General features: G+C 48.1%; 1 protein-coding gene and 1 long non-coding RNA gene across 3 annotated transcripts in view; one reads left to right on the top strand and one right to left on the bottom strand.

Annotated features, from left to right (window-relative positions):
- SULF2 (sulfatase 2) overlaps positions 1–8,213 on the bottom strand; it is a 139,701-nt gene extending 131,488 nt beyond the window's left edge. For both annotated transcript variants that reach the window (XM_060030666.1, XM_060030667.1), the window contains exon 1: positions 8,094–8,213. The gene's annotated coding sequence lies outside the window, so the exon portion shown is untranslated. The remainder of the gene's footprint in view (positions 1–8,093) is intronic.
- Positions 8,214–46,416: 38,203 nt separating this feature from the next.
- On the top strand, positions 46,417–68,585 carry LOC132438459 (uncharacterized). The gene is made up of 3 exons (XR_009522197.1): positions 46,417–46,948; positions 66,759–66,930; positions 68,460–68,585. It is a non-coding gene; the product is annotated as an uncharacterized lncRNA (long non-coding RNA).
- The last annotated feature ends 3,081 nt before the right edge of the window (positions 68,586–71,666 follow it).

Here is a 71,666-nt window from a genome sequence, read left to right as displayed (position 1 = left end):
CAATATATATGCTTAATTAGAAATCACTTTCCTTTTTAGCTTTTCTTTAAATTACAGTGAGGGTACTTTATTGATTAAAATATATGTGTAGACGGGTTATATTATCTATGAATTTACTTCAGGTAAACTTGGCAAAATCTGTTCGTTATAAGAAGAAGGTGTTTGACCTGCTAATTTGGGGAACAACTAAGCTAAACCGAACATAAAAACCCTATTTCCCTTTGTCAGTGTTTGGCTTAGAGGCTAGTACAAAACCCAACCCCAGGGCAATGAAGCTAAACCTAAGTCTGCTGGGGTGGGAGTGTTCTTGGAAGGATTTTGCTCTCTAATTAAAAGAGAGATCGCAAGGAATCCTGCTCTTTATTCCCATTTTGTAGGGGGATGTGATGTCTGGAGCTGTGGCAGCCATCTTGAGATCATGAAGCAACAAAGACCATGAAGCTGAGGACAGAGGAACAGGCTAGGAACATCCTGGGTCCTTGAGGACATTATTTTTTAGCAACAAATTGGCCCTTGGGCCCCCCCACTTTGGATTCTCATTATGTGAGAATTAAGTGTTGCTACTGCACAAGCCACTCTCAGCCAGGAATTCTATTACTTGCAGTGAACACATCTTGATTCACACTCAAGTGATTAGGACTCCAAACCACTAAGACTCTAGTAGGCTCTCCTCCTCTCTGAAATATCAAGGTAAGTGGCCTGCAATCAGAAGTCTGTGGACAGTGCCCGTCTCTAGAACAGGCCAGAAATGCTGCTTTTGGATGATGTGATTTTCACCAGAGCATGAACATCTCCTGGACTTTTGTGGCTAAAAACACTCCCCTGTTCTGGCTGCTGAGGTGGGTCAAGTCACCCGCTGGGACCCTGGTCTCCAGCCAATAAGAAAGGCTGTTGGCAGCATTCTTCTCCTAACACATCTGGCTTCCACCTGGCCAAACACATCTCGGGTACTGTTCATGGTCTCCGGGGACAGCCCTATCCATCAACTCACACACACAAGCCCTGCTCATAACGACTCTGAGTTTGGGATAGAACTTATCCAAGTTTCAATCAAGGCCCAGGTGTATAAAGCAGTGGATACAGGCCTTTCGTAAGACGAAGCTACACGTCAGAGGCCAGGGCCACCGGGCAGCATGTGTTTTGGAATCATATTAAGAGACCGTGGAAAATTCAAAACAGTGGCAGATACTGGTTAGAGAGAATTCCACGAAGTCTGGGTCTGGGCTGGAGGAGAAGCTCTGAAGACCATGTGACCAGCTGTTCTACCAAGGAGGCACTGTGCTGCCTGTAAGGCCCAGGATCCCATTTGAACTTCAGCAGTTTCCCGAGGGCATCTGCTGCAGAGTGATGACTATTTAGCTCTGTCTGCTAATCACTGAGCAATGAGTAGATGGACAAGGTGGGGTGAAGGGGCTCAGCCTGGGCCTTTGGGAATTTCTCAGGAGGATCATAAAGAGGTGAGCGTGTGGGATGTCTAAAAATATTCATTCAATTGATGCATGACAGGCACTGGAGTGGGGGACGAGGGAGGAAATCCCATCAGGGAACAAAATACATTCTCCCTAGATGACTGTGTCCAGCCCCAGGGCTTAAAATAACATGGATGTACCGATGACTCTCAAATTTCACTTGCCAGTACCAACCAGCTCCAGACTTGTGTATCCAGCACCCAGTGAGCCTTCCGCCACCCAGGTCGAGTGTCATCTCAAACCCAACATTTCCACAACTACATTCTGGATTATCCTCGCTCCTCCAAACCTTCTCTCCTCGTCTTCCCTACTTAGGAATCACCATACTCCAAGCTGCCCAGTCATCTTTGACTCCTCGGCCTTAGAGATATATGGGGCTGAGTCAGTCTCTGTTGTGGGGTTGTCCTGCACATTGTAGGGTGTTTAACAGCATCCCTGGCCTCCACCCACTAGATACCAGTAGCATCTCCTCCCTAGTTGTGACAACCAAAAACACCTCCCGACATTGCTAAATGTCTCCTGGGGGGCAAAGTTGTCCTTGGTTGAAAACTACAGCTCTTCCCTCACTTTGAGTATCCAATCTACCAGAAAGTTCCACAGGCTTTGCCCCCCAAATATATCTCCAATCCACCCATTTCACTCCATCTCCATTCCTACCACCAAAATCCTGGCCCATATCAGCTCACCATCCTCATGTCTCTGCTTCCACCTGCAAAGCATCCCTCTCATGGTAGCCACTGACATCTTTTTAAAACACCAATCCTGTCATTCCCTGACTTAAAACTCTCCAGTGGTTTTCCATTTCATTTGAAATAAAATCTAAATTTCTCACCTTGGCCCCCATTTCTCACCACTGACCTCAACCCCCACCCCCACCCCACCCCGCCGCTTACTCACTACCCTTCACCCCACTGGACTTCTATTTGTGTTTTAAACAGGTGTCTTGAACAGGCCACTCCTCTCCACCTCCAGGCCTTTGCACTGGCTGCTCCTTCTACCTGGAATGCTCTTCCTCTACATCTTCCCCAGGTTGGCTCATCTCAAAATTTAGGTCAAAACTCAAAAGTCACATCCTCAGAGGGGCCTCCCTTGACCACCTGCCAAAAGTTGCCCTCCCCCACTCCCCATAATTTCCCATCACGTCACTATCTTATTTCCACCGTACAGCCTGGCACTTTCTGAAAGAGCCTCGGACTCGTTTGCTTGTGTATTATCTGCTTTCTCACCCTCTGGAATGTAATTCCATGAGAGTAGGGTTCTCTCTTGTTCATCCTAACGCCTAACACAGTGCCTGTCACACAATAGCTGCTCAATAAACACGTGTGCACTGACAAATAAGAGGAATGACCTCTTCATCTGTACTGCAGTTTCCAGAACACCTTTATATGCCTGATCTCATTTAGAGCATTTCCTCTGCCTTCTGGCTGCCCCTGCATCAGACAGGAGTACAAGATATGCACACTTGATGGGCCCTCTTTCCACCTCTTTGCTGATGCGGAACACACACACACGCACACACACACAGGGCACTCTGGTTCCCTTCCGGCAGCCAGGGCCCTCCCTGGGAGTTTGATTCAGCAGGGTCTGGAATTTGAGCTTTTTAACAAATACCTCCAGACGACTCTCATGGTGGAAGGTTGGGCAAACACTGCCCCACCAGAAGTCACAGAATCGTAGAAGTCCCTCGCTGACTGTCTCAAGGACCTGTAGGGACGCGGGCCACTCTCTGCTGGAATGGGCTAAATGCCTTGAGCCGTCATGAGCCTTACTTCAAACCGTTGGAGCCTAGAAGACACTAGGGTCTGTAGCCCATCCAGGAGGAAGAGTTTCAGAAGAAGAGACCTTCAGCCCCTTACCCCTGAAGAATAAAGGTGCAGAATCTCTCGCGGGAAACGAGACAGGCTGGGACCCGGGACCCTTTGCTGCAGTGCCGCAGTTCTTGCACCTGCTCAAACGTCTCCTCGAGCAACAAAATACAAAGAAACTATAAGGGATTAAAAATAACTGTGCGCATGCACGATTGGGGCAAATTCTGGACAACAAGATACAAAGAGACCAAAAAGCTCAACTGCCACTTTTAAAGGGCCCGGAGCAAAAACAGGGCACTGCGCATGCCCCCTGCACACAACACCACCTAAGGGGGGGGCAGCCCACCTAAGCCACCGCTCCAGTCCGACCCCTGGACATACCCCTACCATCACCCCATATAAGGAATCAGCTCACACACCCTGAGGGAGGGAGCGAGCCAGCAAGGGAACCTGTACTTGTTCTTACCCCCCACCCCCGCAGCAGCAGGGGCCCCAATAAAGCCTTACCTGAAAAAAATAAATCACAGAATTCAGGCCAGGTAGCACCTGTCAGACACTAAGGCAGAAAAGTCCAGCCTCCAGCACTTGTTAACCTCAGTGGAGGGGCAGGGGAGGCTGTCCACTAAGCAGCTGTTTCTGCGGTACCCCCTCGACCAAACTGGAAGCAGGTCCATCTGGCCATCATGTGTCACATTCATGTCCCCCCTCATCATAGGCACTGGCGGTCTGCCTCCCCAGCAGCCAGGCTCCCTTTCCCTGGTGTCCTCTGGGGCCTTGGGGTCTTAGTTGGTTTGCCCCCAGCTCCAGGGCGGGCCCTGGGAGCCTGGCCTAAGCCCATGGTCATTGACTCATTTCCATGGCCAGTGGCTGACCTGGAGTGAGCACGTGACATAAAACAGTCTAATCAGAGGGACGGTTGGGGCTTGGGTGGGCATTACCAGAAAAGAGGCTTGTTCTTTCCTGGTGGGCTCAAACCAGAGAGAATGAGAGGACAGCTCTTGAGCTCAACTCCTTAATCATGAGAACAGCCAATGTTTCCCCAGGGCTTGCCTGTGTCAGACACCATGTTAAAGCCCTTGACACTGATGATCTCATTTTAGCCTTTCCTACCAGCCAGGAGAGAGGTGCTGTGATTATCGACATTTGCTGGTTGAGAACACTGAGGCAATAGAAAGGTTAAGTAACGTGCCGTGGATCACATAACTGGGCAGGTAGCCACGCAGCCTTGCTCTCCTGACCACGGTGCTAGAGGCTGCCCGCCTCTCAGAGCTGGAGAGAGAAACCAGCCCCGTGGAAGAAAGAGCAGAGATGGAGAGGAACAGATTTTCAGGCCAAAACGTGAGCCCTGACTCAGCTGCGCCTGAAGCTGTTACCTTAGCATTTTTTGGTCATGAAAGCCAGTAAGTCCCTTTCTCTTCTTAAATTGATTTGTGATTTTTTCCCCCTACTTTCTGTTGCTTACAAGAGAAAAGGTCCCGGTTACTTCCCAGTCCTTCTAGGAAAGTACCCCTAACTGATAATCCGCTTGCGACTTGCACACAGCTGCTGCCCAGTAAACACCAGCAGATGCGGGTGAGGACGGCTCTCGCTTCCCACCCGTTAACCCGCTGGGTCTGTAACCCTGACACCCACCTGCAGCCAGCCTAACGCCACTTCCCCTCTCCTCTCCGAGTGAGGCCTGGTTCCCTAGCAACCACCCCAGTTAGGCAAACACGCCATTTATCAGGATGCCAATTAATTATAATGATCTTAATGATCTTCCAATTAGGCAGCGCCTTGCATCTGGATCAGGGGCACTGCAGATTCCCCGCCAGGGCCCATCACAAGGAAGTGCGTGGAAGGTAGGCCAGGGTGAGGCCTCCCTCACCTGGAGGTCAGCACTGAGAGGGGGCCCTACCTTCCACATCCACTGGTCACACAGGGCCCAGGCCTGAAACAAAGGGCCCTGGACCCCCCCCCTCCCCCTCCCCCTCCCCTCCAGGGACAGGCCGATGCGACTCCATCACCAACCACAAGAGGGCCACACCTCTTGGAGAATTTTCACCCTCTTGCCATTGTGCCTTCAGTGGGCACGAACCCTCCCCTCAGATCTCATGGCTTTTGGCTGTCAGTCCGCGTGATACATCCCTTTGCATCCTGACTCAGGGAGTGTGTGTGCGTACTTGCAGGGAGAAGGGAACATGGCCAGGCAATCACATATTTTCCTCAAGGCATCCCTCACCCCCAAAACCAAAATACAAACCCCAGCCTCCCCCCAAACACTGGAGGTTTTTGGAGAGAAGTGGGACTACTGAGGGGCTTCTGCCTTTCAAAGTTTGATCGTCTAATTGTGTTTCTTTTTTTCCCCCCACTGCATATCTGTTTCTTCTACACTTGGAATAAAGGCCAAGGAGGGAAGAGAGTACAGTGGGTCAGAGTGGACCCCGGAGGCCCAGGGTCTCGCCAATCCCAGCTGTACCACTGACCAGCTGTTGGAAAGTCACGATCCTCTCAGTGCCTTAGTTTCCTCCTCCTTAACACGATGACAATCACAGGACCTACCTCCCAGGTGTTTTGAGTGAATGAAATGAGTTATCATGCCTAAGGATTTAGAACAGTGCTTGGCCCATGAAACACTACATAAGTGTTAACTATCATATCAAGTCTAGACTAAACCCTTTCTTTTAAATACAAAATGGTCAGAAATGATGATATTCTTCTGCAGGACAAGGCTTTCAGTCTCTTTCTGAGGGAAGGAAGTCTAAAAACAGATTGGATGGAGTTGGGCCAGATTCCCTGGCTGGCTAACTCAGGAGACCAGAAGCTGCCCCCTTGAGGCAGGTCCAAACAGATAAAGCGAACATATCCAGGGAAAGGAAGAGGGAAATATTATTCCCAAATCTAAAGGATCTTCAAGTGTGAGGGTGTGCGACCGCACACCAGCTAGGTCCTAGGGATGGCGGCTAAAGGGAGTTGTTGGGCAGGGGACACACACATGTACATATACCACACACAGTCTCACACACAGCCGCCTGGTCCTCCTCCAGGCGGAGGCGTTTTACAATTAACTCATCACTCAACCCTCAAGTTTGAAAACTTAACATGCTATTAAGGTTTCAGACAAAGCCATAAATTCAAATAAAAAAACCAAAAAATATACACAAAGCCCAAAGCCCAAACCCACACTGACTCTCAGCCATGCCGACATCATGCATTTATGTGCATAAACTTGGCCCAAGGAAGATCCTTCGTGAGCAAACGTCCAACTGCCATCAGCAAAGCCTGCCACCATCTCCCCTCGAGCTGCTTATGAGGACACTAAGTTACACACCCGGACAGGCTGTTGTGATGAGTTCTCTCCTCCACACGTGGGACAAGCACAGCTGGGAGAACCTCTCTCACCAGGTGAGTGGTCTTCAGGCTGTCCTCCCCACCCCCTTTCTACATGGAATGAATGCCTTTAATTTAATTAAAACCCTCCAGTGGCTCTGCAATGGGTAGTGGAGATGCAGCAATAGCAAATCTCCTTCACTATTAACTACAAGATGAGAGTAACTGTTCCTGCTCCGGGGAGAGACACTGGGTGTCCTCCAGGGAAAGCCCATCCTCCCTGCTTCTCTGGCCCCCAGAGAACCTGCCCAAGAGCAGCCTCCCTTCTCTGCCCCAAAGGAAGGGAGAGCGGCGCTGTGGGAAAGAGGCAGGGGACAGATGGAGGGGCACGCGGGAGGGTGTCCCGACATGCACAGATGTGCAAATACCCAGATTCAAATATAAGCTAAATGTAATGACTTGGTTAATTAAATATTGACTTTTAACTCAAAAAGTGATTAAAACAAGCTGCAGGAAAGGCTGTCCAGAGAGCAGAGGGGGCAGGGAATTGATTCAGAACTTTCAGGAAGGGCGAAGAGGAGAAGGAAAAAGGGGACTCTCAAAATGGATGTCTGGGCTTGTCCTACTGTGTGCAGGGGCCATGGTCTTCAGTCTCTACACGGGGAGTTGCGGACAGAGGTCACTGGGCAAAACTAGGATTTGCGGGTGTCACCTTACTGTTTCCCACCCTTAGACCGCATCTCTTTCCCTAGCTGCCCTCAAAGTGAACTGAAAGCTTGTGGTGCTCAGGAACTCGAGTCTGTTCATCGCTTTTCTCTGGATCATAACGCGGTGCCGGGCACCAGGAGGTGTTCCATAAAGGCTTGCAGAACGAATGAATGAACTACTATAAAGAATATTAAAAGAAAAAGTACAGTCCTAGAAACCGCTGCGGCTCCACTATCACACTTCCGAAATCCCCGGGCGGCTGGACGGGAGCATCTCTCTACAAGGAGATGAGAACTGGTTCCGACCCAGCCTAGGAGGAGATTTGTCTTTATAATCCCATTTGCCTTCAGTATGTGCGAGCTCCCTATCACTCTGAAGATCCGGTCCACTGCTTTCCCGTGTCCTGCCCGGACAAGCCCCACGTGGTCTGGCTTCTAGCCGGTCCGTTGGGTCTAAACTCAAAGGGGTCAAAGAGGCCAGCCCCCTGCGGCCGGCGAGCCCAGGAGCGCTGCCTCCAAGGTCTCCAAGGCTCCGCGAGGCGCGTCGGCGGGTCAGGGGCGCGGTGGAAAGTCCTCGCCCGCTCGCCCAACCCGCCAGAGGGGTCAAACGGGTCATCCTCCCGCGGCCCGCCGGCGCCGGAGCCACCCTGCAGCCCGCGCTCTGCGCTGGGGCCGGAGCCTAGCGGTGGGGACTGGCCCCAAGCTCACCTGGGAAGCAGTCGCGGCCGCGCGCGCCCCGGGGCCGACTCCGGCCGCGGGGAGCCCCCGCCCCGCCCACCTGGCCCCCGCGCCCCACTCACCAGCGCGCACGGCCCCGGCGGCCTCAGCGGGCGCTGGGCGACGCCGCCTCTACCGCAGCCCGGCCGGGCCGCGGGGCGCAGGGAGTCCGCGCCGCCGCTGCTGCTGCTGTTGCTGCCGCCGCCGCCGCCGCCGCTGCTGCATCCCCAGCGAGTGCTGCTGCCGCTCCTCCTCCCCTCCCTCCGCCTCCTCCCGCCTCTCCGCCCTCTGGCTCCGCCGCCGCCGCCGCCGCCGCCCCCCGGCCCCCGCCCCGGCGCGCCGCCCTCGCCAAAGTCCGGGTCCGCGCCTTGCCCGGGCGGCTCTCGCATCGCCGCAGCCTGGCCGCCGCGCCGCCCGAGCCTGCCCCTTGGCACCGTGCGGCCCGGCCCCCCGACCGCCTGCCTGCCGCCCAGCTCCGCGCGGGGGAGGCGAGCGCGCGCCGCGGAGGGGAGCGGCGGGCCGGCAGCCGCGGGGGACCCCGCCGCGGCGCCCTCCCGGTGCCCCAGCGCGCGCGAGCTCTTTACCTCTGGCTGGAAGGACGGGCGGCCCGGCCGGCCCGGCCCTGCTGTCCCCGGCGTCCGGCCCCGGCCCCGAAGTCTGGTCCCGGACGGCTCAACGGCGGAGAGCGGGGGTCCGGACAGCCCTCTGCCTCCTGATGCCTCGGGACCCCGCTGGCCGCGCTCCCGGCGCCGAGCGCGCACCCTCGCCGGGCCACAGACGCACACTCACCCGACACACACTTGCTCCAGCTCGCCCTCGGCGGAGAGTTGAAACAGCTGTGGGATTCGCCCAGGAGCTGGAAATGAGGGAGGGACGCGGGCCGGAGCCGTGCGTGTGAGGGTGTGTGTGTGTTGACACACACACACATGAGGGGGGCATCTCTAATAACTCAAATATTGCAATAAAGTCAGGAGGGCCATCGATCAGGTCCACTTGGCTGGAAGCGAAGAGAAAGAATCCTTGCCTCTTTTCCGCTTTCTTTTTCTCCTCCCTCTGAGCTGGAAGGAGCCAAGTGTTCCTCGGGACGTACGACGGTCCCGGCCGGGCGCTCTCCTCGTAATGACACGTTAATAAATGTTTTATCTGCTTTCACAAGGGCTCGCCCCGGCCTGCAAACACCCGACCGCCTTCGCTGAAAGCCCGGCGCTCGCCTCTAACCACACACGTTAGCTTTTGGAGACGCGGGCTCGAGCCGTGGCCCGCGGCTGGATCGAAGGGTGAACTGCCCACGCGCCCAGGAATCTCCCTGAGACATTAACTTGAGCTCACGTGAAAATAGCTGCCGTTGCCCAGAAATGGTTCGGGAATAGGAAAGAAAGGAGGAGAAAGTGGCTTCCTCCGAAAGGGGAGGAATTCGACTCAAGGTGGTGCTGTCTACCGCGCTTTCCACCGTCCCCAGCGTCGCAGAAGAGGCCAGAGGGGGACCTGGCTGATAGGGATGGGCAATGAGCCGGCAGAGAACCAACTAGTAGCTGCAGAAAGCACAGCTGAGCTGCTAAGGGGAAAAAGACTCAACTGTAGATAGGTATACTTGCAGGCAGTAGTAACTGAGGTAAACCTGGTAACACTCTTACGAGGTATTATTATACCAATATTACACAACTGTAAGTAGTGGACCCAGGATTTGAACCTAACACGTTTGGCTTCAGAGTTGTTTTAAAATCCCAGGCCATTGTTACTTTCCAACACAGCGTCTCTTTTCTCTGCCGCAGTCTTCTTCCATGCTAGCTGGGGTTGTCATATTTAGTAAATAAAAATACAGAAGGTCCATGAGGATATACTTATACTAAAAAATTCTTCATTGTTCATCAGAAATTCAAATTGAGTGTCCTGACTCCTTTATGGCGGGGGCTCTAGGCTCTCCCCGCCATAATCTCCCTTAGCTACCCCAGATCAATTTACAGTCTAAGTAAATCAGAAAAACCTGGAACTTGCTTTTCCAAATCAGCTTCTGGTGGCCACCTTTTGGGACCACTGAGGTTGCTGTTCCTCTGCCCTCTTTTTGCCTTGAATCAAAATGTGAGGCTTACCTCTTCACCATCAGCAATGAAAAATAGTGGGGACCCCTACCCTTTTGGCCTCATCTTTGCAGAAGGGACACATTTGCTGCAGAGCCTCTATTACCGTGCTATCCGGGAGAAGTATAAAGCTGGCTAAGTATGTAATTTTTTTCCGTTTTTTTTTTTTGTTTTGGTCGCACCCTGCGGCATGTGGGATCTTAGTTCCCCAACCAGGGATGGAACCCACGCCTCCTGCATTGGAAGGCAGAGTCTTAACCACTGGACCACCGGGGATGTCCTAGCTATGTATGTAATTTAACATTTTCTGGTAGCTGCCTTGGAAAAAGAAAAAGAAACAGGTGAAATTAACTTTAATAATAGTTTATTTAACCTAGTATATCCCAAATATTATCACTTCAACATATAATCAGTGTACACATTATTAATGAGATATCTGACATTCTTTTTTCTTACTAAGTCTTTGGAATCCAGTATGGATTTTACGCTTACAGCAGCTCTCAATTCAGACCAACCACATGGGGCTAGGGGACCCCATATTGGACAGTGCAGCTCTAGTAGGTTCTGTGGTCCACGGCTGAGTGTTTTTACCAGGTTACCTCCTGTAATCCTCTTCATCTTGCAAGAAAACTGATGCTCAGAAAGGTAAAAGGGTATTAATCACGGTCACAAAGTTGACAAACGGGATTTTGACCCACTTGAGGCTGTGCCTGGCTTTGGGACATGTTTTCCCTGGGGCAACAGTTTTCTAACTGGGACCTCAGAGCCCCATGGGGGTGTCTCAGCGGCCTGGGGTGGAGGAAGGAGGTGAGATCTGCCTTTTGCCTACTTGTTATGTTGGGTTCTGGAGAATATTGCAGAGGTAGAGGGGAATTCCACTGCAAACAAGTTCAGAAACACACTGCCTTCCTTCAGGCCTCGCATCCATGAGGCCTGGTCCAGGATCCCTGGTTGGGGAACTAAGATCCCACATGCTGCAGGATGTGGCCAAAACAAAAAAAGAAAGAAAGAAAGAAAGAAAAAGAAAGAAAAAGAAAACAAGTTACATACGTAGCCAGCTTTATACTTCTCCCGGATAGCACGGTAATAGAGGCTCTGCAGCAAATGTGTCCCTTCTGCAAAGATGAGGCCAAAAGGGTGGGGGGGGGTCCCACCACTTTTTGTTGGTGATGGTGAAGAAGTAAAGCCTCACATCTTGATGAATGGCTCTCCCTTCCCTAAATGGGCTGCGCCTGCAGTTTTCTTCTCCATCCTGTCTCCTCATCAGGGAACCCCAGTAGCGGAGGGGCAGCTCACCTTTGTGGGGCTATAGGTGGGGCTGAGATGGTGTCATTTGATTATCTGTTTTGGATATTTATTCTTTCCGCTGTTGCTGTTCATAGACCAAATGTTGTGATGTCTGTGACTTGCCCCTTGTCCTTTATTAGGAAGGAGATGGGTCTTGTTGTGTGAGTGCCTCTTCGTGTGTGTGTACACGTGCCCGTGTACGTGTGCAACCACGTACGTGTGTCCATTGTAGGCAGCTGCTCTAGATCTGGCTTCAGGTCAGGACTTAACTCGCCAGCTCAGACGCCCAGAGGTCTGCAAAGTGCCCTCTGGCCACGTTGTCCTATAATTCTCAGCAAACCCATGGTCCTTTCGGTCCGAGGCCTCGGCCTAAGTTTTCCAGGTTCCCTCCAGGCAGGTGGGGACTCCTGGCCCCATTTGGGAGCTCAGGGTCTGCCTGGGAGACACAAGGGGTCTCAGGGGCTCAGATGCCCCCCAGCCTGGGAAGTCACTCAGCCACGACTGGGTGGGGTCCTGGGTGCGGCCTCAGTATAAGTCTCAGGCCCTTCCACCTCCTGATTCTGCAGCCCCTGCTGGTCTCCACCCACACCGTCGGGGACGGCCTGTCTCAGCTCCGTGTCCCTCCTCACTCTGGTGGCACCTCTCGCTGTGATGACCCTGGTCCTGGTTGGGTAATCGGGCTTTTCAGGCTTCTCACACCACTCCCCACCTCCTTGTTGCTTTAACCTCGGGGTACCTTTCCCTTGACACCCACAAGTCCCCTTTCCTCCTCCCGTGTGTTCCCTTTGTGCAGAACCCCCGTCTGGTTCTATCGACCTGGCTCAGCCAGAATGCTCTTCTATTTCAGGGACTCCTATGCAACAATTAAAAAAAAAAAAATCATCCTGCTGTGTGTTTATCTCCATCAAGAGGCTGAAACTCAATCTGATTGTCCAAGTGCTTCTGGCTGCATTTGGGTTGGAGTAGATGGGATTTTATGAGACTGTAAAAATCGAGCTTTTAACTAGCTCGAACAAATTTGCGTGTCAAGGAGAAACGCTGAGAGTAGAAACAGGACTGCAGAGGGGAGGTTTGGAAATGCGAGTGAGCCTCCGAAGTGGGGCACAGGTGGCTTCAATAACCCACACGAGTTTGGCTGTAACTTGCTTCTACAAACCCAAAGAGGCGGCAGTCACCCCCGGGGGGTTGGGATCCAACTTCTCAGCTCCTCAGTGGGGACAGTTTTGCATGGGTTTTCAAATACGAATCCCAGCATCCTCCATAACATGGAGAATTTGCGGTTAATTCTGCTGAGTTTTCACTTAGACCCAAGCTGTCTTGTCTGTAGAACTGCAATTGCGTTAGAGAAACACTGTTTACATTTCTTGAGATATTGTGATAATGAAAAACAGCACCATCAACCTCCATTAAGTCAAAAGAACATTAATTGTATATTTCATGCTGGGCTGGCAGCTCACACAGACGTGCTTTACTTCAGCAAAACAGGGCTCATCTTTGCAATGAGGTACCCATTTCCCTCCTTAATTACACGTAATTGTATAGTCTAATTTATTCTAACGCCCGACGCCTAAAAGTGCACATTCATGAATCAAGGGTTAGATTGGGAGGTAGGAGAATTATAAACGGGTATAATTGCAGTCTCGGGGGGGGGGGACTGCTTATGAGTGATCTCAAAGAGCAATGATGTTTATTCTGAATTCTTGCTAATGAAAGACAGGCTGCCTCCAGTTAAGAACACAGGTAACAGTGATGATTTGTCTGGTTGGTTAACAATACACCAATAGTTCTCTTTTGGATAAATGATCAAGAAAGATTAAATAGGTGAATTTCATGTAATTTGTGATGGGATGAAACAGACACACAAACTGCGTTAGTCCTCCTGTAATTGTGTATTAAAATGAGTACTGCAGCCCCAGGCAGCACAGCTGCAGATCTCTGTGGACAAGGCAGAGCTTGTGCGTCTCTGGTGGACCATGGTTTTCTAAAGGGGAAAAGCTGGGTCCATTTGACCATAAGTGCAATTCAATTTAGTCTCTCTCTGTGACAGCACCCCTCCTTTTTACAATTGCTTTCTAGAAAAATCACTTTTGAACTTTGGTTGTAATTAGTCAATTTATCAATTATGATTAATGCTGGTGGCTGATTTAGGAAAAGTGAAATAATGACTTAGCCCTGCCCCAGGGCTGAAGTTCTTACTAACCTGGTCTCTGCCCCCACTGGCTGGCGACTCCTTAGCTGATCACCTCGGGGCTCAGTTTCCTCATTTTAAGAATGAGAATAATATTGAGGACATTGCAGGTTTTCATGTGGTCTAAGTGAGATTAATGAAGGTAAGCGTGCGCACGATGCCTGGCTGGGAGTGTTCGTTGAATCGGAATCGGAAATGTGGGACACGGGTTCGAGCCCTGGCCCGGGAAGATCCCACATGCTGCAGAGCAACTAAGCCCGTGCGCCACAGCTACTGAGCCCGCGTGCCACGACTACTGAAGCCCGTGCACCTAGAGTCCACGCTCTGCAGCAAGAGAAGCCACCGCAATGAGAAGCCCGTGCACCGCAATGAAGAGTAGCCCCCACTCACCACAACTAGAGAAAACCCACGCACAGCAACAAAGACCCAACATAGACAAAAGTCAATAAATAAATAAACTTATTAAAAAAAAAATCAGAAATGTGCTACCATGGGCCTGTAGAGAGATTCCTCCATCGTCTGCAAATCCAAGACAGCTGCTGTGATGCCAAAGCAAACCAGCTCATGCCACTCCCAGGCTTAAAATCCCTTCTGCTTAGATGAAAATCCAAATTCCTGAGCAGGACCACAAGATCTACATGGTCCCAACTCTGGCCACCTACCACCATCTTTCTCTGCTCACTTACTTCTCTCTTTATTATGAAAATTTCAAATGAGAAATGGAAAGAATAGTACAGTGGATATGCTATACCCGCCACCTGGAATCAACAGGTGTTAATAGTTTGCCATGTACCCTGATATGTTGCTGAATGATTTTGAGAGGAAGTTGAGGACATCGTGGCAAATCACCGCTCAGGACTTAGGCATCTCCTAAGAATAAACTGTTCTTTCAGATGACCTCCCCACCATTATCACACCTAAGGAAATGGACAGTAATTCCATAATCACTCCCCGGCTTGCTCACATTAATGGAGCCCCAAGGGTTTCTTTCTCTTTGTTCCTTAAACCTTTGCCTACCTCAGGGCCTTTGCACTTGCTGTGCCTTCTGCCTGGAATACTCTTTCCCCAGATTTTTCTCTATCATCTCCTTGTCATCATTCAGATCTCAGCTTAAATGTCACCTCCCTGAGAGTTGTCTCCTGTTTCACCTAAAGGTGTTCCCTGATCTCCCTCACTCTCCATCTTCCCTCCCTATTTTATTGTCTTCCTATAGCATGCCACTGTCTGAAATTCTGTATTTATTTTATGTCTGTGACCATGGTCTATTTCCTGCTCCCCACATCCACCCTACACTAGCTGCGGGAGAGCGGGAGCTGTGTCTGGTTTGCTCACTGTCGTAGCTCCAGTGCCTAGAACAGCGTCTAGCGCACAGTCGCTATTCAGTAGATATTTGTTAAGTGAAGGAGTGAATATCCCTGTGTGTGATGTTTTCAAACAGAAGTCGTAAATGGAAGCGTTGGGATACCAGTGTCTAGAGGCAAATCCGTAGGGGTTCAATCACAGTGCCCCCACTCACCAGCTCTGTGTTACTCTGGGCCTCTGTCCCCCCCCTTTTTTTTTTTTTTTTTTACGGTACGCGGGCCTCTCACTGCCGCGGCCTCTCCCATTGCGGAGCACAGGCTCCGGATGCGCAGGCTCAGCGGCCATGGCTCACGGGCCCAGCCGCTCCGCGGCATGTGGGATCTTCCCAGACCAGGACACGAACCCGCGTCCCCTGCATTGGCAGGCAGACCCTCAACCACCGCGCCAGCAGGGAAGCCCTCTGTCCCTTTTTAAACTCCTCTGCCAAACGGGGATGATGACGATCATCTCTGCTTCCTAGGGTTGTTGTGAGTTATTAATGAGTTTATCTATAAAGTGCTTAGAACAGTGCCCAGCACGTAACAGCCAACCTTCCTTGTGCACTTATAAGAGGCCCATGATTTTAAGCTCCATTGGCCACGCACAGGCTCACATAGAACCGGTCTCCAAACAGAAAGCCCTGGGGAAAACTTCCTGGGAGGGCCGATGCACCATGGGCCACATGCTGCCCTGTGAGAGACCAGCCAGGTCAACATTTGGCCTGAAAAAAGGCCCTGATTGTTTATAGTGGGCATCTGGGCTGATGGTCCCGGCCCGTGGTTAAATATTTTGACTCTCACCCCTGAGACCAGCCCTCGGAGGCTCACACGGGATGGGGGCATGGGAACCTGGGGAGGAGGGGACAAAAGGAGACCCATCTCCCTGCTGGAGGAGAGTGAACCCAGTGGCCTAGGCTCTGACTCCGTGGGTCCCCCCCACCAGCTCCCCCAGGGTAGGTAGACTCTGTCATGAACCTTATCACTGGCCTGTACATTTTTAAAAAAGGATATTCAGTGCTGGATGTCAAATATGCAGGGGAACATAGGTAAATACATGTTTTTCAGCTAAAGTTGCAATAACAAATGAGTTAGGGAATCAGGAAAAGACATGGGTATTTTTTTAAAAAAAACAAACTTTACAGAGGTATAATTCACATACCATAAAATGCGTCCATTTTGAGGGTACCACTAAATGGTTTTTAAATCTCCAGGGTTGTGCAACCATAACCCAGTTCTAGAATTTTCTCATCACCTCTCATAATAAGATCCCTTATGGGCATGGGTCATCTTAAAGCCCTCCAGGTGATTCTAACCTGCAGCCAGGCTGAGAGCCCTGCTCGGGGGTGGGGTCTTGGGAACCAGAGGAGGGCGGCATAAGGTGGCCCAGAGAGTGCTGGGCACCTGGTTGACACTGAAATAATGAATGTACTTAATTTAAAAGAATGTAAATGAATAGGTATACGTATAACAGAATCACTTTGCTGTACACCTAAAACTAACACAACATTGTAACTCAACGAGACTCCAATATAAAATAAAAATTTTAAAAAATGAATGTAAATGAACACCCACAGGAGCAGTTTTGGTTGTGGGGAGGCTGGGGTGTAAGGGGAGAGGGATGGAGGCTGGGCCGCTGAGACGGTTTGGTGGAAGCCTAGACCTTGGTCTAGAAAGGTCCATCTGGGCTGCAGGTAGTGCTGGCAGTGGGGAGTGGAGTGGGGGCTCCTCCACATTTCCACCTGGAAGGAGAGGCCTGTGCCCACTCCCCAGTCCACACATCGTACCTCCCCTGGAAGTCAGGAGGGGGGAATGGTGGCTGGGAACGGGGGTGGGTGTGGAGGAGCCTGCAGGACCCCCTGCTTGGCCCAGAGCCAGGCCCACCGGGGTCACTGTTGCAGGGGTGGGGGTGAAGCACTATCCTCGGGGACACACGGGGCAAAAACAGAGGAGAGGAAAGGACCCAGGGGTCCTGCTCTTTCCATCTTGGTGCAGCTCCCTGGGCCCGGGAGGACTCTGCAGAGCAGCTGGACCAGCTCCATCCTGCTCAGTGTCTGGGACCCCCAAAGTGTCCCCTTACCTTCGTTCCATCAGGACCTTGCCTGCCGCTCTGCCCCGAGGGGTGCCTCTCTCTAGTCACAGCGCCGTCCCCTGCCCCGGCCAGGCAGAATTTCTGCCTCTTGGCGCTCAAGTTTATTGACACCCTGTGCTTGCTGCTGGTGACTCATCTGTTTGTGCTGATATCCAGTCGTCTGAGGCTCTGGCAAGCGCTAGCGCCCACCAGGGCTGGGCTGCTGACCAAGACTGCACGCAGAGGCCTCTGCGAAGAGCTGGTTTATCCTCCGTCTTCTTCACCTTGGAGGGAGGACTTCGGAGTATAACACCTGCCACTTAGAGAACACTGTCTGGGCTCGGCTGCAAACAATAGACCCACTTTGGCCAGTTAAAGCAAGAGAGGGATTTGTTGAAAGATATTAAGTGTTCCCAAATCCTCGTGTAGGTTGAGGGGAGTGTCAGAATGCAGTCTGCAAGCTAGGCAGCAGGAAGAGACTTCAACCACACCATGGGAGCTGCTTTGGTAACACACCAAGGCTGCCGTGTCTGTCCTGATGAAATTGGGCCCAGACATGGAAGTCCCAGCCACTGCTGAGGCCCCAGAAAGACTGATAGCCTTGCCACGGTATTTTCTAGAAGCTCAGATCCCTTGGGCACAGCGGCCACCCCACAACGCTCCATTCTGAATTTTTGTCTCCCACGGGTGTGTCTGATTGGTAGAGTGTGGGCCACGTGACCGTATCCAAGCCACAAAGAGGTGCGGGAATTGGAGTTTCTGCCGTTGGCTTGGGAAGGCAGGACTCATTTGTGGGATGTTAGCAAAATGGAGAGAGGGAATTGGATGGCCAAAAAAGACAAACACCTGCTCCACCTGTAGCATGCCAGCAGGTGGGCTGAGCACTCAATGCCTCTCATTTAATCCTCCTCCTTATAGTTAGGGAACCAAGGATCAGAGAGGGGAAGTGACTTGTCCAAAGTCTCAGGGAGCTCAGACTCCAGAACCTTTACCAAACTTCCAAAGGCAGGATTAGATGGAAAATGACACAGAGTTCTCCAGACCCCAGCCATCTGGATGCCCTAATGCTGGCCTGGGGCCTCAGCCACAAGTTAACCAATTTCGTGTGGCCAGTGCAGTCACAGGACAGGCTCTGCAACTTTGCTCACTGAGTCCTGATTGAAGCAGGAAACTACTTACATTTCGTCCATTTGTGAACAGCCAGATCATGTAAAATTCATCTGGGTACCCAAGGTCAGAAGACTTGGACTCTGATTCTGACTTCCTGTTGCGTGGCCTTGAGCCTCTATTTGCTCATCTGTTAAATGGGCACCAAAATCTCGCCCCACTTCACTCCCTCCATGATTATCATTCAAATGTTAAAATGTGAATGTGAGCTGGAATAAAGGGATAAACTCTATGCAGGACAGTTCTCTTCTTCCTTGATCTTGTTACACGTCAGCAAACTGTGGATAAGGAATCTGTATGGTCTGAGTATAGCTTCATTCACTGGGGCTCATAAGGAATCATAAGCTGGGCAATAGGTGTTTTCTGTTTAGACAGTAAGTGAAGACCTGTATGCAGGAAACTATAAGACACTGATAAAAGAAATTAAAGATGATACAAACAGATGAAGAAATATGCCATGTTCTTGGATTGGAAGAATCAACATTGTGAAAATGACTCTACTACCCAAAGCAATCTACAGATTCAGTGCAATCCCTAACAAACTACCAATGGCATTTTTCACAGAACTAGAACAAAAAATTTCACAATTTGTATGGAAACACAAAAGACCCCGAAGAGCCAAAGCAAACTTGAGAAAGAAAAATGGAGCTGGAGGATCAGACTCCCTGACTTCAGACTATGCTACAAAGCTACAGTAATCAAGACAGTATGGTACTGGCACAAAAACAGACTATGCTACAAAGCTACAGTAATCAAGACAGTATGGTACTGGCACAAAAACAGAATTATAGATCAATGGATCAGGATAGAAAGCCTAGAGATAAACCCATGCACATATGGTCACCTTATTTTTGATAAAGGAGGCAAGAATATACAATGGAGAAAAGACAGCCTCTTCAAGAAGTGGTGCTGGCAAAACTGGACAGCTACATGTAAAAGAATGAAATTAGAACACTTCCTAACACCATACACAAAAATAAACTCAAAATGGATTAAAGATCTAAATATAAGGCCAGACACTATAAAATTCTTAGAGGAAAACATAGGCAGAGCACTCCATGACATAAATCACAGCAAGATCCTTTTTGACCCACCTCCTAGAGAAATGGAAATAAAAACAAAAATAAACAAATGAGACCTAATGAAACTTAAAAGCTTTTGCACAGCAAAAGAAAACATAAGCAAGATGAAAAGACAACCCTCAGAATGGGAGAAATTATTTGCAAATGAAGCAACTGACAAAGGATTAATCTCCAAAATTTACAAGCAGCTCATGCAGCTCAATATCAAAAAAACAAACAACCCAATCCAAAAATGGGCAGAAGACCTAAAAAGACATTTCTCCAAAGAAGATGTACAGATTGCCAACAGACACATGAAATGATGCTCAACATCATTAATCATTAGAGAAATGCAAATCAAAACTACAATGAGATATCACTTCACACCAGTCAGAATGGCCATCATCAAAAAATCTACAAACAATAAATGCTGGAGAGGGTGTGGAGAAAAGGGAACCTTCTTGCACTGTTTGTGGGAATGTAAATTGATACAGCCACTATGGAGAACAGTATAGAGGTTCCTTAAAAAACTAAAAATAAAACTACCATATGACTCAGCAATCCCACTACTGGGCATATACGCTGAGAAAACCATAATTCAAAAAGAGTCATGTACCACAATGTTCATTGCAGCTCTATTTACAATAGCCAGGACGTGGAATCAACCTAAGTGTCCATTGACAGATGAATGGATAAAGAAGATGTGGCACATATATACAATGGAATGTTACTCAGCCATAAAAAGAAACGAAATTGAGTTATTTGTAGTGGTAGGTGGATAGACCTAGAGTCTGTCATACAGAGTGAAGTAAGTCAGAAAGAGAAAGACAAATACCGTATGCTAACACATATATATGGAATCTAAGAAAAAAGAAAAAGGTTCTGAAGAACTTAGGGGCAGGACAGGAATAAAGATGCTGACGTAGAGAATGGACTTGAGGACACGGGGAGGGGAAGGGTAAGCTGGGACGAAGTTAGAGAGTGGCATGGACATATATACACTACCAAATGTAAAATAGATAGCTAGTGGGAAGCAGCTGCATAGCACAGGGAGATCAGCTCAGTGCTTTGTGAGCATCTAGAGGGGTGGGATATGGAGGGTGGGAGGGAGACACAAGAGGGAGGAGATATGGGGATATATGTATATGTACAGCTGATTCACTTTGTTATAAAGCAGAAACTAACACACCATTGTAAAGCAATTATACTCCAATAAGGATGTTAAAAAAAATTTGCTTCTTTAAAAGGGATTTTTGCTTTCATTTTCAGTACTTTGTGTAAGTTATCGTTTATCTGGGAAAATAGAGAGCACTTTTCTAAGGCATTCACATACTTGTTCTAATATTTGAAATGGACTAAAATGTATTCCCTAGCATTTAAAATTTTATGTCCTTCAGTTTACAAGCAAAACATACCAAAATAAAAGCCTCTATGTAAGTGAAATGTCTGCTCTTTTCAATAACAATGTATTTAACATTTCAGAAGTTTGATACCTATACATGTGTAATAATTATATCTTTTAAGAAGAATGAAAAAAAAAAAAAAGACCATAAGTGGGTTGAGGGCTTTGTTCTTTGCCTCGAACAGGGACCATAGGCCTGTGAGCCATTAACAGGCTCTATTTGGGACTGAAGGCCATAGGCTGTCTGCCTCAGCCTGGATATTGACAGGGAAGCCATGTGAGCTGCTTTGGGCGGAGCCATATGGCTGCGCCTGGTGTGCGAGGGGCTGGCCCGGCGCCTTGGAGCTGCTGGGGAAGATGCTTTGATCAGGGTTATCAGAGCACAGGGCTGCCTTGCACGGCTTTGGTGAGATGCTCCTTTATTCATTCATTTAACAAATCTGTTGAAAGTTGCTACTAAGGCTCAGTAACTAAGTCTCAGACCCCAGGACCCAAAAGATGATTTTCATGACTCCAGCTCCCAGGGGCTTAGAGTCTAGTAGGTGAAAAAGATGCAAGTTTGACAGAGCGCTTGTGGCAGAACGTCTTGGTTCTTACCCTCTTCTGCTTCTTCTTTTCTCTTGCCAACAGAAACTTGGTTTTGTTTGGGTGGCAATACACCCCACTCAAGGGGTGGCTCAGGATCGTTTTACACTGGGGTGTTCTCAAAGTGTGGTCCCTGGACTAGCAGCGTGGCATCATCAGGAAACTCGTTACACATGCAAATTCTTCGGCTCCGCCCTAGACCTACTGATTCAGAAGCTCCAGGGGTGGAGCCAGCAATCTTTGTTTTATACTCCCCCGTCGGTCTTACTCGTGGCACATGGCCAGTTCTTGCCCATGAGATGTAAGGAGGTATCTGCTGGGGACTTTGGGGAAATAGTTTTCTTTCTGTTCAAAAGGTCGGAGTCTTAGAAGGTGGAGCTCCTGCCTCATGCTCCATTCCTTTGCTCTGGAGGTGGTGGTGTCTGTACATATGCCTGGTGATAGAGAGAGAGAGACAGAGATCGCATGGCCAGGAGGCGGCGATGTCATCGATCGGCTCAGGATGGCAGAGCAGAAAAGAGCCTGAACTGCCCAACCACTTGGGGCCTTGTATGAAGAAGGGGACAGTGATGCCCTCACGGCATTGCAGCTTGTAGCCAAGATCATCCCCAACAGATCCAGTTTCGCAAGGCTGATGAGACTCTAAGTACTGACATGAAGGTATCCCTGCCTTATAACGTTGCTCAAGTCCCTTTCTTCCTCTGTGCCTTTTCCACATCTGTAACTTAAGGGCTCTTAACCACCTCACACCCATTAGGACGGCTAGTATCAAAGAACCCAGAAAATAACGTGTTGGTAAAGATGTGGAGAAATTGGAACCTCTGTGCCCTGTTGGTAGGGATGTAAAATGGTGCAGCCACCACAGAAAACAGTATGGGGCTTCCTCAAAAAATTAAAAATAGAATTCACATGATCCAGCAACTCTACTTCTGGGTATATGCCCCGAAGAACTGAAAACAGCGTCTCAAAGTGGTGTTGGTACACCCATATTTATAGCAGCATTATTCACAATAGCCAAAAGGTGGAAGCAAGCCAAGTGTCTACTGATGGACAGTTAAGATGGTAAGTTTTATGTTGTATTTTACCACAATTAAGAAGAAAATAACACCCCCACACACACACCTCTTAAAATCCACCCTCTCCTTCACATCTGCTGGCAGGTGGTCCCTGTTGTTCTTGACTCTTCTCTGGGTTCTGATACCATATATCCAACAGACTTCTTGACATCTTCACCTGGATCTTTGGACGGCAGCTCAAGTTCAACATGTCTGACTCTGAACTCATGACCTCCCTCCCTGAACCAGTTCCTCCTGCCATGCTTGTCTTTGGGGTGACTGACAATTCCATTCATTATAAGTCAGAAATCACCCTCTTCCTCAACCTCCTCCCCCCAGCCTAATCCACTGCAAGTTCCTGGTGATCGCCCTTCTTTTTTTTTTTTTTTTTTTTTTTTGTGCGGTACGCAGGTCTCTCACTGTTGTGGCCTCTCCCGTTGCAGAGCACAGGCTTTGGACGCACAGGGTCAGCGGCCATGGCTCCCGGGCCCAGCCGCTCCGCGGCATGTGGGATCTTCCCGGACTGGGGCACAAACCCGTGTCCCCTGCATCGGCAGGCGGACTCTCAACCACTGCGCCACCAGGGAAGCCCTGTTGGAAGATTTTTAATCACAGTTTCAATTTCAGTGCTTGCAATTGGTCTGTTTGTGCTTCTTCCTGGTTCAGTCTCGGAAGGTTGTGCTTTTCTAAGAATTTGTCCATTTCTTCCAGGTTGTCCATTTTATTGGCATGCAGTTGCTTGTAGTAATCTCTCAGGTTCCTTTGTATTTCTGCAGTGTCAGTTGTTACTTCTCCTTTTTCATTTCTAATTCTATTGATTTGAGTCTTCTCCGTTTTTTTCTTGATGAGTCTGGCTAATGGTTTATCAATTTTGTTTATCTTCTCAAAGAACCAGCTTTTAGTTTTATTGATCTTTGCTATCGTTTCCTTCATTTCTTTTTCATTTATTTCTGATCTGATCTTTATGATTGCTTTCCTTCTGCTAAATTTGAGGTTTTTTTGTTCTTCTTTCTCTAAGTGCTTTAGGTGTAAGGTTAGGTTGTTTATTTGAGATTTTTCTTGTTTCTTGAGGTAGGATTTTATTGCTATAAATTTTCCTCTTAGAAGTGCTTTTGCTACATCCCATAGGTTTTTGGGCCATCATGTTTTCATTGTCATTTGTTTTTAGATATTTTTTGTTTTCCTCTTTGGTTTCTTCAGTGATCTCTTGGTTATTTAGTAGTGTATTGTTTAGCCTCCATTTTATTTAGTAGTGTATTGTTTAGCCTCCATTTTTTACAGTTGTTTTCCTGTAATTGATATCTAGTCTCACAGTGTTGTGGTTGGAAAAGATACTTGAAATGATTTCAATTTTCTTAAATTTACCAAGGCTTGATTTGTGATCCAAGATACGATCTATCCTGGAGAATGTTCCATGAGCAGTTGAGAAGAAAGTGTAATCTGTTGGTTTTGATGGAATGTCCTATAAATATCAATTAAGTCCATCTTGCCTAATGTGTCATTTAAAGCTTGTGTTTATTTATTTTCATTTTGGATGATCTGTCCATTGGTGAATGTGAGGTGTTAAAAGTCCCCTACTATTATTGTGTTACTGTCGATTTCGCCTTTTATAACTGTTAGCATTTGCCTTATGTATTGAGGTGCTCCTATGTTGGGTGCTTAAGTATTTACAATTGTTATATCTTCTTCTTGGATTGATCCCTTGATCATTATGTAGCGTCCTCTTTTGTCTCTTGTAATAGTCTTTATTTAAAGACAATTTTGTCTAATATGAGAATTGCTACTCCATCTTTCTTTTGATTTCCATTGCATGGAATATCTTTTTCCATCCCCTCACTTTCAGTCTGTAAGTGTCTCTAGGTCTGAAGTGGGTCTCTTGTAGACAGCATATATATGGGTCTTGTTTTTGTATCCATTCAGCCAGTCTGTGTCTTTTGTTTGGAGCATTTAATCCATTTATATTTAAGGTAATTATCAATATGTATGTTCCTATTACCATTTTCTTAGTTGTGTTGGTTTTTTTTAAAAAAATTAATTTATTAATTTATTTTTGGCTGCATTGGGTCTTCGTTGCTGCTCATGGGCTTTCTTTAGTTGCGTCAAGCGGGGGCTACTCTTCGTTGTGGTGCGTGGGCTTCTCATAGTGGCAGCTTCTCTCGTTGCGGAACACGGGCTCTAGGCGCGCAGACTTCAGTATTTGTGGTACACGGGCCTAGTTGCTCCACTGCATGTGGGATCTTCCTGGACTAGGGCTTGAACCTTTGTCCCCTGCATTGGCAGGCAGATTCTTAACCACTGCACCACCAGGGAAGCCCTTGGGTTTGTTTTTGTAGGTCTTTTCCTTCTCTTGTGTTTCCTGCCTAGAGAAGTTCCTTTAGCATTTGTTGTAAAGCTGGTTTGTTGGTGCTGAATTCTCTGAACTTTTGCTTGTCTGTAAAGGTTTTAATTTCTCCACTGAATCTGAATGAGATCCTTGCCGGGTAGAGTAATCTTGGTTGTAGGTTTTTCCCTTTCATCACTTTAAATATGTCTTGCCACTCCCTTCTGGCTTGCAGAGTTTCTGCTGAAAGATCAGCTGTTAACCTTATGGGGATTCCCTTGCATGTTATTTGTTGTTTTTCCCTTGCTGCTTTTAATATGTTTTTTTTGTATTTAATTTTTGTTAGTTTGATTAATATATGTCTTGGTATGTTTCTCCTTGGATTTATCCTGTGTGGGACTCTCTGTGCTTCCTGGACTTGATTGCTTATTTCCTTTCCCATGTTAGGGAAGTTTTCAACTATAATCTCTTCAAATATTTTCTCAGTCCCTTTCTTTTTCTCTTCTTCTTCTGGGACCCTTATAATTCAAATGTTGGTGCATTTAATGTTGTCCCAGTGGTTTCTGAGACTGTCCTCAATTCTTTTCATTCTTTTTTATTCTGCTCTGCAGTAGTTATTTCCACCATTTTATCTTCCAGGTCGCTTATCCATTCTTCTGTCTCAGTTATTCTGGTATTGATTCCTTCTAGAGAATTTTTAATATCATTTATTGTGTTGTTCATCATTGTTTGTTTGCTCTTCACTTCTTCTAGGTCCTTGTTAAACGTTTCTTGTATTTTCTCCATTCTATTTCCAAGATTTTTGATCATCTCTACTATCATTACTCTGAATTCTTTTTCAGGTAGACTGCCTATTTCCTCTTCATTTGTTTGGTCTGGTGGGTTTTTACCTTGCTCCTTCATCTGCTGCATACTTCTCTGTCTTCTCATTTTGTTTAACTTACTGTGTTTTTGGTCTCCTTTTCACAGGCTGCAGGTTTACAGTTCCCGTTGTTTTTGGTGTCTGCCCCCAGTGGGTGAGGTTGGTTCAGTGGCTTGTGTAGGCTTCCTGGTAGAAGGGACTGATGCCTGTGTTCTGGTGGGTGGGGCTGGATCTTGTCTTTGTGGTGGGCAGGGCTGTGTCCAGTTGTGTGTTTTGGAGTGTCTGTGAACTTAGTATGATTTTAGGCAGCCTCTCTGCTAATGGGTGGGGTTGTGTTCCTGTCTTGCTGGTTGTTGGCCTGGGGCATCCAGCACTGGAGCTTGCTGGCCGTTGGGTGGAGCTGGGTCTTAGTGTTGAGACGGAGATCTCTGGGAGAGCTCTCGCCGATTGATATTTTGTGGAGCTGGGAAGTCTCTGGTGGTCCAGTGTCCTGAACTCGGCTCTCCCACCTCAGAGGCTCAGGCCTGACACCAGGCCAGAGCACCAAGACCCTGTCAGCCACACGGCTCAGAAGAAAAGGGAGAAAAAAAGAAAAAAAAAATAAAATTAAAAAAATTTAAGAAATTATTAACATAAAAAAAATTTTTAAAAAATGAGCACAACCAAACCAATAAAGAAATCCACCAATGATAAGAAGTACTAAAAACTAAACTAAGATAAACATAAATATCAGAAAGAAATCAGTGGCAGACAGCAAACCCCAAGTCTACAGTTACTCCAAAATTCACCGCCTCAATTTTGGGATGATTCGTTGTCTATTCAGGTATTCCACAGATGCAGGCTACATCAAGTTGATTGTGGGAATTTAATCCACTGCTTCTGAGGCTGCTGGGAGAAAGTTCCCTTTCTCTTCTTTGTTCGCACAGCTCCCCGGGTGCAGCTTTGGTTTTGGCCCTGCCTCTGCACGTAGGCTGCCCTCAGGCATCTGTTCCCTGCCCAGACAGGAGGGGGTTAAAGCAGTGGCTGATGGCGGGGCTCTGGCTCACTCAGACCGGGGGAGGGAGGGGTACAGTAGTTATAATTGCAAGGTGGGGCGAGCTTGCAGTGGCAGAGGCCGGCGTGATGTTGTAACAGCCTGAGGCACGCTGTGTGTTCCCCTGGGGAAGTTGTCCCTGGATCACGGGACGCTGGCAGTGGCGGGCTGCACAGGCTCCCGGGAGGGGAGGTGTGGATAGGCTGCACAGGCTTCTTGGCGGCTGCAGCAGGAGCCTTAGCATTTCATGCCCATCTCCGGTGTCCACGCTGATAGCCGTGGCTCGCACCCATCTCTGGAACTCGTTTAGGCGGTGCACTGTATCCCCTCTCCTCGCGCACCCGGAAACAATGGTCTCTTGCCTCTTCTGCAGCTCCAGACTTTTTCTTGGACTCCCTCCCGGCTAGCTGTGGCGCACTAGCCCCCTTCAGACTGTGTTCACACAGCCAACCCCAATCCTCTTCCTGCGATCCGACCTCCGAAGCCCGAGCCTCAGCTCCCAGCCCCCGCCCGCCCCGGCGGGCGAGCAGACAAGCCTCTCGGGCTGGTGAGTGCCGGTCGGCACCGATCCTCTGTGCGGGAATCTCTCCGCTTTGCCCTCTGCACCCCTGTTGCTGTGCTCTCCTCTGTGGCTCCGAAGCTTCCCCCTCCATCATCCCTGTCTCCGCCAGTGAAGGGCCTTCCTAGTGTCTGGAAACCTTTCCTCCTTCACAGCTCCCTCCCAGAGGTGCAGGTCCCGTCCCTATTCTTTTGTCTCTGTTTTTTCTTTTTTCTTTTGCCGTACCCAGGTACGTGGGCAGTTTCTTGCCTTTTGGGAAGTCTGAGGTCTTCTGCCGGCATTCAGTAGGTGTTCTGTAGGAGTTGTTCCACGTGTAGATATATTTCTGATGTATTTGTGGGGAGGAAGGTGATCTCTGTGTCTTACTCCTCCACCGTCTTGAAGGTCTCCTCCCCACAAGTACAGTCTTATAGACATATATGTGCACACACACTTATACACATCTACATATACATATTTAACTGTGTGTTATTCTAGGTAGTAATAGATGCTATAAAAATCAGACAAGGTATTGGGATAGAGAGGTCTTGGGGGGCTACTTTAGACTGGAGGTCCTGGAAGTCCCCTCTGAGGTGTGCCATTTGGGCAGAGGCCTGAGGAATGAAGAGTGTCTTTCATGTGCATATCTGGAGGAAGAATGTTACAGACAGAGGGAACAACATGTGCAAAGGCCCTGTGGTGGGAGTGTGCCTGGCATGAGGGAGCAAGGGGGAGAGGAGCCACAGCTGAGATTAGATATGGCTTTCTAGACCATGGCAAAGAAATTTGTGTCACATTTTAAGAGTCATGGAATGTGATTTGAGAGTTTTGTGCAGAAGACTTTGTAGGTTTTGACATGTTATTTGAAAGGATTCCTCTGACTGCCTGTGGAGGGTGAACTGTGGAGGGGAGAGGGGCGAGAGTCAATGCAGGGAGACCAGTGGGGAGGCAACTGCAACAGTCCAGTGAGAGATGATGACTGCTTGGACCATTCGTGGTGGAGGTGGGAGGTGATCAAATTCCAGCCATAGTTTAAAGGTAAAGCCAAAAGGATTGGTTGATAGATTGGATGTGGGGGAACAAGAGGAAGAGAAGCATGAAGACCAACCTCAAGATTTGACCTGATCGCCTGGAAGGATGGAGTTGCCTTTTACTATGGGAATGACCAGCTCGGGTGGAAATGGGGGCATTGGAAATGCTGAGGGTGTCCTCGCCCTTGGTCCCTGCGGCCTCTGCCCATCTGCAGGAGGGCCCTGGAACGGTAACCTTGGATTTAACCTGGAACTAACATTGCCCTTCTGAAACACCGTCTCTAAAGTTTCCAGGGCACGTTTGGCTTTCTCTTTTAAAGACTCAGCCTGCATTTTAATCTAATGGCTGGTGTTCATTCCCCCTAAGGAGGGGCAGCCCCCGCAGTTAAAGAATAAGTGGATGAACATTCCATTAGTGCCCAGAATGCCCCAGGCCCACAGAGGAGATTTAGCGTGCCTGTCACCTGTCCAGATGGGTTGGTTGGAAAGTGCTACATCTGTTAAAGGGAGTTTGAATGTTAAAGAGGGATATCAGTTGTAGGAAGGAAATTACTGAGTCTTCAAATGCCATCAACTGAGAAAAAGACGGATGAAGCTTTTATGGACGTGCAGTTTGTCCCAATAAAATAAAACATCTTAAACCCTGTCTTTACTGGCATCAAAGTACTGCAGTGTTGTCTAACGGAACAGTTTACATCTCAGTGATGAGTTTCTTAAAAACAAAAAACAAAGCAGTGCTTTCACCCTTCTATCTGGCTTTCTAAAGCAACTGCAATACAAATATACGGTTATTTGTGCAATAACATTTACAAAGCACCTACTAAGTGCAGAGCCCTGGGCTAAGGAGGGGAGAGAGATGAATCAGACCTTTTTCTCAGCAGGTTCATGCCTGGTGGGGGACATAAATAGCACACAGGATGGAGTGGGTTAGTTCAGTGAGAAAGGTCCTGAGGTTCCGAAGGGGGAGGGATTGCTGGGTGCTGGGGGGTCAGGGTAGGCTTTTTGGAAGGGATGGTGTGTCCATTTACTTGCATTTGCCAGCATGTAACTGAAGTCCGTAATGAGTCTGATTTACACCGCAAAGGAATTTCTCTCCTGTAATGGAGGCTACCAGTCAGGAGGACTTCAGGGTGGGTCCAGCAGCTGAATCCAGGGATTCGGCGGCTACACACCACCACTAGCCTCTCTGCTCTGCCAGCCGCTGCTCTGGTTTCATACTTAAGTCAGTTCCCCTCTTGGTCACGAGATAACCGCCATTGGCAACTGGGACCACGTGTCTCCTTGTCCAGGTTTACTGGCCTTGAGAGAGCAAGCTCTCCTTGGAGTGTGAGATATACACTCCTCTCTGATACAACTGGCCATGTTGGGCCATGTGCCCACCTTGGACCACTAACAATCTCTAGGGGATGGCTGTGGACTAATTACCGTTGACTAATAGGGGTGACCCTGGAGCAGAGGACCCGGTCAGCATCCCCTGAGCCGAGGGGCTGCACGGGCACAGGTGGCCACCAAGGCGAAGTTGGGCCACCGTCAGCGCGTCTCGATTTAAATAGGTGAGTTGTTTGGTGTGTGGATTACGTCTCAATAAAACTGCCGTTAAAAAAAAAACCCAGAACAAAAAACAAGGCAAAGTTGGGCTTGTGTTTGAAAAGAGGAATGAGGGAAAGGATGTTGGTTAGGCAGTCATCTGAGCAGGGCACTGGTGGATTGGTGGGCTTTTATACTAGCAGCGGTAACAACAATCAGAATTTAATAATAATAAGCAGTAGTTTTGAGCACTTTTTGCAATCCATTCATGGCATGCAGGGCTTTAAGTGCAGAGCAGGACCTCTCTTATCCAACCTCTCTTACCTGACTCACCTGTTTATCTGAAGCTCGCCATTCCTCTGTAAACGTGTATATGGATAAGCCTACAGCTCGGGGCCATCGGCTCCTGTCTGAAATGCAGGAAGGAAATTACTGAGTTGCCTGTTTACTGAAAGTCATTGCTTTTGTTCCCAAACCTGTTTAGTCCAGATGCACCTGAGATTGTAATTACATAGCTTAAATAAATATAGCAAATGGATAACTAGGAGCACAGAAGGAGAGGGAGAAGCTGCTTCTATGCAAACCAAGTTGAATTGTTGAGAAAGATTTGATAAGGGAAAAAAGCTTAAGTAGAGATTGGAAAAATAGATGAGATATAATACCACCAGCGGTGCACTGCCTGATACAATAGTCACTTGCCACACGTGGCTATGCAGCACTTGCCATGTGGCTGGCGTGGCTGAAAACCTGAGGCTTTGATTTTGTTTCATTGTAATCGATTCACATGATTAAAGACAGATACGTGATTCAGTTATTGAAAAACTTTTCAATGTATTTGGGACAAGTTCTTTATATGAATCTACTTTTTCAACTTTAAATTTTCTGAAATCTAAATGCAGATCAACTGTCTCTGATAAACACAGAGAGGCACTGAGTGTAAAATACACACCAGATTTGGAAGATTTATATGAAAAACATGTCAAGTATCTTGAATTTTATATTTATGATATGTTGAACTGATGTTTCAGATATGTTTGGTTAAATAAAATATATCATTAAAATTAATGTCATCTGCTTTTTTTTTTTTTTTTTTTGTGGTATGCAGGCCTCTCACTGTTGTGGCCTCTCCTGTTGTGGAGCACAGGCTCCGGACGCACAGGCTCAGCGGCCACGGCTCACGGGCCCAGCCGCTCCGCGGCCATGTGGGATCTTCCCGGACCGGGGCACGAACCCACGTCCCCTGCATCGGCAGGCAGACTCTCAACCACTGCGCCACCAGGGAAGCCCTGTCATCTGCTTTTTAAAAGTTGTTTTTTCAAATGTGACTACTAGAAATTTAAAAATTACATATGTGGTTCACCTTCTTCTGGTCTAGAAGATTCTGCACTCAGATTGCTTTGCAAGCATCTTTAAGTCGTGATCCCGCTATCAAGAAACTAAAACTGAACACTGTATGATTATATAAAAGAAAGGAGACAATGGGAGAATCCAACGGCAGACTTACATTAAAAAAAACTCATTGTCTCTGTTATGAAAATCTTCACTAATTAATGCACATGTATGTGTTTTCTGTTAACCTGTGTAAGGATGTGACTGTACCTTTCTAAAAAATTCCACAGTTTAGTCAGTTTATTTTTACTAATGGACCCTCTAATGGTCCTAGTTGTTCTGGATAAGAGGGCTCCTCCTGGGTTTTACAGCCACCCTTGGGGGTCAGGGCAGGTATGATGATTCCCACGTTAGAGATGGGAGAAACTGCGGCTCAGGAAGGGAGAACAATGTGCTGAGGGTCCCTCAGGCAGGGAGTCCAGGGACAAGGGGGACTTGAGTCCCAAGCTACCTGACATCACCCCAGGCTTTCGCTTTCCCCCCCGACACCTCTGGTGTCCTGGACATGGTGCTCTGGTTATAAGTGGAATAAACCAATTATAACTTACCTTGGGGATTTCACCAGTCTCTCTAACCTGAAGGCTTTCAAGGAGACCAGGACTGATTTTCTGGGACTCCTGGGTTGTCATCTTGAAGCAGAAATACTCATTGAATGGAGTGCATGCTTCCTTTGGTGGCTTTAACTGTGTGCCATGTGATGGATGTCGTGTGTGTCCATCACTCACTTCATATGTTGAAGCCTTAATCCCAATGTGAGGGTATTAGGAGGTGGGGCCTTTGGGAAGCAATGAGGTCATGAGGGTGGAGCCCTCAGGATGGGATTAGTGCCCTTATAAGAAGAGACTCCTATAAAAAGAGAGCTTGCTCCTGTTCTCCCTGCTCCGCCATGTGAGGGGACAGCGAGAATGTGGCTTGTCTACCAGCCAGCAAGTGGGTGCTCACCAGGAGCCGAACTGGCCAGCACCTTGACCTTGGACTTCCCAGCCTCCAGAACTATGAGAAATAAATATTTGTTGTTGAAGCTGCCCAGGCTATGGTAATTCGTTATAGCAGCCTGAGCCCACTAAGACTCTATGGTTCCTCCCTTGTGCCCGGTTGACATCCTGGGTAGATCTTGAAGCCTCTCAGACTTGCTCAGCCCTAAGAACAGGTGCATCTTTTAAGAACTAAGGAGTCCAGTGCAGGATATGTCAACGTTCAATCTCACAACAATCTGAGCTGTTCAAATTCACCTGTTGTGAATTCCCTCCCGGGAATCTCCTTCCACACGTCCCTCTTCTCTCACGTGTGGGTGGTGGTCACGGGCTCCCAAGGATGTTTCCAGAACTCTCTTTAGAATGAGTGGGTTCCAACACCTCTAGCTTTGGGACTTGAGCAAAAATTCCAAGTCCTCCAGGAAAGTCTCCTTCAGTGTCCAGTTGCACTGGATTCAATGTCTCAAGAGAGAAGGACCTCTTCCTGGAAAGAGGCGTCGGTAGCAATATTGGTGTCTGGGGCTGTCACTGAAGCTCCTCTTCCACCAGCGAGGACACAGTCAGTGCTCGGCCGGCGGTCAGGGGTCAGTGCTGCGGGCCGGGACTCTGGCTCTGAAGCCCTGCAGCCACGGGCCCCAGGGGGTGTCAACCCTGCCCAGCCTGACTCTGCCCCTGTGACCTGAGGCTCCCGATGGGGCCCGTGTGACTGCATCCAGGTGAGGATTAAGCGAGTTAACGGGCAGGAGCGCTCAGGACCCAGGCCCCACGCAGTAAGTGCCTGTGAGGTCAGCCCATTGTCGTCAGCGGATCGCTAATCAGGCTCACAGGTGAGTCTGGTCAAGAGGCTGCCCTGGAATCAGGGCTTTGGATTTAGGAAGAGAGATTTCTGTAGGGATGCTTGGAGATTTAGCCTGTAATTGGTGGCTTTGCTTCCAATAGCTCTCGAGAGACAAGCCCTAGAAGGTTGTTTATCCTTAAGCCGAGAGCAGAAAGGGCTGTGGGGAGGAACGGCAGGCTGGCTCCCCGGGGTGCACCCGCCCTGAGCTGCTGTCAGGCGGCCAGACACAGACGCACCTTCCAAAGCTCTGGGCTCGGGGCCTGCTGCCCTTTCTCCTCCTGCTTCCTAATTAAAAAAAACAATCCCAAAGCCTCCATTCCTGCAGATTCCCTGACTCTCTGCTGTGGGCTAATCTTCAGGATAAAGCATAGTCCTTCTCGAGGGCTTTTGTCCTCTGGGTATCCTCTTTGATCTTGAGACCAGGAAGAAACACGTGTTCTCACTCGATGCTGGAAAATGCATCCCTCGCTCATTCTTAAATCTCTCCTTCCTCCCTCTCTTTCTGGCTAAGTGTTTATCTTTCTCTTTCAAGGGCAATGGATGCTTAATTCCTTGAAGGCTGTAAAGCAGGTTGTAAATGTGATGGTGTTATTACTATGAATGTCCATGACGATAACGTCATGCTCCTTGCCTGTCCCAGTCCTGGGCCACTGTGATGCAGCCCCTCTAAGATGACCAACTCCAGCCACTCCAAACAATTACAGAGGACAGCGCAGGATCGACCTAGTTGGATGAAGATCTTTTATGGGCAGGCAGAGAAGAAAGCTCTAGAGAGAAAGCATCATCACCAGGAGACTGGGAGCCTACATCTGCCGGTGCCTCAGTCTCATTTTTGATCAGTTCATTCAATAAACATTTATCAAGGAATCTGTGCGTCCAGGATCAGCTGATGCTGGGAAGGTGAATGAGAAATTACGTGCTCTGCAAACTGTAGAGTGCTGCCATCTGAGGGACGGTGGGCTAGCACCTGCCATGGGCTCAGTGACATCTGAGGCTGTTGATGGTGATGGCGATGAGGGGGATGACCTCAGAGCATCCTTCTCAGCCTGCGTTTCTACAGGATAAAGGTCTGAACCAGGGGATGGAACTGGTCCCAGAAAAAAACCACATGGAGCTGATGAGGCCAGGAATGAAGGTCGCCAGCGTGTCATCAGATGCAGCTGTGATGATGACGATGACGTCATCTAACATTTTAAGCCCCGAGTCCTATGGGCAGACGCTGCTGAGCACTTTACTGCCACTTTCTGCTCTAATCTGTCCCATGATCCTATGCAACAGGGACTCTCATTATCCTCGTTTTTCAGGTGAGGAAACTGAGGCACAGAGAGGTTACATAACTTGCCCGAGGTCACACAGCTAGTAAGTGGTGTGACCGGCTGGGATCTGGACCCAGAGAGTCCTCCTCCAGAGGCCGTGCTCTCAGGAAGCTAACTGTTGTGATGTGCTGTCTGCCTGCACAGAAAACACTCAGGAACGGTTTCACTCTGTGACCTTCTTAGGTCACATTTCTTGGCATTCCAACATCTGGCCTCCAAAAAGGCAAAATGGAAATACCTCACCCAGGTGTTTCCTCTTCTCCAGACTCCATGCACCCCTTCTGTGACCTCCCACTCTCTGCTCCTGTCTCATCCACCGCCCCTGCTAAGAACAGGCAAACGCTGATTCCCCGGTGCCTGCAGAGCGGGGCTGCAGAACTGGCAGGCGGGGTCTGGGCCCTCACCTCCAGCTGAGAATAAGCAGGATCTGTAGCTTTATGACCAAGAGGGACTGCGCTCAAGTTCAGCTACACACCGGGATCCACCTGCAGTGGGGAAAGCAAGGGGCTTTGAGCTGTTATTCCTGGATTGAGAGGTTTCTCATCTCTCACGTGAGACCATAAAACCAGAGACGACAGCAACGGGGGCCCCTCCCAGCGGGCCGGAGAGTAGCTGAACCCCATTCTGTGAGCCCCATTCTGTGCCTCGGAGACAGACCCACCCCCACTGGGCCGGAGCAGCTTCCCAAGGCTTGTCTCCGACCCGCTCACAGAAGTGCCTGCCAGGGACAGGAGGCGCTTGGCGGTGATTCAATCCCTGAGCAGTAAAGATGGAAGCACAGCTTCCAGGGACCAGGCCACTAAATATTCACACCAGGTGAACTCTGCGTCTGAGCTGAGCAGAATCCTGCCATCGGGACATTGCAGGCTGCTGGTGCAGTGTCTACAGGGCACAGCAAACCCTTCTGATCCCACGGAGCCCAGTGGCGGCTCCCTGAGACTGAGCTGGCAGAAGAATTGGGTCCTCCTTGAAATTCTGAGAAATTATAACTGTGGGGCCTCCCTTCTGCTGCATTCACAATGTCATACATCCTGGGTCAGACCCTCAGAAGCCTGCACCCTGTGCTGAGAGTCTTCCGGCTTCGGGGCTTTGCTGCACACAGGGGCCTGGTGGGCCAGTGGGGGAGTTTTCTGTGTCTGGGGCATCCCCTCGGGTGCTGGGAGGGGCTCATCTGAGGGGCGCAGGGGGCCCTGGAGCCATGGATCCCTCTCTCAGGCTGCAGTCAACACTGGGTTCCCCTGAAGATCAGGATGAAGGTTCCCTGTCATAAAGGCTACACCTGTTCCTCCAACTCCCACCCCCTTTCTTAGAGCCTGGTGGGCTCTGGTCTCCTGGGAAGTGGGTGTTTTCCTTTGCTAAAATCGCTGGATCATGGTATTTCATGATATTAATTTTCTTTTGGGGGAAGAGGGTATTGGACTCCACCCCACCCCCAATAGAATTTTAGCTCCAGGAGGGAAGGGATTTTGTTCACTGTTGTATCCCCAGGGCAGTGTCTGGCTCAGTATGTGTTTGTTGGACTATTAAATTAATAAATGAATGAGGGATCCTATCTGTCCCTTTCAACCCAGCACCTAGCAGAGAGCCTGGCACGCAGTAGGACTCAATAAATATTTGTCAGATAGATAAGTGAATGAATGAATGAAACTTCTCAATCCCCTCCCCCCTCCCCCCACACCTCTATCGCCTTCAGGACCCCCTCGCCATCTCATTCCAACACCCCTGTTTCCTGGCCTTCATCGTGGATTTGGGGCCCCTGTGCACTGCCAGTGACCTTCTTTAACTGCCTCCCTCCTGCCTGGATGACAAATGACTCTCAGCCTTGGCGGCCCATCGCTGATGCTCCCAGCTCTGCAGGCCACCTCCACGTGCAAGGCTGACCCAGGAGCACTGTCCTCCCACCATCACCCACCCCCCAGCTGAGCCCGTGGGGTCGCAGAACCTCTTCTGACTGGCCCGCTGCCATGGGTCTTACTCCCGGAAACAAGTTCCCGCACAGACAGACCTGGTTCCCTGAGTCCAGGAGTCAGTCATCTACTTGCACCAGTGTTAAAAGCGTCGTTATTTCCCCAAACTCAGCTGCACCTGTGGAGATGAAAACACAAGACACCCTATTTTTAGCAGGCGACAGATGGCACACAGGGAACTATAATTAGCATCTCGTCCAAAGGGTGGAATTTCCAACCCAATGCAGAGAGTGACTGCCTTGGGTGGGGGAGGGGAGGGTCCCCTCAGCTCAGCATCCGTCTCTGGTGTCTGATGTGGGACAGAGCCAGCTGCATGGAGGGAAGACCTGGACTCCCCGGGAGTCCCAGGAAGGGGACGAAGTCCTTTGCGGGAGGTGCTCCTCATCTTTGCTCCCCGCCTTTCCCCTTCTGGCCTGTTGTTTGCAGAAGGCATGACCCGGCCCAGATCAAGTGCTGTCCTCCTGCAGGGGAGACCCAGCCAGGCCATTGTGATCAAGATGCCTTGTCACATTGGTGTCGGGCTTGAGGGTCATCTGTCTCCCATCTGTCCTGGTGGGGGACAGGGCAGGGGAAGCTGAGCTGCATCAGAGGCTGTGGGGTGTCCCCCCGCCCCCCCATCCCTCAGGTCTCTCATAAAAGCCAGGAATCTGGCTGCCTAGAAGAAAGACTACATTTCCCAGACTCCCTTGTGACAAAAAGTAGCCAATGGGGTGTGAGCATCATCTCTTTCTCTTTCCATTGGCTGAGAGGGAACAGAGGAGGAATGTCTCAGGTAAGAAGAAAGGCTACAGCCTCAGAAATCAGAGTAAAGAGATAGAAGGAGGTGGAGCTTCAGTTTCCTCGTCTGTAAAATGGGAGAGTAGTTATGCCCCTGTTTTCTATAAATTAGAATTCTTTCATCTGCTAAGTAACAGGAAATTCAACCTCAAGTATCCAAAGGCCAAGGGGGATTTATTGGCTCAGCTAAGTGGAAAAAAAAGTTTAACAAAGAGGCCTGGCTGTTTACCTTTGGCCTGGGGACTCAAGCGTATCTTACCTGCACCTGTTATTTTCATAGCAAATTTGTTAAGGTCACAAACAATTCTGCCTTGAAAGGACGACAGAATCTCATTGTAACCCAAGTGCTGGCTGGTAGACTTGCTCAAATCCTGCATTTAGGGGAAGTCCAAGGGCGCCGTCCTCAAGGTTTCTGCCATTCACCGAGCTGAAGTATCTCTTGTTCCTCCCACTCTCATTTCCACCCTCCACTGAGCTATTATTCTCCTCTCTGCATCTCAGCATTGCCCTTCCCACTTCTGCAGGGGTCCATCTTCCACATGGCATGGGCTCCTTCCTGTTTTCTACCTTCCCAGATTCCGTATCCCGACGGCAGCTGTGATGGGCACATTTTATTCATGGTTCTGGAGCAGCACAGAGGAAGCTGATTTTATTGATGTCTCGGTCCCTTTGCATCTCTGCCAACTCCAGCATCAGGATGTGTTGCTTAGCAACACTGCAGAGTCCCTTCCATGGCTTCTTCTGGATCCTGCCACTGCCCCCAGCCCCATGCTGCTCACATCTCTTGTGTAGCTTCTCAGCTACTGCTTTGTGGGCTCCTTCCAACCTTAGGACCACACAGTCCACACCTTCAGATTATTTCCCCGCACTGTGAAAGTTCCTCTCCTCCGAGCAGCTCTCATCCCAGCTGGTAAGAGATGTGTTTTCTTCCCATCAACACTCGTGATAATTATCGTGGCCACATGTGGACTGTCTGCTCTATGTCGGCGTTGGGCCTGTGGCTTTCCCACATTCTCTCACTATTCTGCACAAGAGCCCCTATGAGGTGGGGTCTGTTTTCCCATTTTACAGATGAGGAAGCTAAGGAGAGGTCAGGAGAAGGGCCCTGATGGTAAGTGATTGAGTTGGGGTTTGCCCAGTGCTGTCTCACCCTGTCCAAGCTCCTAGCCATTGCTCACTGCTTTCTCTATTTTATTTTTATTGAGATGTAATTGATGCTAACATTGTATTAGGTGTGTAACATAATGGTTTGATACTTGTATATATTATAAAATGATCACCACGATAAGTTAACATCCATCACCACACATATTTACAAAATTTTTTTCTTGTGATGAGACGTTTTAGGATCTACGCTTAGCAACTTTCAAATATACAATACGGTATCTTAACTATAGTCACCACGCTGTACGTTACATCCCCAGGACTTATTTATCTGTTAACTGGAAGTTTGTACCTCTTAACCACCTTCACCCATTCTGCCCCCCCCCAAACTGTTTACCCAGTTTTATTCATTCAAAGGCCACTGTCTCCATTTTCCCCACATCCACACACCACCAGAATAATCCTTTGTTTAATATTTTTCTTTAATTAAATCTATTTTTGTTTCTACTAGGAGACTTTTATTTGAGAGGGAAACCATATCGCTGGTGTAAATGGGAAACCAGCACGTCTTGCTGCAGGAGGATGGTAACCATGGAAATAAAAACAATACACCTAAACAGGGGGGCTGCATTCTGCACTAAGCCGGGGCCTGTTCTTTCTTTGTTTCAAAGGATGATGAGCAAGGCTTAGAGAGGTGCTAAAGGCATATTAGCACCAAATCAAGACGTTGCCTTTGAGGTAACCGGAGGAAGGAAAGAAGAATCACGATAGGATTCAGTGTTACTGGATGCCGTGTGCACTGGCTCTATCATCTCACGTTTGCTGTTTGGGAGACCTTGAGCTGGACAAAGGGGGTTGGGAGGGGCAGAAGAAGAGCCTTCCAGGCAGGGGGAACAGCATTGCCCAGACCTGAGAAAAGGGAGGAGCCCAAATGGGCAGCAGAGAGAAGGCAGTGCAGAGACAGGGCAGAAGGAGGCTGCAGGAGGGGCCTGGAGGCCAGGGTCAAGATTTCCGAGGGTGGCAATGGGTAAGCCATGCGAGGGCTGCAAAGCCAGGGCATGGAGGGCTCAGGTGGGTGCTGTTGAAGTCCAGGTGGCCCTGGGAGAGGAAGAGGATGGAGACCTCCAGCCAGATGGGGCCACATCCGATCCATGTACCAGCCCCAGACTGTCACCCGCCTCTCCCTCCCAGCTCCCAGACACCCCTGCTGGGAAAGGCGTTTCCCAGCAGGTGCCCACTGCATCCCCAAGAGGCTGAGCTGAGGGATAAGTGGAGACTTTGAATCTCATTTCCTGAGCCCACGTGTCAGTCTCCCCTTGTCCAGCTCAAGGAAAGGATGCAAAGACAGGCTGCAGCAGCCCCTGCCGTTCCCTGTGAAGTACCCTGGGCTGGATTTCTGAGACCTCACGAAGCCCTGAGGACCGCACTGACGCCTGGGCCAGGGACCTCTCCCTGCCCGCCTGCTCCTGCCATGATCGAATCCACTGATACCCCTTCTATCAATGCCTTCCCTGAAACAGGCAGGATGTGATGGTTTCAATGATTTACTTATTTCAAGCCCCTGGGTCAGGGCAGAGAAGTCAATAGGTGTGTGTTAGAATGATTTCCCTCAATTATTCTCTAAAGAACAGGGGAGATATTTTAACATGAATTAGCCACTGGAGAGAGAGGGCCTGGGGTAGTGATTGGGGGGTCCCTAAACCACCTGCCACCCAGGTGAGTTCTCCAGGACACAGGCAAGGTGTACTTAATTCAACTCTAGGTATGAATATTGATCAAGCATCTTTACCACACGGAGTCCCATTGTAGCCCTAGGGACTCAGTGATGATGTGGCCCTGACCTTCAGGGAGCTCATCTCTAGCGAAGGGGGTTGGGTAGACACAGAAAGGCCTCGCAACACTGCAGCATGATTATGGCTTAATAAAAGGATGACTCGACTGCCTTAGGAGCAGAGTAAAGATGATCTAGGGAGAGATCGCCAGGGACAGAATATCTGATATTTAAATATTTTTTCCAAATCATTCCTTTTTTGTTTTTGCTGTTGTTTCTTTGGGTACAAAGGAAACCTTAACAAAATTTAAGAAATAAAGACTTTTTACAGGTTATGCTCTGATCATAACCAAACAATATTAAAACAAACCATAAAAAAGATATTCAGGCTGGAAGTGTTCTATGTTTTGATCGTGGTGAAGTTTACTCCAGCGGACACATTTGTCCAAACTCACTGAGCCAGACGCTTAAAGTGGGTGCATTTTATTGGAGAGAATCCGCTCCCGAATAACTCCCATACCAAAGTAGAAATCAAAGCTAAAACATTTGTAGGAAAGAATGAAAAAGAGAAGAGCTCTCACCCAGGCCTGAGGAAATGGCTAAGCTGGACTTGGAAGAAAATTCTTGTTTTTAAACGCCTGCGTTCTTCCAGAGGAAAATTCTTGTTTTTAAACGCCTGCGTTCTTCCAGAGGAAAATTCTTGTTTTTAAACGCCTGCGTTCTTACAGAGGAAAGAGCAATGGGAAAGGCACTTTGTGCTTTAAAAATAGGGTAGGGAGGAAGAATTAAGTAAATGAAGATAAATTGGGAGAGGGAATTAATAAAGATGAGAACCCAAATCAAATATGCACGCGGTTGGTGTCTAGAAGATGAGGTTTTGAGAGGAGCTAGTGTTGTGAGAACACAGGTTAGGGAATGTATTTCTCCATTTCAGGAGCTGGAAGGCTTTTAGGTAGGAGACTGATGTGTCTGGAGCGGAGCTGGCTCTCACTCAGGGAGGGAAGCGGCCGGAGGCAGGGAAACTAGAAGCTGAGATAGAGAGTCTGTATGGCCCCTCCCTCCTCCTTCTCCTGGGCTCTAAGCACCTCTTGTCCTTTTCTGAACTATTACGGAGAGTTTGGGTGCTAGCTCTGTCCTGCCTCTGGGATGCACGAACCAGAAATGAAATTGTGAGAGGGTGGATTCATCTTCCTAAAGCCCCATAACTAAAGACATTGGTGATTTGGTGGGGTCCACGATGAACTTGTATACTGTCAGGGGGAGGCAGGTGGAATGGCCAGGACAGACCTGTCTGGATTCTCCATGATGGGAAAGGCGTTTCTCAGAGCGAGTACAGGGAGGGCTGCAGGGAACTCTGGGATGGGAAGGACCAGCCCAGCCAGGTCCCTGGAGGACCTTGACGGTCCAAGGGACATGACAAAGCAGGAAGGTGGGAGGAGAGCCAGGTATGGAATCTTGGACCAGTAGGGGCTGGAGCAAATCCCCTTGGGAGAAGGCCAAGGGTGGTTTCTGGCTGATTGGCTCAAACACCCTTGGGGGGTTGGTGTCTCACCTTTAATAACTGTCTTTGTCTTCCTCAATCAAAATCTCACTGGGTGTAAACATTTCTTGGAGTATAACCTACATAAGAAAAGTACCCAGATCACAAATGCAATCTTGGTGAATCATCATGAGATGAGGTGGGCACACCTGTAGCCAGTCCTCAGCTCAAGAGACAGCATCACCAGTAAACAAAGGCCATCAGGATACACTCTTGGGGGGAGGGGGCACATCATCATCTTCAACATAAGGGAGGTTGGATCCCAAAGAACCTCAGTCTCTCCCAGCTGTTTCACATGAGAGGCCTATGTGCAGAGTTTTACATACCGGATTTCCGGAAATGGACCTGGTGTTTTCAGGTTGTAGTTTCATCTTGATTCCACCCCGCTGGGCAACCGGTACTCCAAATCACAGACTGTGATGCTGGAAATCTGGAAAAGATGGAGATATTTGTTTTAACCACCGGAAGGAAAGCTGCCCAGAGAGTTGTGCAACTGAAGCAGGAGCTCAGCTCTCATGATGAGAGGGAAGTCGGCCAACAGTGGGGACAAAGGACTCATAGGTCCCAGGATGGCCACTGTGGCCTGGGAGCTGCTTCCTGGAAGCCCTGAATGGGCTGGGACCTGTGGAGGGGGCCGGTGAGGGCTCAAAGGACTGGTCTGAGCTGGTATTAAAGTTGATCTGTGTCAGAGAAACTCCCACCATGACGTCAAGGACAATAAACCCCACCTTCCACCATCCCAGCCTCTTCTTTCCCCTCCCTTCCTCTTTCTCTCTCTCTCTATTCTGCCTCAGTAAGAAAATGGATTATGGTTTCTGAAGGTAACCGCTTCCTCATCCTCCCCTGTGGACAGCCGAGCAAAGAATTAATTTAGATTTTTGCAGTGTCGGGGCCTCTCTCATTAAATTAGTCCCACTGTCTCTTGGAAGCCCTGGTAACTTAGTTTAATGATCTCTTGTTCCCTACATCCTTGAAAAATGCTTCGTGTGTGTCCCAGCACGGGCAATCTTAAATCTGTCGGCAACTTTGCATTTTCCTTGTCACTGGCCCAGCGTCCAAGAGCCCATCACCAACCCGCCCCCATCCTCGGCTCTGCTTGAGGCTTCCCATCTTCCCCTATCCCTTGCCTTAGTTTCCCATTCTGTCTGTACTTCCTTGCCCACTGACATTCCCATGTTTTTCCTCTCCTACTAAAAGTCTGACTAGACCCATCATGCTTTTTTTTTTTTTTTGCGGTACGCGGGCCTCTCACTGTTGTGGCCCCTCCCGTTGCGGAGCACAGGCTCCGGACGCGCAGGCTCAGCGGCCATGGCTCACGGGCCCAGCTGCTCCGCGGCATGTGGGATCTTCCCGGACCGGGGCACGAACCCGTGTCCCCTGCATCGGCAGGCGGACTCCCAACCACTGCGCCACCAGGGAAGTCCCCCATCATGCTTTTTTTTTTAAACTGAAACAATGATGATCATTATGCTCTTATCAAGCCATTGCCTGCTGGTTTACATTTGTCAAGATGGGCCAGGCAGACAGCAAGGGACGTCGGGCTTCCCTTGGCCTGTGCAGGGTGAATAATGGATTAGCAACCACTTCATTCACCAACACATAAGGGACCTTTCATTTCTTCACTGGGGCCCCTGATTACACGTGGGGGAGTTAAGAATTACACCCATCCCCTTCGCAGTCTGGAAAATTCAAATGAAGAAGAGGGTTTATGTCTGTTCACAGACATAAAAGTGAAAAAAAAAATCTCTATAAAAAACTCCACCCAAGGGCTTCCCTGGTGGCGCAGTAGTTGAGAATCTGCCTGCTAATGCAGGGGACACGGGTTCGAGCCCTGGTCTGGGAAGATCCCACATGCCGCGGAGCAACTAAGCCCATGTGCCACAACTACTGAGCCTGTGCGTCTGGAGCCTGTGCTCCGCAACAAAAGAGGCCGCGATAGTGAGAGGCCCCCGCTTGCCACAACTAGAGAAAGCCCTCGCACAGAAATGAAGACCCAACACAGCCAAAAATAAATAAATAAATATTTTAAAAAGCCAAGCATTTGAAGCCCTTTAAAAAAAAAAAACTCCACCCGATGGGTCCTATTGCATCTCAAACCTCTGCAGACTCTGCCTCATGTAAATGTCTGTTTTGTTTCCCTGAGTCTTTAGGCAGTCCCTAGAGATCAGTTTCCTGGGGCCCAGCGGCACGTGGAGAGGTTGGAAAGCAAGGAGAAAGTATCCAGCACATGGCATAAGGGGACAGTGAATAACAGAGGGTCACCCCAAGCAGGCAGTCAGGAAAGGCCACTGTGTGAAGCCACAGCTGAGCTAAGGAGTCAGTCGTGGGGACATCTGGGGTCAGTGTCTCAGCCAGGACAGGACCTGAGTGGACGTCAGTGTGAGGAGGATGGTCACAAAGGAGCCGGTGAGCCAGGGCTGGGTAAGCAGTGAGCAGTGAGGCTGGTGATACATTCGGAAAGTTAGAAAGACTCCAGACCAGGTGTAGGGACTTGTGGGCCTCTGTGAGGAGTCTGGGGGCGACTGGAACTGGAGACAGTGGGGGTTTTGAGCAGAGAAGGGACCTGCTCCAGAGGTTTTCACAGGATCCCTGTGGCTGCCATACGCAAAATGGCCTGTAGGGGGCGAGATGGAGACAGGGGGACCAGTGAGGAGGTGTGGCAATCATTCAGGAAGAGATGATGGGGAGACGTGTCCAGGGTCAGTGGAGGCGGAAGAAGGGTCGGATTCAGGATATATTTTGAAAGTAGAGCGAGCAAGGTTTGCTGATCAGTTGAAAATGCTGTGAGAGAAAGGAGTCAAGAACAAATCCAAGGTCATTCTACACAGTTCCTATGGGGATGTGCTCAAAACATGAGAATTTATTAACTGTGATCCATTTGCAATTAAGAGTATATTGGCAGATACTTTAAGCTTCCAGGCATTCTTTAGAATGTTCTAAAGATGAAGAACAAAGCTTCGAGTGTGACCCACACCCATCTGATGTTCATCCTCCGACCCATAAGACGTGTGCTTTAATATCGAACATGAATCACTGAACTTGTCCTCTGGCTACTTATGTGCTGGGAACCGGCCAGACTCTTCGTTACAAATCTGAAGACCGTCTGCATCAGCAGGGAGACAGGATGGTAACACAGGAAGATGGAGTGTCTTGGGATGAGTAAACCAACGTAGGTTGTCTAGCCGCCCCCAGCAACAGAGGGAGGAGTCTCGTGTCCCCCAGCCCCTGGCTGGGCGCAGTTGACAGCACCCAGACTGCAGTTGTAGTCGGTCAGTTCCGTGGGGAAGCAGAGCCTCGCTGGGCAGAGTTGCTCAGGTGTGCCCGTCCAGGATTGCAGATGCCAAGTGGTCCAGAGAAGGGAGGTCAAGGAGATCTCCAGAGAGGAGCAGACATGTGGGCTGGACTGGACGGGGATGGTGGAAGAATGAGGAAGGGGATCCCAGAAGGAGAAAGAAGACGTGCAAAAGTGCTGCTGGCAAGGCTGGAGGGACCTGTTCTAGACAGTGATCAAGGAAGATGTGAGAGCCTGGAGTCACTTAAATCCATGAAGGCCATTTGGCTGCAAGTGACAGATGCCCACCTCAACACAAACAGGGATTCAAGGGACAGCTCCACGGGATGTTCTCAGGCACAGGGAGGGCTGGGGACCAGGTGTGGAAAGGACACTTCCAGGGCCACCCCCAGGAGGTCTCAGCAGCACCAACAGTGGGGCACCCTGGTCCACGCACTGCCTCTGGAATCCATGACCCAACCATCCTCAGTCTTGGGACTTGTAGGCGAAGGAACCACAGAGCTTTTGCAACCTCTTAATGTGACAGATGAGGGGCTGGAGGTCCAAGCAAGCCATTCAGTGTGGCCAGCAAGTGGCAGAGGGAGGGTGTGTATCCAAGCCCACAGGTTCCCAGAGTTTTGAATTTTCTCCTGCAACAGAGTTTCCCAAACTTCAGGCATCCCGAAGCTACCTTCATGATTTTTATCATTTGCATTATATCATCTCTTCTATTATTTATCTTTAAATCTCTTCACTTAAACTTTTTATTCATACATGTCATGGTCTAATACACATTGAATACTCTTACACTGTTGAAAAAAAAAGCACATTCATCTGAGAAGCATCCGGACAATCTTTGGAGGTGCATGTGCTGCATTTGGGAAACACCGTACCAGCTCCTTTTCACTCAGGAGGATGACACAGACCGAATATTTGTTCTGTTGAACAACAGATATTTGTTCTGTTGAACAACATTTGTTTTTCTGTTTGAAGAAAAGCAAATAACCTGAGTCCAGGGTGGCTGGAACGGGTGGCTGAGGGGAAGATGCGGGGATGAGGTCAGAGGTGATGGGGGTTGAGATGGCAAGAGCTTTTCCTTCCAGGGAGCTGGGAGCTGGAGGAGTGTTTTGGTAAAGGAGGGACGTGATCTGATTGACGTTCAGGCAGGAGCCCCGCAGCAGCAGTGGGTGAGAGCAGCGCAAAGGCACAAGCAGGGAGAACTCAGAGGCTGGAGAAATGATGCAGTTGATGGTGGTCTGGAGCAGACAATGGTCACGGAGGCGGAGAGCGCAGGTTGGGTCGGGGTATCGTATTTTGAAGGCTGAGATTTTTACCTTGTCCTGTGCGGTCACTCATGCTGGGCTTGGAGCAGATGGGAGATGGGAATGCTTCTGGTTGAGTGGGTCTTGTCACAGGTACACATCTTCCCATGGTCAGAGGGACCTGAGACCCTCCCTTCCCTCTATAAATGAGTTAGCAGGTTATGGGGTCAGGGACCACCCGGCCCCTGTGGGTGGGGTTAGGCTGTTGGCCACCCCTCTCCTCCTCAGGGAAGACCTCTGTGGGGCGTCCGCTGGGCACGGTCCCCAGGGGCCCGGGGATTCGCTGGGCAGCGGGAGCAGGGACATCCCAGAGCACGAATCGCTGCAAGGCGGAGGCGGGACGTCTCTCGCTGCCCTTTTCCAACTGGCCGCAGCGGGCTCCTCTTTAGTGGGTGGAAGATGGATGATTTCGTTTTTTGTGGCCCTCTCGATCGATCCGGGAGTTTGGGCTAAAGCGAGCACTTTCCCCGCGTGTGTCGCCTTCGCTGACTGTTATTCATCACGTTTAACCCTTCTTTCACCTCCAGGAGCCGGGCCCCCCGGGCGGAGCAGCTGTCCCTGACTTGACAGTTTTTACTCTTCAGGGGCTGCGGGGAGGGGACCGGGCACAGGAAGGGACAGGGCTGGGAGGGAGGGTCCCGCTCCAGGTGGGCTGGGGCAACTGAAGCTTCCACAAAGGCAAGAGGACGGCTGGCCGATGAAGGGAGATTACAGGAGGGACCCTGGTGGGGCCTCAAAGCCCGGCCCATTGCCAAGAAACTCCCTCAGGGGAGGAGGAGACGGAGGCAGAAAAGAAAACAAATAGCCCGAGTTCTCTGCCAAGGGAGTGTCGCAGCTTTTAATTCAAGATGAAATGTGTTCCTGTTTGTGTACAACTAATTTTCCTCCCAAATGAAGGGTTTTGTCTATCACTCGACTGTTTCAATAGCAACTGAGTCTCCCTCGCTGTAATTAAGCTAGCATGTGCCTCTCTAGTTGGGGAAGCAGGCTGTCTGTGTTAACATGTTGGGGAAGCGGGCAGGCTTGAGTTGCCGCCCGGGTCCAAGAAGGAAAAAGCAACAAAGAATGGAAGAGAACACCTCCAAATAGAGACTTGGCTCCCGCTGGGATGACGTCTTTTGGAAACTGTGAGTAGGTTTCCCTGAATGAAGGGCCTCAAGATTCCTGGTCTCATCGTGAGAGCAGAGAAGAGGAGAAATTAGTGTCCAGAGACTCTGGAAACTGGAGTCACACATTCACATGCCTCTGGGGCCGGGTGGGAGGTGTGTGTGAAGACGGCGGGCGGGCTGTAGCTTTTCACACGAGTGCGTTTTGTTTGCTTGGTAAATACATGGTAAATCCTTCAATTCCACATGCACAAATGCACTTATGTTTTTTCTTGAAACATGTCGATCTCTTAATTTAACTTTTGTGAGTTTTTTTGCTTTTAGTAGAGAGACGGTAATTTAATCAATTACCACTAATTTAATGGCTTAAAACAACAGCTATTTATTATCTCCTAGTTCTGGAAGTCGGGAGTCCAGCATGATGGTTGGGTTCTCTGTGAAGGGTCGTACCAGCTATAATCTAGGTATTGACGGAGGCTGTGATTCTCATCTGGAACTCGGGATCCTCTGTCAAGTTCATTGGTTGCTGGCAGAACTCATTTCCCCCTCATGCTTTCCATGTGGTCTTTACCATCCTCAAGTGGGCAAAATGGTGGGCGAGGTCCTCCTCGTGCTTTGCCTCTCCATGCCTTCGGTCTTCCGCTTTTCAGGGCTCATGTAATCACATTGGACCCACCTGGATAACCCAGGACAACCTCCCTACTTTAAGGTCAGCTGATTAGTAAGCTTAATTACATCTATAGAGTCCCTTTTACATGAAAAGGTGGTCAACATGACTAATTATCAGAGAAATGCAAATCAAAACTACAGTGGGGCACCACCTCACACTGGTCAGAATGGCCATCACCAAGAAGTCTACAAATAATAAGTGCTGGAGAGGGTATGGAGAAAAGGGAACTCTCCTATACTGCTGGTGGGGGTGTAAATTGGTACAACCACTATGGAGAACAGTATGGAGGTTCCTTAAAAAATTAAAAATAGAGCTACCATATGATCCAGCAATCCCACTCCTGGGCATATATCTGGAGAAAACCATAATCTGAAAAGATACATGCATCCCTATGTTCATAGCAGCACTATTTACAATAGCCAAGACGTGAAATCAACCTAAATGTCCATCGACAGAGGAATAGATAAAAAAGATGTGGTGCATATATACAATGGAATATTACTCAGACATTAAAAAAAAGAATGACATAATGCCATTTACAGCAATTTGGACCTAGAGATTATCATACTAATTGAAGTAAGTCAGACAGACAAAGACAAATATATGATATCACTCATGTGGAATCTAATTTAAAAAAATGATATAAATGAACTTATTTACAAAACAGAAAAAGACTTACAGATATTGAAAACAAACTTATCGTTACCAAAGGGGAAACGGTGGGGGGAAGGATAAATCAGGAGCTTGGGATGAACATACACACACTACTATATATAAGATAGATAACCAACAAGGACCTACTGTATAGCACAGGGAACTCTACTCAGTATCCTGTGATAACCTGTATGAGAAAAGAATCTAAAAAAGAATGAATATATGTATATGTATAACTGAATCACTTTGCTGTACACCTAAAACTAACACAACATCGTAACAACTATACTCCAATACAATTAAAGTCCCTTTTGCCATGCAGTGTGACATTTTAATGGAAGTCACATTAGATGGTGGCAACTATGGGGGCCAACTCAATATTGAGATGATAAAGCACCTGATAATAAAAGGGCAAAAGATCTGAACAGACATTTCACCACAGATGATATATGAATGGGACTAAGCACGTGAAAAGATGCTTAACATCTTTGTTGATGCAAAGCAAAAATCACTATATGATACCACTATGCACCCATTATATTGTTAAAGTGAGAAAGATTGACAAGACCAAGTGTGGGCAAGTACTTGGAGCATGTGGAACACTCCTACAATTCCGGTGGTAATTCGGATGGTATTGTTGCTATGTAAAAATAGTTTCAGTTTCTTATAAAGCTAAACACACACTTATCGTTTGACTTAAATTCTCACTCCTCAGTATTTATGCAAAAGAAACGAAAACATACGTCCACATAACGATTGGTCATCAAATGTTCACAGGAGGTTTATTCATAATAACCCCAAATTGAAACACACAAATGCCCATTAACAGGTACTAAGTGAAGAAGCCAGACACAAAAACTATGTACTGTATGATTTCATGTACACACATTTCTATAAAACTCAAAATCAAAGTGACAAAGAGTAATGGCTTCCTGGGTCTAGTAGTTGGGGGAAGAGATTGATTGTAAAAGGGCAGGGGGGACCTTTTTTGGGGTGATGGGATGTTCTATATCACGGTTGTCATGGTGGTTGCATAACTGCGTTCACTTGTCAAAACTCAAAATTTTCACTTAAAATTGGTGCCTTTTATTGCATGCAATTATACTGCAAAAAAGCTGATTTTTAAAAGCAACTTTCTGTCATTGCCATTAATGGAAAATCCGTGCTCCCTGCCAAATAGCAGGCAACCATAAAAAGAAATACAGATATTTTGAAAGTGTATGAAAAGAAAGACATCTCAATTTTGAAAACCTCTGCTCAGGGTCTCAAAGGCTACAAAGTGTTAGAGGGGACTGGGGTCTCATCTGAGGCACAGGGTTTTCTAAGTGCACGTCGTTGTTGGCTGAATGAATTTCCTTGTAGTTATAGAACTCATGGCAGCTTGCTTCTTCAAGGCCAGCAGGAGAGCACCTCTCTGGCTTCAAATCTCTGCCTTTAGAGAAGTCCTAGGCTCTCTTTTAAAGGACTCATCTGATTAGGTCAGACCCACCTAGGGTCATCTCTCTTTTGAGTCATTCAGGTTCAACTGATAGGGACCTTAATTACATCTGCAAAATCTCTTCATCTTTGCCATATACACATAATCCTGGGAGTGAAATCCCATCTATTCACAAGTTCCACCCACACTGAACGGTAGGATGTTATACACTAAGATGTGTACACACTAAGGGCAGAAGTCTTGGGTGCCGTCTTAGAATTGCGCCTACCACATAGGCTCCAATAAATTTTGTAGAATGAATAAAACACTCTCTCTTCTCCAAATCCTTTATTTAAAAGGATTCTTTGCCAGGAACTCTTTCCATCTTTCTTTCTTGACGCCATCTTTGCTTGTCAAAACCTCATTTATCTTTTGAGACCTGGCTCAGATTCCCTTGTCATTTATGGCTTCCTCATCGTCTCAGGCAGATAAAGACTTGGGTTCACCTTCCTCACCTTGAGTCCAGATGGGTTATTATTTGTTGGCATTATTATGTATACACACGTACTTACACATGAATGGGATCACACGGGGCACGCTGCCTACGGTGGACACTTTCTTTCCTCCCCACTTCCCCTCACCTCTGCTATCTCCATCTCCAAAGATAATCTGTATTAAAAAAACAAAATACATATCCTTCCATGTTTCCCTTTGCACTCATACAATCCCATAATCTTACAGAGTGCATCTCTTCCACACACACACAGATGATAAAGGGCATTTTGGGGGAGTGGGGAGTCACTGTTTTACATAAATGGTGTTACACACTTTTTGCATCTTGGTTTTCTTACTCAATAACTTGCAGAAACGTTCAAGTCCTCCCTATAGCTCCAATTAAAGTTCATTCTTTTCATGGCTCTGCAATATTCCACGGGATGGATATATTTGCAAAGTACTCAGCTACTTCTCCAGAAAAGGGAATTTGTTTGCTTCTGGTTCTGTGCCATTTGAATAATGCTACAGGAAGTATTTCTGTACCTATTGGTACAAATAGGATGGATTTCCAGTAGCTCAAGAGCTTGGTGTATACATACAGTGTCTGTACTTTAAAAAAAATGTACTAAATATTGCCAGACTACCTTCAGAAAGGACTAATATTCCACATTTCTACTAGAGTATAGGAGAGTGCACTTACCTCTATAGCCCAGCTAGCAATGAGATTTATAGCCCTCTAAAATTTTTGCTAGTCTTCTAAGTACAGTCATAACTCACAGCTGGATATGAAATGTCCTGACTGCTAGTGAATTCAAACATCTTTTCCTTATTCCTTTCTTTCCTTTACTGTTTTTCTTTTTTCTTCTCTCCTTTTAATATTGGGATTTGCACTTCTGGAAAGAGCAAATGGTCTCTTTATAACCTTTGTCCCTTTCTCTGATTAACTTAAGAGTGCTCTGTAGACTATAGAAATTAATCCTTTATTATTTGCTTCGCACATAATTTGAGACGTATAGTTTATATGTAGACTGTTTATAGAATACGTACAAAATTTATTATTCAAGGGAATTCCCTGGTGGTCCAGTGGTTAGGACTCCGCGTTTCCACTGCAGGGGGCATGGGTTCGATCTATGGTCGGGGAACTAAGATCCTGTAAGATGCGTGGTGCAGCCACAAAAACCAAATGAACAAAGAAACAAAAATTTATTATTCAAATATGTCTTTTTCTTTTTTACCTTCTGGATTCCCATTCTCGATCTGTAAGTTCTCCTTTACAGATTCTGTATTGTAACTTGCGTTATCCTACCTTTTCTTTAAGATTTTTTACTTTTCACAATGAAGTCTTTAACTCATTAGAATTTAACTTTATGTGAGGCATGAGATGGGATCCATTTAACTTTAATCCTCTTGCATGGGGGAAACCTGTTTTGCTGGCATCGTTTCTTAAACAGCTCAGCCTCCAAGGGATTCAAACTGTCCTCTTATGTTTCCTGGTAGTTTTGGGGGGGCTCAGCCAGAGAAGCAGCCCTGCCAGAGCCCTGAATTCTGTTTTCTGCACAGGATGGTAAGTCTTGGGTATGAACTTTTTCTTCTTTAACCAGCCTGAGTAAGCAGAGCGAACTGGAATGCTTCAGGTTGGTTTTTTTGTCCATTTCACATTAGTTGGCATCCACTATGTTCAAGGCTGAAGAACAATGTCCATTCTATGTTCACTATTTTTTGTTGGAATAGGAGATAAGCATGGGAGGTCCTTGTCAACCAGGAAAAGTATTCCCTTCAAGTGAACTTACTGAGGACAGGGACTCCAAAACTCAAAATAAATGAGGGGAAGGAGGGTGTGATTGAGACTTTAACTTCAAAAGTCAAATGGAAAGTTTTAAAGGAAGTATATTTTCTTACACTTAACAAAACCGATGCTTTAATTGCAACCATCCACTGATACTTACAACAGAGAATGAAGTACTGATTCGAGAGGTGTCGTTTTCCTGCAACTTTCCTGCACCTCACATGTCATGGTCAGTTTGAACAAAGGAAGTTCAGTTTTGCAAAATATTTCAGGGCTGATTGATTTCCCCAAAGGACTCTTAATTCCTTCATAGCACAAGTAACTCTCTTTGAAAGCACTCATCGGCTGGTGCATTGTTAACTGGTCTAACTGCCCTGTTGCTACGTATCCATGGCTTCACAAGCTGTTCTCACCCAACACTCATGAAATTCATGAAAGGCTGTAGCCTTTGCAAATTTGCGTTTGCACTTTGAAACTGGTTCTCATTTATTTACATTATGTAGGTAGATGTTTTTGTGTCATCCTCAGAGACACTGGCCTGTGAGGACATGGCTGTGGCTGATACAGGGGAGACAGGCTGGTGTGAATCGGCGGGGGTGGACTTGAGATTTTATAAGCGGTCAGTTCATTAGTGGGCACTTTTGGACTGTGATGGCTTCGTTGCTCTATACAACTTTGTAATAACTCTGGGGACTCAGTTGATAACGATTTGGAAGACGAGGACTCTTTTACACAAAGCAACTATAATCTATGAGAGGGGAGAGAAATACCAGGGGACTGCTCTGGTTGCTCGGAGAAAATATTTTATTTTCAGCTGGGAAGCTCATTGGGCAGTGGTGATGGGGGATCCTAGGGGTGGGAAGAGCAGGCTAAACTGTCCTTGAAGGATGAGTTGGATTTGGACATGCAGATGTGCTGGGAGGGCATCCTAGCTAAAGGAAACAGTATAAGCAGATGGTGAGGAATGAGGGGACATGCCACACTGCTGCGTGCTGTGCACACTGTCCTGAGCTGTCACTCACTATCTATCTCTTTCTGTAGATCACGAGCTCCCGAAGCCTGGGTCTTTATCTGTTCTCTGCTGCATCTCCAGGGACCTCAGCTGTGCCTGGCACATAGTTGGTCCTCCTGACATATGTGCAGAAGGAATGAGTGAAGGCTCAGAGATCTGCCTGTAGAGCAGGAGATTGAGAACCCTTAAACATCCCCGGTTCTAGACCGGATGATCTGACTCTGTCATTTTGCAGACCTTCCTCCCGTTGCTTTCGCGGCTGGTTCTGAGGCTGCTGCCATCTGTGGCCAGGTCTGCTTTGTCAACAGCAGCGGCGCTGCAGAGGGGCTCGGACCCGCTGATAGAAGCTCCTGTTCCAGCGGGTGCCTGGCTGATGCCCTGTGATGATGTCACAGCCACAGATTCTGATGGCAGCCGTGATGGTAACGGTCCCAGCTACCCCAGCCGTCTCGCTTGATGGGGTGACCAAGGGCCCACAGATTGCTCCTGAGTGCGCCTCTCTAGTGACAGATGATTCTGAAACCAGCCCGTCTGGTTTGATCCAGAGGAGAAAACAACAACTATATGTATTTTTCCTTTTTCCTTTTGGCGGAGAAGTTGCAGTTATCTAGAAATCATTTCAAGGTCATCCAAATGCCTGAGGCCCCGCGGACACGGACTCCTGAGCATCGTCTCCATCCTTGAAGGACAAGGTTCCATCTCTGCATCTCCAGCATCAGCACAGGGCCTGGCACGAGGCAGAGCTCAAAGCAGGGAGTGTCTGTTGACTGCCCAGGCGAGGTCAGACAGGAGCCGGCCCACTGGCCTGTAGGACGTCCCACAGAATGGGTGAGTGTGACTGTTTCCTGGTAGATTAAGGCCGAGGGAGCCTCATAATGTCCATTCATCTGTCATTGGGATGTCAGGTTTGAGTCCTTGGTTAAGGTGGTGTTCACCAGATGTCTCTGTTGTATAGAATCCTTTTCCCCTTTGTAATTGCTAAGTAACGTGATACCTTGGGATCCTGTGGCTATCCAAGGATGTCCCCAAATCTTTCCCCCAATGGTTTTGGGGTTCACTGATGGTCTGCACTAAGGTTGATTACACTGATAGTTGCAAATAATGACTTTCCACCTCTTTCAACCCTTGTACATTTATTAGCTGGCCTTCCTCCATGAAGGAGAAGGGTCTCTTCTCCTAATCACTATTTTCAGATCACTATGGACTAGGATGTTTTTTAGTCCACGTATTCACATCCATTCCTATAATTGTTTTATGTGCAAATATTCCTAAATTTGGCCACCAGTGGGAGTGTTACCCAGCAAGGGCTCACTGCCAGACACACATGGAAGCCAGGACTGTGGCACTGGCTTTTGAGAAAGGAAAGAGCTTTATTGCTTGTTCAACCAGCAAGGAGACAGGAGGCAAGGCTCAATTCTGTCTCTCTGACTCAGGGTGAAATTTAAGGGGTTAGGGGAATTTCAAATTGGAAGGCGATTGGCTGGCCTTAAATCAGTCCATGTAAATTACTCGTGCTGCTGGAAGCTAGATTTTCTTCATTGAAGGATTTCTTGCTTCCTAAAGGGCTCTGGTGGCAACATTTCTTTCGAGTTTTGCAGACTGAAGATTCTTGGTTTGGGGGTCATCCTGGAGCCATGGATTCCTGTGTTATATGTGCACAGTGCTGTCTCTGTAAAATCACTCAGAGTTTGATTAATCAACCTATTTAAGGAGACAAAACCAGTTTAAGCTGGTCAATGTTTTATGAGCCGTTTCCATTCCTTTTTCTTTGTATATTCCTCAATCTTGAGGGAAATAAGGGCTATGACTTCTCTAGCTGCTTCCTGCTAATTAGAGGTGTGGATTTTTAAAAAAGAATACATTTATTTTATTTATTTATTTTTGGCTGCGTTGGGTCTTCTTGCTGCGCGCGGGCTTTCTCTAGTTGTGGTGAGCAGGTGTACTCTTTGTTGCGGTGCGTCGGCTTCTCATTGTGGTGGCTTAGGCTCTAGGCACTTGGGCTTCAGTAGTTGTGGCACGCAGGCTTCAGTAGTTGTGGCTCGCAGGCTATAGAGCATAGGCTCAGTAGTTGTGGTGCATGGGCTTAGTTGCTCCACGGCATGTGGGATCTTCCCAGACCAGGGCTCGAACCTGTGTCCCCTGCATTGGCAGGCGGATTCTTAACCACTGTGCCACCAGGGAAGTCCTGGAGGTGTGGCTTTTTATAAGAGAAATGAAGTTGTTTTGTACTTAATTGTAAATATTTGTGAGTCTCACCCTGAACTCTTAAGTCTTGGGCAATCATCATGCAAGTGGGGGAACACTTTTTAAATCTAGGAGACAGCCAAGTACAAGATTTGATGAGTAGAGGTTTAACACAAGATACACAGAACTATGATGTCTAATTATAACAGTCCTTCAAAACCAGACCTTATTCCTTTGGGAATCCATGCAAACATGTCACAATAATTCTTTTAGAACATGATCATTCGAGACTGCACTACTACTTACTCTTAAGGTAGGGTCTCCTATATAACATTTCATAAGGGCTCAATTAGAGTTTGTTTCTAGGAGTTGCTCTTACTCGAAGCAGGGCAACTGGTAAGACCTTATCCCAAGTTAAGCTGGTTTCTTGACATTTAGGCAACTGTCTTTAAGATATGATCCATCCGGGCTTCCCTGGTGGTGCAGTGGTTGAGAGTCCGCCTGACAATGCAGGGAACACGGGTTCGTGCCCCGGTCTGGGAAGATCCCACATGCCACGGAGCGGCTGGGCCCATGAGCCATGACCGCTGAGCCTGTACGTCCGGAGCCTGTGCTCCACAACGGGAGAGGCCACAACAGTGAGAAGCCCGCGTACAGCAAAAAAAAAAAAAAAAAAAAAAAAAAGATATGATCCATCTTTTCAGTCTTTCCCATAGACTGAGGTCTCCATGACGCATGTCACTTCCATTATATTCTGAGGGTCCCTAACACCCCTTGAGTACCTTGGCCACAAAAGCTCCTCTGTCACTTTGAATTGAAGGAGACAACCCAAAACAAGGGATGCTTTCTCTTAGTAAGGCCTCTGTTCCCTTGGAAGCCTTCTCCGTCCAGCATGGAAAAGCTTTGACTCATCCTGCAAAGATGGCCACAAATGCGAGCAGATGTCTAACTTCCTGTGGCTCTTGGTGTAACAGTCAAGTCTATTTACCAATCTCCTGTTTTTCTCCCTCGGGTTTACACCGCTTTGATCCTTGGGGGCGGCCCAGTTTTAGGATGGTCTCTATTTTGTGCCACCTTTTGGATGGTCCTTTGCGTTTGTGGGCCAGCAATAAACTTCTGTAGCCAGTGTAAGGTTGCATCCCTCCCAAAACGGCTCCGTGATACAGATGAGTCGGAATTCTTTCCACTAAATGCTTGAGTATAAGCACTTGTCCCGGTTTATTATACATCTTATACATCCAGTCTTCTTTGGTTGTTTGGTACCGATCACCATGGAAGTTGACAGTCAGCATGAAACCCCCCATCTGTCTGCTGTCTGTAGAGTACGCTTCTGAATACTGAGGCTTAAACGGGGATAGGTCCACACTTTGGATGAAAGCTAGGGCCTTAGGATCTGGGTTTTGGTTCTGGCCACCTGTTTCGCAGTCTGATCAGCCAATTTCCTTTAGCTATATAACTATCAGTCTTTAGGTGGCTTGGGCAATGTACTACAGCTACTTCCTCTGGCATTATGACAGTCTAATAAGGTTAGTTATCTCCTCTGCGTGTTTTTCTTTCCTTCCTGATATCAGATCTCTTTCCCTACGGTCCCGTGAACATACACGGCAGAGAAGGCATACTTAACAGCAGTATAAACCATCACCTTTTTCTCAGCTCCAAGGTGCAGGGCTCCTGTGAGGGCTCTGCGCTCTGCCTTGTGGGCAGACGTAACTGGAGGGAGGGCTTCTGCTTCTAGAACGTCCTGATGAGTTACTATTGCATCCCTGGCCTTAGAGTCCCCAATCCATGAAGCTGCTCCCTTTCATAAACATTTCCATATCTAGATTTTCTAAAAGGTTGATCAGTCAGGTCAGGTCTGCTAGACTAGACTCCAATTCTTTGCCTTTTTGATTCTATCAAATGCCTTATGGCATGTTGCCATCCAGCTTCATGGCTCACTGTCATTTCCTTTAAGGGCCTCCCGTAGTGGTTTAGCCACGAGTCCAAAGTCAGGAATCCAAATACAACGAGACCCAGGCATTCCTATGAATCCTCGCAGTGGCTTCTGGTGGTGGGTACAGTCACCCTAGCTAACGCTTCCTTTTGATCCACCAGGAAGTTTGTCCTCTTGATCACCCAAATCCTGGGTATTCTACATTTGGTTGAGAAATGTGTGCTTTTCCCCTTGGAGACTTTATACCCCTGGTCGGCCAGAAACTTTAAAGTGAGGATTATGTTTTGGTCTGAAGCTTCCTTAGTTTTACTAGCAGTTAGTTTATCAGAGTACAACTCCCTAATTGAATTGGAGATCACTTTAGTCCTTGACTAATGCTTCCCCTGAAGATGATGGGGGCATTCTTAAATCCTTGTGGGAGTCCCATCCAAAAAGATTGTTTTATATTAGTCTCTGGACCGTTCCATTCAAAGACAAATCGTTCCTGAGACTCAAGACTTAAGGGTTTACGGTAAAAGGTATCTTTTAAGTCCAGAACTATAAATCAGCACAAGTTTCCCGATAAAGCTGTAAGCGAAGAGTAAGGATTTGGTACCCCTGGATGTGTATCTTCTACAATCTGGCTCATGGCTCTCAAATCCTGTGTACAACGAGTATCTCCAGTCCGGGATTTTGTACGGGCAGGATTGGAATGTTACATGGGGATCGACAAGATTGGATTAACTGGCATTTAAGAAATGTGGTTAGCGGAGGCTTTATCCCGTTCTTTACCTGCCTCTTTAAAGGCTATTGCTTTAAATTTGGAGCTTTGGTGCCTGGATAGAGTTTTACCACTGTTGGGTCAGTCAGCCGTCTTGGCCCTTCCTGGCCTCTGTGCTTACCTTTTCTAGAATTTTAGGGGCTTGTGGTTCAGGCTCATCTCCTGACTGTAACAGCACAGCTCAGAGAGCATGGGCTTGATCCGGGAGTACTTTAATGCCTACTTTTCCCTGGTGAGAAAGTCATTTAATTTTGTTAGATATTACCCCAATAAAGAAATAGGGCATTCAGGCACATATAGAAAGCTGTGCTTTAAATGTTTTTTTTTTTCAGTTATATAGATTCAGAGGTAGAAAAGCGGGAGTGCACACATACACATCCCCTGGGTTGACCTTGACCATCTAGACCTGCAGGCATTGGTCTCAGAAGATATTGCCCTGCTTGAGGCAGAGGGCTCCCTGGGTTTAATTGAGTACCCCAGCCAGTGTGGGGAGGGGAGACGGGTTCCTTTTGACTGTCTCGTAAGGAAGGGCTCAGGGCTCGGGCTGGACCTGTGGCCTGAGGAGGGCTGTTGGAAGCCTCAGCTACTCACAGGGATTCCCCCTTCATATGGTAGGGGAACCGCAGGAGGCACCCAAGGAGGAGGCAGATGTAATAAGTTGAGGTCATTAGGCTCTAACTCAGGCAAGACAGGCTCTTTCTGAGGGTCTTCCCCCTGAACCATAGGTCTACATGCCTCCTGCAAATCCTCATTCTGATGAACAGCCAGTTTCATTTTGCTGCTGAAAAACATACAAAATAATTTACACAAGTTGAGGTCGAATGTTGTAAGCCCACTACTTGTACCTGCCTTCTCTCTCTTTCTTTCTTTTTTTTTTTTTTCCAGTACACGGGCCTCTCACTGCTGTGGCTTCTCCCGCTGCGGAGCACAGACTCCGGATGCGCAGGCTCAGCGGCCATGGCTCACGGGCCCAGCCGCTCCGCGGCATGTGGGATCTTCCCAGACCGGGGCATGAACCCGTGTCCCCTGCATCGGCAGGCGGACGCTTAACCACTGCGCCACCAGGGAAGCCCCCCTGCCTTCTCTTGATCTTAGAAGAGGGATAGCCACAGGGCAAGGCAGAGCTGGTGGTAGGACAGCCAGGAGGTCTCTCTGTGGGCGTCCATCCTCAGAAGAAAAACACACCCTTAGTGGAGTCTGAGCTTTGCAGTTGGATGAGTGGGTTTCCTGCATTGCAGCGCTCAAGAGAATTTACTTCTTGGCCAGCAAAACCACAGAAGAGCCTGAACAGCCACGTTTAGCAAGGGCCTCTTCCTCGCCTTCATGAATTGGGCCCAATGTCAACCAGCAGTCTTACCAGAAACTCACTGTCCATGTGATGTAGCAAAGTTGGCGTCACCTGGAAAACCCTTGAATTCCTGGGAGCTGAAGGAAAGCACCAGGGTTTGCCAATCTATGTCTCAGAGCACACTTTATTCCCTTATAGGAAGCACCCGGGCTTCCGCCTCAAGTGCTTTCCACCTTGGCGCTGGTTCTGAGGGGTTAGCTGGCCACTCTGAGAATGGAGGTTTGGAGAAAGCATGAGCTAGCAACCCCTAGGTCAAAGGCTTAGTCAGGATCCTAGGTTTCAAACCCAAGAGCTGAGAACAGTCTATGGATTGCAAGTCTCTAGAACATGGCCTTCCCTTACTCCCCCCAAATGCAGGGAGAAATCAAACAGCCTCAAGAGGTGTGAGAGCAAGAACCTTAGGATTTTGGAACCAATTCCATCTCCTAGTTAGGTTTCTGGAAAGAAGCAAGCAAATGTAGTAGCAACTATTCACAACTTGGCTGTACGAATTCCCTGGAGGAGCCCCAAGGAGAATGGACAGTCTCCAAGAAGACCAGCCTGGGTCTGAGGATTCACTTAGGGAACACTGAGAAGCTTTCCATTAGAGGTGGTTGTCGAGAACCATGGCCTGAAAAATCACACATGGTACCCAACCGCCAAGCAATCTATCCCAGCAGTTCCAAGACTGTAGCCAATGTGGTCAGAGGTTCCTAACAGTTTCCCCCATGTACTTAAGGCAGGCTTGATCATTGCAGAGGGGCCTATGAGAGCCCCGACTGTCTCACTCGCCGCCTGGAAAAACTCACCCCAAGAGAAGGAGGGTAGAAGAGGTGACTGCATCACCTTGAAAAATAAAGTGAGGAGCCTTAGACCCAGATGAGCTTGAGAGAGGAATTCAAGAGCATAGAGGTTGAAATACCCAAACCTTCACTTCCTTTCTGAGGAAGTTGATCTTCTTTAATCAATTTGGTCCTCCTGGTAGAGGACCAAAACATTTGCCTCCCCAGCAGAGATCACAGACAAGCTCATCTAGATGTCTGGGCAATTTCCAGGCGGAATATACTCAGCCCAAGTCCTCCATAGAGCCCATGGCCTTTGGCACCACCAATGTGTGTGTCCCTCTTGGCAAAATTTCCTCTTTTATATATATACACACACACACCTAAAAGCAGTTCAAGGCTAACTCCCTGCCAGTTTGGCTCATATAAAAGAGGGTTAAAATTCTCAGTGAGGAAAACCCAAAATGTGTCCAATTGTATAAAGGATCTTCCCTTGCAAGAAATGGGGAGAAAAATCAATTCTGTCCCCTTTCTCCTCTTTTGCAAAAGAAATTTAATTGGAAAATAGTATTATAACTCCAAGACCCATTTTCAGGCCATTTTCCCCCAAACTCCAGCTGACTTTGGGACTAGGCAGTGTTATAAAAGAACCATTTTCCTTTTCATAACTCCAGTATACCATATAGAGTAGGAGGTCACATGAAACACCAAGAACTTAATAGGTTAAGATTTACCAAATAAAAGCACGTAGCTAGAACCACCATATTGTTATCAACAGGGACAGGTACAAACAGAACCAAGCACACGTTTGCTGATAGAGTCCTGTATCCAAATGATGGTTAGATACTACCTGCATTAGAAACAATCTCCATCTTCAAAATACTTTGACCTTCTCAGGCCACTTTCTAGATGTGTAACCATTAAGGGCTATTTTCAGCAAGTCCACTAAAATTCTTACCAAGTTTTCTTTGCATTTTGGAAGACTTTTACTTTGCTTTACAATTGCCTAAATGTAGGCCAATTTGACTACCATATTTCTTATTTAAACTGCAAATAATTACATAAAATCTGTCCTGTTACTGCCTTAATTACAACCTTCTTAAATACCTGTTCATCTAGTAACATTGCCCCACCTGTCTTGTTTCTCTCTAATGTCTGCCTTTCGTTAAATCACTCTAAAGACGCGCAGCTGTGCTTTTTAATCTGTGCTGACCACCCATTTGGAAATAGAGGATTTCTCCTAGCTCCCATTTCACTGATTCTACTCCTTCTATTTCCCATTTATTTATTTTTTAAAATGTTTTTTTATTGTGGTAAAAGTCACATAATATAAAACATACTATTTTAACCATATTTATCTGTACAGTTCAGTGGCACTAAATACATTCACATTGTTGTGCCACTCTCACCATCATCCGTCTCCCGAATTTCTCAGCTTCCTGAACTGAAACTCTGTCCCCATTAAACACTGACTCCCCATTCCCCTCCCCACCCTTGGTCCCTGGCATCTACCGATGTACTTTCTGACTCTATAGATTTGACTATTCTCCGTACCTGGTATAAGTGGAAGCAAACAGTATTTGTCTGTACCTAATGTATATTGTAATGCATTTTTTTTTTTTTTTGCGGTACGCGGGCCTCTCACTGCTGTGGCCTCTCCCGTTGCGGAGCACAGGCTCCGGACGCGCAGGCTCAGCAGCCATGGCTCACGGGCTTAGCCGCTCCGTGGCATGTGGGATCTTCCCGGACCGGGGCACGAACCCGTGTCCCCTGCATCGGCAGGCGGACTCTCAACCACTGCGCCACCAGGGAAGCCCAATGTGCCTACTCTATTCCTTAGATTGACTGGTACAATCACATTTTTCTTCCTTTTTTCCTCTTCCTGTTAAAGTAGCAGGTGTACTGTTGACATTCCCCATTTTGGAAAGTTTTTCTCTCAGGATGACCAGAGCAAAATGACACAAAGCAGCTTCAATAAAGTTTTGCTGCTGTCATCCAATAGTTAACCACAATTAGCCAATTCCTACCAAATAAAACAATCAGACATAGATAACCTAGACAAAGACCCCAAAGGCCTGGGACTCTAACCCAGGGTTTGAATATCTCAGCAGCTAAACCCTTGATAAAGTCTCTTTGGGGTGGGCCTACTGACCCACGGTCCTAGCCTTGGGAATCCAACCCAAAGTTTTGACCTCTAAGTTGAACAAAATCTCCCCAGGGTGGGCCTCTAACCCACAATCCTGATGAGGTTATTAAATAACTTAGGCACAGGCACATTTTAACGAGGTTACTCACCCAAAAGACCTTTGAAGCAGGAGCTGTTTCTTCTCTCAAAATTGAAAGTAGCACCAAGGAGCCTGGAGTACTGTGGAGGCGGGGGAAGCAGGAACCCAAAAGCCAACCCTCTAGACAAATTCAGTCTGATGGACCACTCAGGGTTGGTGACGAGAGCGCACACTCTGCTGGGGACTGTAGTGCCTTGGGCAGGTAGTCACAAGACCTGCCAAAAATTGTTGCCAAAATTGTTACCGAGTGATAGCTTGCTGCCCAACACACATAGGAGCCAATACTGTGGCACCAGCTTTCGGGAAAATAAAGTTTTTTCTATGAGATTGACTGGCAAGGAAACGGAACATAAGGCTCTCAAATATCTCTGTGATCCTGGGTTCAGGGGGAAATTTAAAGGTATAGGGGAATTTCAAACTTGGAAGCTGATTCGCTAGTCTTGAATCAATCTGTATAAGCTATTCATGCTGCTGGAAGCCAGATTTTCCTTATTGAAGGGCTTCTTACTTTGTAAATGGCTCAGGTGGCAACATTTCTATTCTTTGAGTTCTGTAGACTGAAGATTCTTGGTTCTGAGGTCATCCTGGAGACGTGGGTTCCTATCTTGCACATGCGCAGTGCTGTCTCTGTAAAATAACTCAAGGTTTGATTACTCAATCAACCTACTTAAGGAGGCAAAACCAGTTTAAGCTGGTCCATGTTTTATGCACTGTTTCAGGAGCCCCTTTATTCCAGCTTCTGTTTCCTTGATTTATCCCCATCCTCCTTTGAGTACTTCCTAGCTTTCTGGTACAAGACAAAAATCTTTAAAACATGTCAAAATCATGAAAAACAAGAAAGGAGGGTTCATTGTTCTAGGAGATGAGTCATGACTACCAAAGGCAAGGTACGATTGTTTATAGGATTACAGAATTAAGGGAAAAAGCTCTAAACTTGGACTGTATATTAAACTATATTTCTGCATCAACATTAAATATTATGAGGGTAAAAATGATTAGACATTTTGCAGGAGATCATTTCTTTAATGACATCTACACTAAAGTGTTTGGGCATGAAATACTGTGTTGTTTGTACCATACTCTCAAATGATTTAGGCAAAAATAAAAAGGAAAAAAAAATCCAGACACATATTGTAAATAATACACACAGAGACTGAAGGAAGCATGGCTCAGTGTTACCAGCTGGTGACTGAGATAAAGAGGGTATGATATGTGGGTGTTCATTGTGCTACTCTTTAAACTTTTCTGGAGCTGTAACATCTTTCAGAATAATAAGTTGGGGAAAATAAAATAAAATAAAACAAATCAGACAGAGAACAGGAATTGTGGTTGGGGACAAGCCTGTGACCCTCTGCCTGCCCTGTAAAAACAGCTCCTATCGCAGCTGCCTCTGTGTGACATGAGGAATCACACACCATTTGCTTTTACCAACCAAAGGATAGGTCTAGACAGATCTGAAGAGCAATTGTTTCCCTATCATTCAGGAGAAGGATAATAAGGCAAAGAGGGAGAGAGGGAAGGAAAAAAAAGGATGGAATGAAGGAGAGATGGAAGGAGGGCAGGAAGGATGGAAGGCAGGAATTTATTGATCAACACATCTGAGGCAGGCCCTGCGATAGATCCGTCTACATTATTCATCTGCTTCTAACAATAACCTTTAAAAGACCAGAAAATTGAGGCTTAGAGAAGTCAAAAACCTGTCCCTTGGCCACAAAATAAAAACTGGTCATCTCAGGTGATGATGTCCAGTAAAGAAATACGATTAAACCAATTAGTCATAAGAAGAGAGGGCCAAAAGTTATATGAGCATAGAGATTTCTAAAATCCTGACCATGGTTTATTGTTTTTTAAAAGAAAGCTTTGTAGCAGGAAGAATTGTGTCCTTTAGGCTAAAACATCGGTAAGGACATCTGGACCTCTCACCTAGGCTAAACCTCGGGCTCAGAGGGCAAGTCCAGGAAAACTAAGAGGCTTCCTTCCCCGTTTGAAAAGCTCCTAAGACTGTTAGGATGCACGCAGGTTTCCGCCTTCTGCTGTATTACAATGTAGTGGCTGGTGCATGAGAATTAGGATGTTTTGTTTGGGGTGAACGGTGGGGATATGCTCCACCTTTCCCCGGCCCCTCCCCCGCCCCCGCTCCAGGCCACCCGCAGCTGCAGAAGGAAAGGACATGCTCCATAGCGTAACCAGCCTCCCGTGAAGACACTCTCTGATTGCGCTACGGGAGAGAGAGAAGCAAATTAGCCAATCATGGCAGCTCCACTAACGGCTCCGTATTCAGGCAATTCGCTGTCTGCTTCCCTCACGGACAAAGAAACTAAGAAAGGGATCAAATCAACATCTCAGAAAGAAACAATATGTTCGATGAATGAATTAAAACGGAAGATCTCTTGATTATTGAAGGCGATTCTCACTCCGAAGTCAAAAGCCTGCAGCACCTTCCCAAAACAAAGTTCCTGTCACTCCTTCAGGAAAATATTTATTCAGGGCCTAAGACGTGTCAAGTGTGACATGAACAAACTGGAGCAAGGAGAACAAGGAGGCTCTTGATCAAACAGTCAAACAGATGCGGCAGATCTGACCCCTCTGTCCATACCTCCTGGGGTCTGGGGTCTCTTGAGATCCAGGTAACAACAGTCTGGGAAGGCAGCGGTTGCCGTGTGTGAAAGCAGACTGAGCAGGCAGAGCCAGTTTGCTGGCAGTTGAAGCCAGCAAGTTGAAGGTGGTGGGTCTGACTGTATTTTATCATGTATTTATGTGCGGTACGCGGGCCTCTCACTGTTGTGGCCTCTTCCGTTGCGGAGCACAGGCTCCGGACGCGCAGGCTCAGCAGCCGTGGCTCACGGGTCCAGCCGCTCCGCGGCATGTGGGATCTTCCCGGACCGGGGCACGAACCCATGTCCCCTGCATCGGCAGGCGGACTCTCAACCACTGCGCCACCAGGGAAGCCCCTGACTGTATTTTAGATGCTCCTTTCTGAGGTTACATCATCCTGAGGGACTCCTGTCCTCCTTTCCCCCCACCCCCCCCATTGCAGTCCTGGACTGGGTGGAGTGACTGACCACTGGCCACCGTGGGGATCAGAAGAGGTGGGTCCTCAGGGTAGGATGAATAGTACACGGAGCTGGACTCTCGCCTTCTTTTTGTGTGTGCTTGACCCTCAAGGACAGGCCTATTTATTGCAAACTGTAACACCCCTTTCCTTGTCTGATAGGTGAATTCAACTAGAGTCATGGGTCTGAGATCTTAGAACCACCCAGCATCCGATTGCCCCCGAGGCAAATAATTTCAGCACCCAGGACAGCTCCTGGCACATAGTGAGCCCTCAAGGCACATCCGTGTAAAGAATGAATTTTTGTCCTAGAACAAAGGCCCAGGGGGCTGTTAGTGGATGGAGCGAAGAGGAGGAGAAGTGGTCTTAGTACAGTGGGTTCCGGGCTCACGACCCACTTTTAGTGAAGTGGGTCTGCACGGGGGAGCCCCTGGGAGGGGGGGCCCAAATTTGATAACAGGGATTTCCACCCAAAAGTCAGGGCTGTACATGAGATGAGACTGCAGTGGTATGTTTGTAAACTGGTGCTTTAGGAAAAAAAAAACCCTGGTTTGCTGATTTCCATGGTGTCTATTCTCTTACCATGGCTGATTCCAAGCTATCAGTTAGTAAAATTCCTGTACATTTCACAGCTGGCTCTCAGAGCTGTCTGTCCTCTGCTCACCACCGAGTATGAGTGGTCAGGCGGGTCCCCACTAGGGGGTCTCACAGCAGAGGTGGGGGGCACCGTGGGGCTGCGGGTGAGCTTGTACGTATCGTCACACCACAGGGGCTGTTCCTTGAAGGAATCACCCACAAAGTCACAAACAATGAGGATCTGGCAGATTCAGGCCAATTAACCCTGGAGAAGAGAAGCCAGCAGGGATGAGGATGAAGCAGGCTCTTCAGGAGAGAATGAGGGCTGAGAGGGTTGGGAGAGACCCCTGGGGAGGCTCCAGAAGCCCTTGAGTCTTTCTGAAAATGAGGCTCCTTTGATCAGGCTGCAAAAGCCAAGCCTGGAGGGAAGGATGTCAACCGTGCTACAGTTTTATCAGAAAAATGATGTAAAAAATTTGTGCTTGATTCATTCTTTGATTACTCTGAGAATTAAGGCACATTTTCCACTATCACCTACACGTTGTTAAATATGAGATAAAAACTTATTTGTCATCGGATTTAGTTTCATTTTTTCTAGGCAAGGCCTTTAGTTCAGAAGAGGTGGTTGAGAGCAGAAACTCTGACAGTGCCAATTACTAGCTGGGCAGCCTTCCTGAGCCTCAGTATCCTTACCTGTAAATGGGGATAATAGCACCAGTATCCATGGTACGGAAGATTGAGCAATTCAACATGTGTAGGTTACTGAGAATAGCGCTTGGCCGAAAGTAAGTCCCAGGTACATATTTGTTAAATTACAAAACATTTGCTATGAAGCTTTGATACCTAATTTAATTGGATTTGCCTCAAATGGCTTTTTATCTGTTTGGATTGTCCTCAGCTAATTAAGACCTCATGTCATTACATGTGGTCTTTGCGGGGAAAGAAACACACTGTGGTGTCATGAGAGGAGCTTCGGGGGAACTGACCTGGTCCCTGGGCCAGGATGCGGGGATAATGACAGACACAGAAGAATCCCTCAAGGAGGTGACATTTCATCTGAGACATGACAGGTGAGCTGCAGGTAACTAGGTGAGGAATTGGGGTGGGGGTGGGGAAACATTCCAGGAGGAGGGAACAGCATGTGCAAAGGCCCCGAGGTGCTGGGAGCCTGGTATGTCCAAGGCCGGGACCCAGTGATCACAGAGGTGAGTGGTGGGAGGTGGGACTGGTGAGGGGCAGGGGCCTGGGAGTTTGGGCTCCATCCTAAGGGCTGTGGGCAGCTTCTGGAAGGTTTGAAGCAGGAGTGTGACTGGGGTCATATTTGCCTCTTCGGATGTTTCCAGTTGTAACGGGAAGTTCTCCTTGTCTAGGGCTGTTCTTTTTCACCTCATTCCCCACCACAGCCTGCTTCATGGCTCAGAACCTGGGTGGGATGGCAGACCTCAGTTTTAGGACCTTGGTCACAACTCAGGAGAAAATCAGAGAGATGGTCAGGAAATATGCAGAAAGGAGCTCTGGCGTGGCCAGCAGGGATCTCAGAGTCAGTCAGCAATGTATCTTGTTCTGGGACTGAGCCTGACGCAGGGTTTTGAGGAGAAGTCTCAGGACCACCTGGAATCACAGGGACCATGGTTGGGGGGACCGGCAAAAGGGTCAGAATGGAAGCCCCCAGCTTTGGGGGTGTCGGCTGGCGAGCACCAGCTGGCCGGGAGGTTTAGATCCCAGTAAACTGCAGGTCTGCGTGGGGAGCGGGGAGACACGGGTGCATCTCTGTGCAAATACCTTCAGTGCCCATGCTTTACATCCCTGCAAAGTGTAAAATTATTAAAATTCCTCGAGTGGATAAACCCAAGCCTCTCTGTTTCATCTGTGCTTATTGTGGTCTGGATTAACTATTTCATCAATTAACACAAGTAGCATTTGGAGTAAAAAAATAGAGAATTAACTAAAAATAGGTGAAGCAGTGGAATTCCATCACAAGGACGTTTATGAATAATTAGTGGACCGACGCAGGGCTGTTTGTCAGCGACACCCTCCCCCTCAGCCTGTCGCTTTTCCCTTCATGGCACAGGCAAGACTTTGTTTTCTAGCATGAAGAGTCTCTTAATTAAATCTCATTTGTCAAGAAGGCGAGATGTATTTGTGTTTCCTCCAGCTCCCATTGTTATAAACTTTGCAATGTTTTTTCTGAAAAATGCTCCTTTTCGGCTTGAAAGAGCTGAGTTGTTGCTTTTTCTCTCTTCCACTGTAAAGAGGAAATGCTACAAGTTCTTTGTCGGGTAATCAGTTATCCTCCTTAAAGGATCCCTGAAGTCATCATCTGAAAATTACAGCTTCTGGAAAACAATGAAACGCCCACTTTAGCATATTGTCACGTCAGAGTGATTTTGCCCCCCCCTCAGGGTCATAAAGCCTGTCAGTTATGTTCATGGCCTCTGGCTCTAGATGTGGTCACTTCTGCCTGTCACTTCTGGGGTTTCGATGTTGATGCTGTATCTCTCTTAGCTTCTCAGAAGCCCTGTAATGATGCCCCAATTAGTAACGCATCCTTCTCTTTCTCCATCTCACTCTAGTTGCTCTAATTTATGTCTCTCGACAGTACTCCCACCATGTGTGTCATCTGCACCTCTGTGTGGAGTAGGAAGGTCTCAAGCTCAAGGTCCCCGGCGGGTAAACAACAATCAAAACAATTTCAAGTTCACGGACATCCTCTGCAATCAACATCAACTGCTCCATCAGGAAAACAGGACCTTGTATTGTTGGTGAGTAGCAGGTAATTCACGAGCTCGTCAGCATGACCCACGGCCCCTGATCTGTATCAATATGAAATAAGAACGCATTTAAGAGGTGTCAGGAAAACATGGCACGTGCCCCCCCTCCCATTTGACATCGATTCATTCATGTATGAAACTGAGTCTTTGTGATGGTGAAGCACTAAGGATCCTGTGTGGTCAGATTAATATCATGGAACCAGAGAGCAGAAGCAGGTTATTAAATGTCCCCTACTTTGCCTTCCTTCCAACGGGCAGAAGAAAACAAACAGAAGGCTTAGATGCAAATGTGGATTTATGTCCAAGGATTGATGAAAGCAGCATAGACTGAGAAAGGGAAAGCAGGGTGGATGTCCCAGATAATTCAGGTTAAAAAGACTTTTATCGGAAGCATCATAGTCATCCAGGCGCAGCTTGTTGATTCTGACACAGTTTCTCCATCCTTTCTTCTTGTGGAAGAACCTCAGGGACATGCCAACGTTTAGTGGAAATGTGGAAGCATCATTGAAATTCCTTGAGCCAAGGGCAGGTGTTCAGGTCTCAGCTCTGCCACCACCTGTGGTTTCACTTCCCTGCCGGCCTATGGAATTATTCACATAACTCAATAACATCCTCCCATGGGAACCAGGGACAACCTCACCCTCTTGTGACTACAAAGCCTGCGTCCCACAGCCCCTGCTTGTTCACTCTGTTCCCAGGTGCAGCCCCCACGTGGCTCTGCTTGACGTGGAGTGTCCTGCCTCCTGGGCTTTGAGTATATGTGACTAATAAACTGCTGTCAGGCTCCTCTGTCCAGTGTTCGGTGTTGTGTGTTTAGCTATTTCAGCAGTTTAGGGTGGGGGATCTCTCCCTCACTGATGGGGTGAATAGGAGGTGATAGGACACCTGTGGACCTTCAATAAGCCAGTTTCTACAGTGGGAGACGGTAGGGCTGAAAATACCTGAGACGACACGTAACATGTAACTGATACACACCCCTTACATTTTGTGTCTTCGTTTGCCACTTTCTTTCTACTTGACAATATGCTCTTAAGGGCAGATGTTTGAATTGTATGTTTTATTGCTGCATCTCAAGCACTTGCAGGATTTCTAGCAGATAGCAGACCTTCAATAAATATCTATGAAATGAATAAATGAACAAACTAATGCAGTTACCAAACAACCTTGGCTGGGAACGAATAAGGACATGGTTCTTGATGTTAGGCCTTGTGGGGAAAAATGACCAGAATGTCATCCGTTTATCATTGCCTTGAAGAAGGCAGTGTGGAGGCAGGACCTCAGGTCTTTGTTGAACTGCAGCCGCTCACCCTCCTCTGTATCTTGCCTCCCTGTGTGGAGGTGGTGCGGACAGGTGGATGGGGGACAGGGTGATCTTTCCCCTCCTTTCTCCCCTCCCTGTCGCCCCCTCTCCCAGCCTCCTCACTCACCTTGGGGAGAGACTTTCATAGCTGCTGCCGTTGATACTTCTCTTCAGCACACCCCAGCTCTTCCACTGAGCCCAGGCCGCTGCTTCACAGTAGGAATGAGGACGCACAGCGTTAAATTGTTGTTAGTATTGTTATTATTTTTTTGCGGTACGCGGGCCTCTCACCGTTGCGGCCTCTCCCGTTGCGGAGCACAGGCTCCGGACGCGCAGGCTCAGCGGCCATGGCTCACGGGCCCAGCCGCTCCGCGGCATGTGGGATCTTCCCGGACCGGGGCACGAACCCGCGTCCCCTGAATCGGCAGGCGTACTCTCAACGACTGCGCCCCCAGGAAAGCCCCGAGACGGTAGCTTTTTAATTTTCTAAATGAAAAATTGTTTTTACTATGAAAGTGATAAATATTCATTGTAAAAAGAAATAACCCCACGAGTACATTGTAGCATTTCAGTTGGAGTCAAGAGTCCCGAGAGCTGCCTTTTCCATAAACACCATGTGTCCCCTGCCCCCCGGTGCCCCTATAGGGGAAGCTCACATGAGCCCGGCACCCAAGGCTCACCGTGGTCCTGTCCCAAGTGGCACAGGGATCATTTCTGGCTGCCCACAATTGGATCCCCTCGCTGAAGCTCCAATCGTCCTTTTGGGAATCACTCCTCCCCCAGGTAAGAGGGGTGCGGGATAGCCCCTGGTGACACGTCCCGTCACGAAAGCTAAGGGTCGAGGTCCTCCCTCTCCACCCGGCTTTCCTGAGGGGTGGGCGCTGGTCTAAGTCTGGCCCCTACACGCTCTTTCCTGAACTCTGTTTTGAGCAAGTGAAGGACAGAAGAGGGATCGCAGGAGGTCACTTTCCCAGGCAGCGTCCTGATCAGCCCGTTCTGGTGCGAGATGTTCCTTCTTAGCCCCACGGAGTCCTGTGGTTTCCGCCTGGTCCTCTGCGTCTCTTCTAGTCTGTGGGGCTCAAGATCCTGCAGGGAAAGCCCACTGTGCTCACGTCACCCATGTGGGTCTCCCAGCCAAGAGCCTTGACTGCCCCACGGCCCGTCTGGCCATCCGGGTGAGAACACTCTCACCACCCACCCTCCTGCTGCCAGAAGAAACGGTAACCCTCCGGTGCCACCTCTTACCGGCATCCCTCCACTGAAACTCTGAGATCTTGTCTCCATGGGAGAAAACAAGGGAACTTGTTGAGGTAACTTCTGGTGGAGCAGGGCAGACATCCAGTCAGACCAGCTGGACCTAAGGCAGGGGATGCATTGCCCGGACACAGGCCATCTGCAGGAAGAGGGAAGCAGGAGGTGGGGCCCAGGCTCAGGAGGGCAGGACCGAGTCCTTGCAGGCCATCAGGATACCACGTGGCCCCTCTGTCCCTTGTCCTGGAGCCGCACATCCTCTCTGGTCATCCACTTCATTACTCTTCTTTCTGTCCCTCTGAGGACATGGCTGGAAATGGTGGTCCCGTGGTAACCCAATGTACGTCTCCTTAGTTCAGTGACCTCAAGCAGATTCTGATTGGTCCTGACCAGCTCAGGAGCTCTGCCCTCATCCAGTCAGCCCTGGGCAGGAGTTTGGGTCAAGCATGGCTGTTGGAGGTGACCCCTGTGAATGTGTGGAGAA

This window comes from Delphinus delphis, chromosome 15 (assembly GCF_949987515.2).
Source record: "Delphinus delphis chromosome 15, mDelDel1.2, whole genome shotgun sequence".
Lineage (NCBI taxonomy): Eukaryota > Metazoa > Chordata > Mammalia > Artiodactyla > Delphinidae > Delphinus > Delphinus delphis.
Note: the sequence above shows the minus strand (reverse complement) of the source record. Positions and strands in the feature narration are given on the sequence as shown.